At 47.4% G+C, this 71,292-nt stretch overlaps 3 protein-coding genes across 16 annotated transcripts; 1 reads left to right on the top strand and 2 right to left on the bottom strand.

The window, feature by feature from the left end:
* Window positions 1–1,825: 1,825 nt before the first annotated feature.
* Window positions 1,826–13,672, bottom strand: LOC127300282 (uncharacterized). 14 transcript variants are annotated; one of them, XR_011756885.1, is made up of 9 exons: window positions 13,084–13,446; window positions 12,962–12,995; window positions 12,657–12,733; window positions 11,700–11,773; window positions 11,434–11,548; window positions 4,749–4,825; window positions 3,792–3,865; window positions 3,527–3,641; window positions 1,826–2,063 (listed from the first exon to the last, which is right to left on the bottom strand). XR_011756885.1 is itself a non-coding variant. In XM_051330387.2 (7 exons), exons 1-7 carry the CDS (start codon window positions 13,140–13,142, stop codon window positions 2,041–2,043), a joined length of 507 nt encoding a protein of 168 aa, XP_051186347.1. In that variant the 5' UTR covers window positions 13,143–13,671; the 3' UTR covers window positions 1,826–2,040. The 14 variants fall into 14 exon arrangements, 2 of the variants coding, with proteins under 2 accessions (XP_051186347.1, XP_051186341.1); XR_007851088.2 differs by lacking the exon at window positions 11,700–11,773 and having other exon boundaries at window positions 13,084–13,672; XR_011756889.1 differs by lacking the exon at window positions 12,657–12,733.
* A 7,327-nt stretch (window positions 13,673–20,999) lies between these two features.
* LOC127300272 (long-chain-alcohol oxidase FAO1) lies at window positions 21,000–45,498 on the top strand. The gene is made up of 3 exons (XM_051330375.2): window positions 21,000–21,312; window positions 22,620–22,889; window positions 43,601–45,498. The coding sequence occupies exons 1-3, from the start codon at window positions 21,049–21,051 to the stop codon at window positions 45,350–45,352; spliced, it is 2,286 nt and encodes a 761-aa protein (XP_051186335.1). The 5' UTR covers window positions 21,000–21,048; the 3' UTR covers window positions 45,353–45,498.
* A 107-nt stretch (window positions 45,499–45,605) lies between these two features.
* Window positions 45,606–51,781, bottom strand: LOC127300267 (probable phosphoribosylformylglycinamidine synthase, chloroplastic/mitochondrial). Its single transcript, XM_051330368.2, has 4 exons — window positions 51,546–51,781; window positions 50,605–50,700; window positions 46,322–50,526; window positions 45,606–45,956 (listed from the first exon to the last, which is right to left on the bottom strand). Exons 2-3 carry the CDS (start codon window positions 50,668–50,670, stop codon window positions 46,327–46,329), a joined length of 4,266 nt encoding a protein of 1,421 aa, XP_051186328.1. The 5' UTR covers window positions 50,671–50,700; window positions 51,546–51,781; the 3' UTR covers window positions 45,606–45,956; window positions 46,322–46,326.
* Between the last annotated feature and the right edge of the window lie 19,511 nt (window positions 51,782–71,292).

Raw genomic sequence — 71,292 nt, 5'->3', positions numbered from 1 at the left:
CCCATGTTACGCTAGATCATTGCACATCCTGCTACACCGGGCAGGCATACAGTTTCATACATCATGTTTCATTCATTAAGAGTTATTTGTACCAAAAAGTGTGTTGTCATATTAGGATGTTGCCCCTAAAAATGAAAAGAGCCGTGGAGGCCATCAAAAAGAAAAAAAGAGAAAGAAAAAAAATGAAAATAAAGAAAAAAAAAGGGAAAAAGAAAAAAAGAGAATAAAGAAAAAGGGGGCAGCATTACTATCTTTTATCCACATTTGTGCTCATGTTTAGCACCTACATTCATATGAGAGAGTTTTCATGTTTTACTAGTATAACTATGTGGGAAATTTACACTATAGAACTTGGGTTGTATATTCCAATGATGAGCCTCCTCAAAAGTGCTCTAGGTCTTCGTGAGCAACCAAGTTGGATGCACCCCCACTAGTTCCATTGGAGAGCTTTCATACACATATAGCTCTATGTGCATCCGTTGCATGGCAATCACTACTCCTTGCATAGCTTCGATCATAAGGCTTCCTCTTGTCTAATGGTCATTTACAGCTTTGCAAGCCTTTCTTCCATTTGGCCTTCCAAATCCCCATTAACGTTCTTTATGCCATAACATCCTGGTGCTAATACCAAATGCTTGCGCTCACCGGTTGAGTAGACTTCGAAACAGTTGATTCATGATGTTCATGTTTATGTTTACTTGACTGAATCCTTCTTATGTTGTGAAAATTTACTTGATGCTTGGAATGAAGGATAGAACTTCTATGCTGAATACTTAATACATCTTTAATGAACTTTGTACGGTTGCATGTCTTTAAAGCAATTGTTCATGAAAACTTCTAGCTTGTCTAACTCTTGCATTATCATCTCTTATATCAATATAGATTCTTGCTTTGAATGATTTGATCTCAGCTCATATGCTTTACAATAGTATGATCAAGGTTATGATGGCATGTCACTCCAGAAATTATCTTTGTTATCGTTTACCTGCTCGGGACGAGCAGAAACTAAGCTTGGGGATGCTGATACGTCTCCGACGTATCGATAACTTCTTATGTTCCATGCCACATTATTGATGATATCTACATGTTTTATGCATACTTTATGTCATTATTATGCGTTTTCCGGAACTAACCTATTGACGAGATGCCGAAGGGCCGATTCTTTGTTTTCTGCTGTTTTTGGTTTCAGAAATCCTAGTAAGGAAATATTCTCGGAATCGGACGAAATCAACGCCCAGCATCCTATTTTTCCACGAAGCTTCCAGAACACCCGGGAAGGACCAGAGGGGGGCCACAGGCCCACCAGATGATAGGTCGGCGCGGCCCAGGCCCTGGCCGCGCCGCCTTATGGTGTCGTCGCGTCGCTGACCTTCTGACGCTGCCTCTTCGCCTATTTAAGCCCCCTCGACCTAAATCTTCGAGACGGAAAAGCCACGGTACGAGAAACCTTCCAGAGCCGCCGCCATCGCGAAGCCAAGATCTGGGGGACAGGAGTCTCTGTTCCGGCACGCCGCCGGGACGGGGAAGTGCCCCCGGAAGGCTCCTCCATCGACACCACCGCCATCTCCATCAACGCTGCTGTCTCCCATGAGGAGGGAGTAGTTCTCCATCGAGGCTCGGGGTTGTACCGGTAGCTATGTGGTTCATCTCTCTCCTATATACTTCAATACAATAATCTCATGAGCTGCCTTACATGATTGAGATTCATATGATGATGCTTGTAATCTAGATGTCTGTGGGGACCCCGGACTAGCTGTCCGAAATTCCCTGTTATGTATACAGTTCACGATCCCATGATCAGTGCGCCGTGAACACATAACCGAACTGATATCAAATTACACCATCCATTACAAAGCGGAATAAGAAAATTACAACATGGTCACATGACCAATACTTACATAATAGCCTCGAAGGGCCTAACTAAACATCAGAGTAGCATCATCACTTCAGCAGCGCAGTGCCCAAGTCATCTGCCATAACCCTACAGGCAACTGACTGGGAAGACGTTCCTAGCTCGCATAGACGTCGCCAACTCCTTCTTCATCTGTCGAACTCCTTCAAGTCTGGCCAAGTAAATAGCCAGGGACAAAGCCGTGAGTACATTTGAATTGTACTCGCAAACCATCAAGAAGGTGATAACAATTCTAACTAAAGAAGACAAGAGAGGAAGAGTAGTTTCTCTTGTGGATATAGCATGTGGAAGAGAAGAGATGTTTTTGGTGGAGATAGCATCCCAACTTCTCAATCGAAGGGGGGCACTCCAAGAATTTATCTAAGACATCTCTATTTCTCTATTGAAGAAGATACTTCAAAAGAGTTCTACAACATAAAACACTAGGAAGGGAGTAACCCAGTTTATTTCCTTTTCGACCATCTCCATATGGTCAACCAAACCATTCTAGTACCCTTCCGGTACTCCGAAAATAAGTTCCTTTTTCCTTTGGTAAACACTTTCTCAAACAAAACTCATCAGGCTAAGCAACAGCCATTTCAACCGTCCATGACCGCGGACACGGCTATTCGAATAGATTTGACTCTGCAGAGTTTGCACACTTTCCCCACAAGATCCGTGAGTTTATCATGTGGGCATCATCCCTGCATATCAACTATGCCATGACAAAAACTCGGACATAGCCTTTCGCCTATTCGTCTTAGCACGGGATCCTACCCTATGGAGTATGTACCTCCCCGGCACCGTGGCAGCTCACCTCACTTTGAGCGTGGCTCCACCGCCAAGCCAGGAGACCCATAGTGTCTTCCGGACGGGTCAGCCCCGAAGGCCTCCCGTTATACTATTGTCTCCACCAACGACAATCCGGATTCAGGGGTAACCTTACCCTTATATAGTTGTGCGGTGTCCCATGTTAAGAAGAACAAACTACGAGCTAAGCCCCGTCCCACCCCAGGGTAATGTGGTTGCGCGGGTTAATTGTCACGGGTGAATACTTAGGCGCCAAAGTTTTTGAAAACAAGATTTTCTTTCCAACCATCTTTACCAAGATCCTTTCCTTTCATAAACACACGCTTGGGTAAGTCCAACTCACCCAAGGTTTTCAAAAATTCTTTTCAACAAGGTATTTTTTCCAAGGGGGGGTCCCAACCTATAGTTTTATGAAGGAACTAAGAGTCTCAATGACATGATGCTAGCCATCATACCACTAAGGGGATGATAATTGAGGTGTTAAGGGGATCATACATACTTAGGATAAGCATGTATAGGGACAACATAATTAAGATGATTCAAACAGGGTCATGATGTTAATCATCATACCACTAAGAAGATGACAACATGGATATGGTCAAGAGGGCATACATGCTTAGGGTAAGCATGCATAACATCAACAAGGGGGTTAACATACTTGGGAGCAAGTATGCAAAGCATCAACAAGGGGTTCAACATACTTTGGGAATAAGTATGCATAGAGTAGAGGACCAAAAATCACACATGATACAAGGAACCAAGTATATAATGGAGCAGTGAGCACAACAAGAAGGATAAATAGCAAGAGATCAAAAGATGGCTTGCCTTGGCTTATTTGTCCCTGTACTTCTTCAACTCCATCAATATAACAATCCCAACAATATAAATAAAATCTTCTCATCCGATTCCACTTGTTCTTCTTCTCCGGAATTGTTCGCATCTATCGCGGAAAATATAAAAGAACACAATCAATCACATTGCACCAACAAACAAACATACAACAATCAACAACTAACCATGCAGCCAAGGTATAACATACAAAGGACTTATAGATACCACAAACAACTTAAAGAGAAACCATTTTATTTACCTAGTAAAGGTATGAGAGTATCACAACTTAGCAATTGCCTCTCTCGGTATCACCATGGCACAAGCTAAGTACCCCTGGTAGATAACATCATAAAGAGGACAAGAGCATTAGTTTGACATCAAATACTTTCACAAAACATTTTCAAACACTTTTGGAAAAGTAGAAAACAGTTTTCCTAATTTAATTTGCTCACTTAATCACTATACAAAAATAGGAAGCAAACCATATACCACATCATTTGAAAATTTAAACAAAACAAAAGAGATAATGTTAGGTTGCAGAGGTTTTGTTTTGCAAGCATAAAACAAAGGTTGCCCATCTCTACTAAAAGAGTTGGTCAAGGGTTTTAAATAAACCGAAAAGTTTTTCTTCAACAATGCATGTCACACATAAACATTACTAACAGCAACAAATATGTATGAACAGAGACTAATAATATTTTTCCTAGATAGCTAGTACTAATACAAGACTAACCCAATTGGAATCACCTAAAAATATTAAACCTACAATTTTAGGAATTTCCTTGAATCTGACTGTACAGAAAACAAGATCTGTAAGCCATAAATCGTACAAAAATCCTAAAAATATGGGGCTACTTGCATTTGAAAGGTAATTAAACAGAGATGCAAACACAATTGGATTTGGGTTCAAATTATTTCTGAAACTCTCACAAATGGATTGACAAGTTTACTGCATGTTTTCACCATTTGCTTTAACTATGGAGTTGCAGAACAGATAAAGGTTTGAAACTTGTTGGAGATGATTAAGAAAACATTCAGTAATCCTACAGAATTGGAATCACTCAATTAGGTTCAAAAATGGATTTTTGATGAATTAAAAGCTAACAGCCATGTCTGCAGAACATACAGAACAAGTTTAATTCGTCAAAAATCAGACACAAATCATAAAAATATGAGGTCTGCTGCATCTGAAAGGTACTGAATAGGTGGTTCTTACCCAGTTGGTTTCATTCAAAAATTCGTCTCCAAGCTCCTGGTTTAATTCGACAAAGTCAGATCTGACCAGATTTTGATCTGTGAACCATTTCAAATCCATTAGGTCATTTGAAGTGAACCCAACGCCAAAATGAAGGTACGGGAGAGGGCTTTCACCCAAAATTGAGTTTGCTCAAAAAGGTTTTGTAAAACGGAAGAAATCTAACAAACAATGATTCTGCATGTTTGCAGAACTTTATTTATCATGCAAAATCCGTAACGAATTTGAGGATGAGACCAACGCCAAGTTGTAGATATTTTCAATACCTATCTGCAGAACTTTGAACCACTCGATTTGGATCTGCACACGAGATTTGGAGGATTTTACAAGATCGTACCAGAATCTGAAACAGCAAGAAACAGAAATTACTGCAAGGTTTTGGACGAACTTTGCTCAAGAACTTCAGATCTGAGGATAGCTCAACCTTCTCCATGCTTGGACCAACATGCACCTGCATCAAGATCCAATCTTAGCAATGGAAGGAGAAGAAGAGGAGATTAAACCATCTAAGGTTGGGGAGAAGATGGAGGGGGAGGCTCTCATGGTGAGGATGAGCTTGAGGGAGGAAGGGAGCTTCATCTTGGTGGCTTTCCATGGCCATGGCCGGCCATGGGAGCAAGGGGAGCACCATTTTCGTGGGGAAGTGGAGGAGGAGAGTGTGAGGGAGTGGAGGAAATAGTAGGGAGTGAAAAGAAATGAGGCAAAGGAGAGGAGTGGAGAGGAGTGGAGAGTGGGAAATGAGAGCAAGTGAGGAGGGAGTGGGCTGCCAAGCCCCTTTATATAGAGGGAGAGGGGGTGGGTTGGCTGCCTCCTCATTGATTGAGTTGGTTGGGAGATAGCCTCCTCATTGATTGAGTTGGTTGGGAGGCTGCCCATTTATGGATTGGGGTAGGTGGGAGGCATGGCTTGTATAAGAAGGAAAAGGGGAGATAGTGCTGGCCGAATTTTGAATGCAAACACAAATTGGCCGGCTCCATTCTTGTCAAACAAAAATGAACAATGAGAGAGAGATGCACATCATCCATGTGCATGATGTTGAGGAGGTAATGTTGATGGAGGTTGAGACATAGAGATAGAAATGGAGAGTGAGAGTGATATGCATTAAAAGGAAAATTTATTATCACTTTGTTTGTGGCAAACAAATGATGGAAAGAGATAGATCCAAGGTTTAGAGGGGTAGTGATGGAAGTACAGATACAATACCAATGGTGAATATGGTGGCATAAAATCAATTCAAGGGGTCAAGGTGTTGATGGAAAAGAATGGGGGAGTGAGATAGGTATGAGGAAAAATAAGTTGTTCTAAAAAAAAGAGGTCAATTGGGAGTGGTTTGAAATACTCCCTGAGTCTAGGGTTCAGTTGAAGGGAGTCCATTTGAAAGTATCAAATGATCATCCATTTGATCAAGAATTGGAGGATGAGGGGATACAATGTGGTAAATCAGTGATGTGCATAAGATGTGCAAGGATTGTCATTTGAAAAAAAGAATTTATTTGAAAGGGATTTGAAACACCTCAATTGGGAATGAACTCAAGTGGAATGGAATTTGAAAATGTTGAGAGAAACTAGTTGGAACATAGGAGGTCAAAATGTTCTACTTACTTTCTCAAGTGAAGTAGAGTTTTTCTCAAATGTAAAATAAGCAAGAGGAAGACAAGAAATGGTATAGGTACCATAAACAAGCCTTTTGTAAAATGGAAAACAAAATAGAAAATAATGTTTTAGAAATCAGTACTTGGTAGAAATGGGATGAAAAACAAAACCCGTTTCAGTTCTTTGTTTTCTTTGAAGAAAATATCCTGAAAAGATTTTATAAAACTAGAAGTAGTTTTGTGATCAAAACTAGAGAAGGAAAAACAATAGGGTTTTTGAGAAAGAAAACTAATTTAGGGAGGAGTGTTCTCAAGGGTAGATGGTGGCCTCAAAATGTACCCATCATTCCCAATCTTGGTTTTGTGAAGATTAAACTTGAATAAAAACAAGAGGTAAAAGTGAAGGAAGTGATCTTGAGGTAAAACATTGGATAGGGTACAAGATCAAGTTGAATATATGAGCTGCAAGGATTGACTGAGACATGCAAGACGTGGAGGTTGAAGAGGATGTTGCATAGATGAGATCCATGCATTGAGGTCAACAATATGATGGTGGTTGCTTAGATATCAACTGCCAAAGTCTGGAACTTATAAGCTTGCCAAAACAGATTGTTGACTTGGCTTCAGAATCAACCTATGATGAGTGGGTATAAGAGAAGGATGTGATGAGGGTAGATGATCCCAAATTTTGGATTCAAGGATGGTTTGAGCTGGACTAACACAAATAGGAATATCAAGATGGCACACTCATGTTGCCATCAGGAGAAGAGTTTGATGTAGTAAAAAGGAAAACAGTTTTACCTAAGTCACACATGTGTTTTATTAGGTGAGTTGTATGTCTGACCACTAGAGGTGTTGTTCTTTGAGGTACTCAACACATAACTCAACAAGAAATCAAGACAATATATCTAGCGGCAGATCAAAGCAATTCATCACAACAAACAAATCAAGGCAACTCATCTAAATTAGTCTATAGAAAAAGTTTTTGTTCCCCCTAATTTTTGAAATATGGACAATTAATCAAGGTTGCAAAAGTTGGGGTGTTACAGATCTTCCACCCTTAAAATAATCTCGTCCGAGATTACCGAGCGTAGAAGCTGGAGGGGTTGTAAAGTTTAACGAAAATTAGACTCCATTTTTATGTAGACATGCCTTTGTGTGGAGAGGGTCGCAACTTCAGCTTGTGAGAGACATGATGGATTTCTGACGATGGCGAGCTTCATGAAGAGGCCGACGACTCCGTGCAGATGTTGGATCTATACCTTCTTAATGATCCTAGCGGGGTTCATGATTGTGGGAGAGTTAGTGCACCCAATGGTGCTTGAGCAGGGTTGAAAACTTTTTAGAGTTAGCTTAAATTTAGTGGAAGACGAAGTCTTCCACCCTTAAAATTGTTCATCGGGGAGGGCGTTAAAAGCGTAAGCTTCGGCCACGAGTCTTGTCGGGCGCTTTTTGGAGAAGCCATTGATCTTTGGAGTTGAACATCTTCGGCGGGCGTTGAGTAGTCCACGGCTTCAAGAGGGTTAGTGCATCCCACATTTCCAACGGTGTGTTAGAAAGGTTTAAAATGTTAGGGTTAGCTCCAACTTTTAGTGGAAGACTTCCACCCGTAAGATTTTTCATCGGGCTTTCGGAAAATCTTAGAGCTTCGCCTTGCGGTCTGTCGGGGGCTTCGAAGGAGTCATCGATCTACGTACTCGATTGAAGAATCTTCAGGCGATGTGCAGACCGCAACTTCAAGAGGCACTCACGGTGTTAACTAAACCATAGGGGACGCGCCGTGAGTTAATAAGTTGATGAAACGCCTGGTTGGTACCCATATGAAGCAGCAACGGGGGTCGTCGAAGACAATCTTCAGCTTGAGGGTCGGTGCGACTTCGTAGCAACTAAGAAGTTAGCGGGTAAACTACGCCTAAAGTCTTGAGTCTTGAGGTATCTTCAGGAGCCTTCACTTGATGAGGACCAGACGAACCATGTGATGTAGCTTGGCTTTGACGCTATTGTTCTCTAAGCTTGTTAGACGGTGTGTCAGAGGATAGTTTTAAGAAGATATCCTCGAGGTTAGCGCGATTATGCTCCAAGGTTAGTCCAAATTAGTATGTCTCCTCGCAGAGGTGCAGTCATTCTTGAAGGTAGGGCTTCTTCTTTCTTGGCGTAGTCGAGATGCTCCAGCTGATATTGAAGGAAGTTAGCGTAGATGGGGGTTTGGGTTAGTTTTCCTGATGTTTGAAAAACAAGCGCTAACGGGGGTAGAGTTAGAGCTTTTCGTTAACTTATCCAACTAACTAGCGATTAGCAAAACATCGGCGAGGTAGGTGAGGGTGAAAACATCTTTGGGAGGCTTTCTAAGCTAGTTTATCACACTAAGGGTGTTTTTCAGACCGAAAAGCCAAGACAATTATACACACAACAAACAAACAAAAGACACTCAAGGCAGCACACAAGGGAACTTCAAGCAATCATCAAACCAGGCATGGTAACCTAAGTACCCATGGAATGCCTAATGCGTGGGGGTAGCTCAATCAAAGCGATTGAGTTTGTCCTATCCATCCTATTCGCTTGGGGGCTGGTCACATATGTTGCCGTCTTCATTTTGCTCTTATGGACTCCAACATGGATTTTCGGGGCAGTTGGTTGCGAAGCAGGCCTGGTGTTCGGTCTTCTATGTTGAGGCGGAGGAGAAAACTGCGTAGTCTTCTTGCTCAATATCCCGGGGACGTGAGGTCTTCGAAGAGGTAGTTGTTGAGGTACTCCCGAAATCGTCAACTTCTTGTAGCTGGCCTAAAAATTACTAGTCAAGAACCGAGGACTTGATCCCAGATGACTGCAAAAAGTGCAAGTCCACGGAGGAAGAAGGTCAGCTCCTTGACAGACTTTGGTGACAACCAAAGACATGATGTTATCATCCCAACAAGCACACGGCTACGTCGGCATCCAATCTTCAATAGCTGCAGTTGGAGATATATGAGTCTTCCTGAGGGATTGAGCCATCTTCGAGTTCGAGTCTCCAGTCTGAGTTGGGGACATCGTCCAATATGTAGGTTTGAATTGGCTGAGACAATAGAGTAAGAATTTTCAAACCTTTTTATAGAGCGGAGAGGTAAGAATTTTAGAAGCTTTGAATAAATAAGAGGAGTAGAAGCTATACTTCCGACTAAAGAAACAATTTGTTTTGTAAATAGTTTTGTCCAAGTACTTGTTTCCTAACTAACGTCCATGCTAACTAAAGTCTCCTACAATCGGGATGGCTCGATACCAGCTCTGTGGGGACCCCGGACTAGCTGTCCGAAATTCCCTGTTATGTATACAGTTCACGATCCCATGATCAGTGCGCCGTGAACACATAACCGAACTGATATCAAATTACACCATCCATTACAAAGCGGAATAAGAAAATTACAACATGGTCACATGACCAATACTTACATAATAGCCTCGAAGGGCCTAACTAAACATCAGAGTAGCATCATCACTTCAGCAGCGCAGTGCCCAAGTCATCTGCCATAACCCTACGAACAACCGATCGGGAAGACGTTCCTAGCTCGCATAGACGTCGCCAACTCCTTCTTCATCTGTCGAACTCCTTCAAGTCTGGCCAAGTAAATAGCCAGGGACAAAGCCGTGAGTACATTTGAATTGTACTCGCAAACCATCAAGAAGGTGATAACAATTCTAACTAAAGAAGACAAGAGAGGAAGAGTAGTTTCTCTTGTGGATATAGCATGTGGAAGAGAAGAGATGTTTTTGGTGGAGATAGCATCCCAACTTCTCAATCGAAGGGGGGCACTCCAAGAATTTATCTAAGACATCTCTATTTCTCTATTGAAGAAGATACTTCAAAAGAGTTCTACAACATAAAACACTAGGAAGGGAGTAACCCAGTTTATTTCCTTTTCGACCATCTCCATATGGTCAACCAAACCATTCTAGTACCCTTCCGGTACTCCGAAAATAAGTTCCTTTTTCCTTTGGTAAACACTTTCTCAAACAAAACTCATCAGGCTAAGCAACAGCCATTTCAACCGTCCATGACCGCGGACACGGCTATTCGAATAGATTTGACTCTGCAGAGTTTGCACACTTTCCCCACAAGATCCGTGAGTTTATCATGTGGGCATCATCCCTGCATATCAACTATGCCATGACAAAAACTCGGACATAGCCTTTCGCCTATTCGTCTTAGCACGGGATCCTACCCTATGGAGTATGTACCTCCCCGGCACCGTGGCAGCTCACCTCACTTTGAGCGTGGCTCCACCGCCAAGCCAGGAGACCCATAGTGTCTTCCGGACGGGTCAGCCCCGAAGGCCTCCCGTTATACTATTGTCTCCACCAACGACAATCCGGATTCAGGGGTAACCTTACCCTTATATAGTTGTGCGGTGTCCCATGTTAAGAAGAACAAACTACGAGCTAAGCCCCGTCCCACCCCAGGGTAATGTGGTTGCGCGGGTTAATTGTCACGGGTGAATACTTAGGCGCCAAAGTTTTTGAAAACAAGATTTTCTTTCCAACCATCTTTACCAAGATCCTTTCCTTTCATAAACACACGCTTGGGTAAGTCCAACTCACCCAAGGTTTTCAAAAATTCTTTTCAACAAGGTATTTTTCCAAGGGGGGGTCCCAACCTATAGTTTTATGAAGGAACTAAGAGTCTCAATGACATGATGCTAGCCATCATACCACTAAGGGGATGATAATTGAGGTGTTAAGGGGATCATACATACTTAGGATAAGCATGTATAGGGACAACATAATTAAGATGATTCAAACAGGGGTCATGATGTTAATCATCATACCACTAAGAAGATGACAACATGGATATGGTCAAGAGGGCATACATGCTTAGGGTAAGCATGCATAACATCAACAAGGGGGTTAACATACTTGGGAGCAAGTATGCAAAGCATCAACAAGGGGTTCAACATACTTTGGGAATAAGTATGCATAGAGTAGAGGACCAAAAATCACACATGATACAAGGAACCAAGTATATAATGGAGCAGTGAGCACAACAAGAAGGATAAATAGCAAGAGATCAAAAGATGGCTTGCCTTGGCTTATTTGTCCCTGTACTTCTTCAACTCCATCAATATAACAATCCCAACAATATAAATAAAATCTTCTCATCCGATTCCACTTGTTCTTCTTCTCCGGAATTGTTCGCATCTATCGCCGGAAAATATAAAAGAACACAATCAATCACATTGCACCAACAAACAAACATACAACAATCAACAACTAACCATGCAGCCAAGGTATAACATACAAAGGACTTATAGATACCACAAACAACTTAAAGAGAAACCATTTTATTTACCTAGTAAAGGTATGAGAGTATCACAACTTAGCAATTGCCTCTCTCGGTATCACCATGGCACAAGCTAAGTACCCCTGGTAGATAACATCATAAAGAGGACAAGAGCATTAGTTTGACATCAAATACTTTCACAAAACATTTTCAAACACTTTTGGAAAAGTAGAAAACAGTTTTCCTAATTTAATTTGCTCACTTAATCACTATACAAAAATAGGAAGCAAACCATATACCACATCATTTGAAAATTTAAACAAAACAAAAGAGATAATGTTAGGTTGCAGAGGTTTTGTTTTGCAAGCATAAAACAAAGGTTGCCCATCTCTACTAAAAGAGTTGGTCAAGGGTTTTAAATAAACCGAAAAGTTTTTCTTCAACAATGCATGTCACACATAAACATTACTAACAGCAACAAATATGTATGAACAGAGACTAATAATATTTTTCCTAGATAGCTAGTACTAATACAAGACTAACCCAATTGGAATCACCTAAAAATATTAAACCTACAATTTTAGGAATTTCCTTGAATCTGACTGTACAGAAAACAAGATCTGTAAGCCATAAATCGTAGAAAAATCCTAAAAATATGGGGCTACTTGCATTTGAAAGGTAATTAAACAGAGATGCAAACACAATTGGATTTGGGTTCAAATTATTTCTGAAACTCTCACAAATGGATTGACAAGTTTACTGCATGTTTTCACCATTTGCTTTAACTATGGAGTTGCAGAACAGATAAAGGTTTGAAACTTGTTGGAGATGATTAAGAAAACATTCAGTAATCCTACAGAATTGGAATCACTCAATTAGGTTCAAAAATGGATTTTTGATGAATTAAAAGCTAACAGCCATGTCTGCAGAACATACAGAACAAGTTTAATTCGTCAAAAATCAGACACAAATCATAAAAATATGAGGTCTGCTGCATCTGAAAGGTACTGAATAGGTGGTTCTTACCCAGTTGGTTTCATTCAAAAATTCGTCTCCAAGCTCCTGGTTTAATTCGACAAAGTCAGATCTGACCAGATTTTGATCTGTGAACCATTTCAAATCCATTAGGTCATTTGAAGTGAACCCAACGCCAAAATGAAGGTACGGGAGAGGGCTTTCACCCAAAATTGAGTTTGCTCAAAAAGGTTTTGTAAAACGGAAGAAATCTAACAAACAATGATTCTGCATGTTTGCAGAACTTTATTTATCATGCAAAATCCGTAACGAATTTGAGGATGAGACCAACGCCAAGTTGTAGATATTTTCAATACCTATCTGCAGAACTTTGAACCACTCGATTTGGATCTGCACACGAGATTTGGAGGATTTTACAAGATCGTACCAGAATCTGAAACAGCAAGAAACAGAAATTACTGCAAGGTTTTGGACGAACTTTGCTCAAGAACTTCAGATCTGAGGATAGCTCAACCTTCTCCATGCTTGGACCAACATGCACCTGCATCAAGATCCAATCTTAGCAATGGAAGGAGAAGAAGAGGAGATTAAACCATCTAAGGTTGGGGAGAAGATGGAGGGGGAGGCTCTCATGGTGAGGATGAGCTTGAGGGAGGAAGGGAGCTTCATCTTGGTGGCTTTCCATGGCCATGGCCGGCCATGGGAGCAAGGGGAGCACCATTTTCGTGGGGAAGTGGAGGAGGAGAGTGTGAGGGAGTGGAGAAAATAGTAGGGAGTGAAAAGAAATGAGGCAAAGGAGAGGAGTGGAGAGGAGTGGAGAGTGGGAAATGAGAGCAAGTGAGGAGGGAGTGGGCTGCCAAGCCCCTTTATATAGAGGGAGAGGGGGTGGGTTGGCTGCCTCCTCATTGATTGAGTTGGTTGGGAGATAGCCTCCTCATTGATTGAGTTGGTTGGGAGGCTGCCCATTTATGGATTGGGGTAGGTGGGAGGCATGGCTTGTATAAGAAGGAAAAGGGGAGATAGTGCTGGCCGAATTTTGAATGCAAACACAAATTGGCCGGCTCCATTCTTGTCAAACAAAAATGAACAATGAGAGAGAGATGCACATCATCCATGTGCATGATGTTGAGGAGGTAATGTTGATGGAGGTTGAGACATAGAGATAGAAATGGAGAGTGAGAGTGATATGCATTAAAAGGAAAATTTATTATCACTTTGTTTGTGGCAAACAAATGATGGAAAGAGATAGATCCAAGGTTTAGAGGGGTAGTGATGGAAGTACAGATACAATACCAATGGTGAATATGGTGGCATAAAATCAATTCAAGGGGTCAAGGTGTTGATGGAAAAGAATGGGGGAGTGAGATAGGTATGAGGAAAAATAAGTTGTTCTAAAAAAAAGAGGTCAATTGGGAGTGGTTTGAAATACTCCCGAGTCTAGGGTTCAGTTGAAGGGAGTCCATTTGAAAGTATCAAATGATCATCCATTTGATCAAGAATTGGAGGATGAGGGGATACAATGTGGTAAATCAGTGATGTGCATAAGATGTGCAAGGATTGTCATTTGAAAAAAAAGAATTTATTTGAAAGGGATTTGAAACACCTCAATTGGGAATGAACTCAAGTGGAATGGAATTTGAAAATGTTGAGAGAAACTAGTTGGAACATAGGAGGTCAAAATGTTCTACTTACTTTCTCAAGTGAAGTAGAGTTTTTCTCAAATGTAAAATAAGCAAGAGGAAGACAAGAAATGGTATAGGTACCATAAACAAGCCTTTTGTAAAATGGAAAACAAAATAGAAAATAATGTTTTAGAAATCAGTACTTGGTAGAAATGGGATGAAAAACAAAACCCGTTTCAGTTCTTTGTTTTCTTTGAAGAAAATATCCTGAAAAGATTTTATAAAACTAGAAGTAGTTTTGTGATCAAAACTAGAGAAGGAAAAACAATAGGGTTTTTGAGAAAGAAAACTAATTTAGGGAGGAGTGTTCTCAAGGGTAGATGGTGGCCTCAAAATGTACCCATCATTCCCAATCTTGGTTTTGTGAAGATTAAACTTGAATAAAAACAAGAGGTAAAAGTGAAGGAAGTGATCTTGAGGTAAAACATTGGATAGGGTACAAGATCAAGTTGAATATATGAGCTGCAAGGATTGACTGAGACATGCAAGACGTGGAGGTTGAAGAGGATGTTGCATAGATGAGATCCATGCATTGAGGTCAACAATAACAGTGGTGGTTGCTTAGATATCAACTGCCAAAGTCTGGAACTTATAAGCTTGCCAAAACAGATTGTTGACTTGGCTTCAGAATCAACCTATGATGAGTGGGTATAAGAGAAGGATGTGATGAGGGTAGATGATCCCAAATTTTGGATTCAAGGATGGTTTGAGCTGGACTAACACAAATAGGAATATCAAGATGGCACACTCATGTTGCCATCAGGAGAAGAGTTTGATGTAGTAAAAAGGAAAACAGTTTTACCTAAGTCACACATGTGTTTTATTAGGTGAGTTGTATGTCTGACCACTAGAGGTGTTGTTCTTTGAGGTACTCAACACAGAACTCAACAAGAAATCAAGACAATATATCTAGCGGCAGATCAAAGCAATTCATCACAACAAACAAATCAAGGCAACTCATCTAAATTAGTCTATAGAAAAAGTTTTTGTTCCCCCTAATTTTTGAAATATGGACAATTAATCAAGGTTGCAAAAGTTGGGGTGTTACAATGTCGTTATGCTAGTCAAGTGAATTTTACTTATGTGATCTCCGGAGACTCCTTGTCCCACGTGTGTAAAGGTGACAGTGTGTGCACCGTGTGGGTCTCTTAGGCTATATTTCACAGAATACTTATTCACTGTTATGAATGGCATAGTGAAGTGCTTATTTATATCTCTTAATGATTACAATGTGTTTGTATCACTACTATTCTATGTGCTACTCTAGTGATGTTATTAAAGTAGTTTATTCCTCCTGCACGGTGTAATGGTGACAGTGTGTGCATCCGTGTTAGTACTTGGCGTAGGCTATGATTGTGATCTCTTGTAGATTATGAAGTTAACTATTGCTATGATGGTATTGATGTGATCTATGCCTCCTTTCGTAGCGTGAAGGTGACAGTGTGCATGCTACGTTAGTACTTGGTTTAGTTGTGTTGATCTGTCGTGCACTCTAAGGTTATTTAAATATGAACATCGAATATTGTGGAGCTTGTTAACTCCGGCATTGAGGGTTCGTGTAATCCTACACAGTTAGTGGTGTTCATCATCCAACAAGAGGGTGTAGAGTATGCATTTATCTATTCTGTTATGTGATCAATGTTGAGAGTGTCCACTAGTGAAAGTATGATCCCTAGGCCTTGTTCCTAAATACTGCTATCGCTGCTTGTTTCTTGTTTCTTTGCGTTACTACCGCTGCGTTACTACCGCTTGTTCTTGTCCTGGGCAAAGCACTTTTCTGGTGCCGTTGCTACTGCTTATATATATTCATACCACCTGTATTTCACTATCTCTTCGCCGAACTAGTGCACCTATTAGGTGTGTTGGGGACACAAGAGACTTCTTGCTTTGTGGTTGCAGGGTTGCATGAGAGGGATATCTTTGACCTCTTCCTCCCTGAGATCGATAAACCTTGGGTGATCCACTTAAGGGAAACTTGCTGCTGTTCTACAAACCTCTGCTCTTGGAGGCTCAACACTGTCTACAAGAATAGAAGCACCCGTAGACATCAGTGCTACCTTTAAAATTTCTATCCTCTATCTTTGCAATATATAGCTCATGGGACAAATAGCCTAAAAAATATTGTGGTATTGAATATGTACTTATGCACTTTATCTCTTATTAAGTTGCTTGTTGTGCGATAACCATGTTCCTGGGGACGCCATCAACTACTCTTTGTTGAATATCATGTGAGTTGCTATGCATGTCCGTCTTGTCTGAAGTAAGGGAGATTTACCGCTAGAATGGTTAGAGCATGCATAATGTTAGAGAAGAACATTGGGCCGCTAACTAAAGCCATGATCCATGGTGGAAGTTTCAGGTTTGGACAAATATCCTCAATCTCATATGAGAAAATTAATAATTGTTGAATGCTTATGCATAAAAGAGGAGTCCATTATCTGTTGTCTATGTTGTCCCGGTATGGATGTCTAAGTTGAGAATAATCAATAGCGAGAAATCCAATGCGAGCTTTCTCCTTAGACCTTTGTACAAAGTGACATAGAGGTACCCCTTTGTGACACTTGGTTAAAACATATGCATTGCGATGATAATCCAGGTAATCCGAGCTAATTAGGACAAGGTGCGGGCACTATTAGTATACTATGCATGAGGCTTGCAACTTGTAGGATATAATTTACATGACACATATGCTTTATTACTACCGTTGACAAAATTGTTTCTTGTTTTCAAAACCAAAGCTCTAGCACAAATATAGCAATCAATGCTTCCCTCTGCGAAGGGCCTTTCTTTTATTTTTATGTTGAGTCAGTTCACCTATTTCTCTCCATCTCAAGAAGCAAACACTTGTGTGAACTGTGCATTGATTCCTACATAATTGCATATTGCACTTGTTATATTACTCTATGTTGACAATATCCATGAGATATACATGTTACAAGTTGAAAGCAACCGCTGAAACTTAATCTTCCTTTGTGTTGCTTCAATACCTCTACTTTGAATTATTGCTTTATGAGTTAACACTTATGCAAGGCTTATTGATGCTTGTCTTGAAGTACTATTCATGAAAAGTCTTTGCTATATGATTCATTTGTTTACTCATGTCATTTACCATTGTTTTGATCGCTGCATTCATTACATATGCTTACAATAGTATGATCAAGGTTATGATGGCATGTCACTCCAGAAATTATCTTTGTTATCGTTTACCTGCTCGGGACGAGCAGAAACTAAGCTTGGGGATGCTGATACGTCTCCGATGTATCGATAATTTCTTATGTTCCATGCCACATTATTGATGATATCTACATGTTTTATGCATACTTTATATCATATTTATGCATTTTCCGGCACTAACCTATTAACGAGATGCCGAAGAGCGAGTTGCTGTTTTCTGCTGTTTTTGGATTCAGAAATCCTAGTAAGGAAATATTCTCGGAATTGGACGAAATCAACGCCCAGGGGCCTATTTTCACACGAAGCTTCCAGAAGTCCGAGGGAGAGACGAAGTGGGGCCACGGGGCGCCGCCACACTAGGGCGGCGCGGCCCAGGGGGGCCCGCGCGGCCCTAGCGTGTGGGGCCCCCGTCAGCCCTCCGACTCCGCCCTTCCGCCTACTGAAGGTCTTCGTCGCGAAACCCCGGTGCGAGAGCCACGATACGGAAAACCTTCCAGAGACGCCGCCGCCAATCCCATCTCGGGGGATTCAGGAGATCGCCTCCGGCACCCTGCCGGAGAGGGGAATCATCTCCCGGAGGACTCTTCACCGCCATGGTCGCCTCCGGAGTGATGAGTGAGTAGTTCACCCCTGGACTATGGGTCCATAGCAGTAGCTAGATGGTCGTCTTCTCCTAATTGTGCTTCATTGTCGGGTCTTGTGAGCTGCCTAACATGATCAAGATCATCTATCTGTAATGCTATATGTTGTGTTTGTTGGGATCCGATGGATAGAGAATACTATGCTATGTTGATTATCAATCTATTATCTATGTGTTTTTTATGATCTTGCATGCTCTCCGTTATTAGTAGAGGCTCTGGCCAAGTTTTTACTCTTAACTCCAAGAGAGAGTATTTATGCTCGATAGTGGGTTCATGCCTCCATTAAATCTGGGACAGTGACAGAAAGTTCTAAGGTTGTGGATGTGCTGTTGCCACTAGGGATAAAACATCGATGCTATGTCCGAGGATGTAGTTATTGATTACATTACGCACCATACTTAATGCAATTGTCTGTTGTTTTCAACTTAATACTGGAAGGGGTTCGGATGATAACCTGAAGGTGGACTTTTTAGGCATAGATGCATGCTGGATAGCGGTCTACGTACTTTGTCGTAATGCCCAATTAAATCTCACAATACTCATCATATCATGTATGTGCATTGTCATGCCCTCTCTATTTGTCAATTGCCCAACTGTAATTTGTTCATCCAACATGCTATTTATCTTATGGGAGAGACACCTCTAGTGAACTGTGGACCCCGGTCCATTCTTTTACATCGAATACAATCTACTGCAATACTTGTTCTACTGTTTTCTGCAAACAATCATCATCCACACTATACATCTAATCCTTTGTTACAGCAAGCCGGTGAGATTGACAACCTCACTGTTTCGTTGGGGCAAAGTACTTTGGTTGTGTTGTGCAGGTTCTACGTTGGCGCCGGAATCCCTGGTGTTGCGCCGCACTACATCTCGCCACCATCAACCTTCAACGTGCTTCTTGACTCCTACTGGTTTGATAAACATTGGTTTCTAACTGAGGGAAACTTACTGCTGTACGCATCACACCTTCCACTTGGGGTTCCCAACGGTCGCGTGCTGTACGCGTGTCAGAGACGTAGAAAGCGGCGAAACCAGCGTCGGCCAGGAGTGGCCTTGTTGGATGCCTAGACTGTAGAGGTGGTCGGCTAGGCCTGCGACGACCAGAAGTGGTCATGCAGGTTACCTGTGTAGGTGCGGCGGCGGTACTCGAAGTAGGCGAGGAAGAACCCGGCGGCTTGATGTAGGCCTTGCGCTAGCGGTGGCGTAGTGCGTCAAGGGAGGCGGCGCGGGGTTTGCCTGGGACGTCGGTGCGCGGGGACAGCGAAGTAGACTGCGTGCAGCGACGTCTCGGTCCGAGGGGCCGGCGTAGCTGCAGGGCGCGAGTCGGTGCAGCGGCGGGAGACCACCAGCGACATACATGCCTCGGAAGGTGCGTCAGACGCCGGTAGCGTGGACCAAAGGCGACGGCGTTGCGGCCCTAAGGGGCGACGCAGCGGTAACCCGATGCTCAATCGGCGATAGGCGCGTGCTCGGGGACGTGCTTGCTGGAGAGGTGCGCGGGGTCGGTTGATCAGACCGACGGCAGCGCTACATGTGCCATGGCATGAACTACGCGCCATAGATCGGAGTGGTTTGCGACATTATCGGTGATGTCCCGGGCGATGATGACGAAGACGGACCAGCGATGGAGACCGCGCGGACGAGACAGCCTGTTGCGTCGCACGTAGGCGTCCCGTGTGTGACGTGTGCGGCCGCGCCATGCGCTTGATGAAGATGGCCGGTGCAATCGACGCCGAGGTTGGAGTAGAGGCGCAGGTGGACGACGACGATGGGTAACTCAATCCGATCTATGATCGGTAAAACAAAAAAAAACGTCGGTCGAGCGACCGGCGGACAAAAACAAAACCGATCTACAGATCGGGAAAAAAGAGACGAGAGGACCGCCGATCAACCGATTGGCGAACGAACCCTCATACGGGTTGCGCGGCCCCCGGAGTAGATCATGGAGATCTATCTCCCCGGGGGCGGTGCGGAAGTGCGGCGATGGCTAGGTCAAGATCGGCGCCGCTCTAATTCTATGTAGAATGATAGAGAGGGATATGCAAAATATGATGGATGTATTATTGAGCCTGCGTATACTCTAACATAGAGAGGGGCAATAAGAGCAAGGATGCCCTTGACAAGGGTTGATATTAGGAGAACCACCCTCTGGTGCCATAGTCACCCCTCATCTGATTGGCCCTCTTTCTCATTATGTATAGATCGAGTGTAATGCTTACATCTTTCAAATAATAAAATACTTATTTGCTGATCTTCTCTGCAAAGTACAGACATTTCTTTGTTGCCACGTTGCGGTCGGGGTGCTAGAATTTTATCGAAGTGCCACGAAGGATCCCCGCCCACCTCGTCGATCGTTATTAGCTGGACGGACCGGGCGTTACCTTTCAGCATCAATAGTTAGTTGGTTAACCGGTATTAAATAACGAGATTGACGCCTATCAACCCCCATCACTCTGCGTCACTATACATGCCAATTGCCAAACGCGCGGGAAGAGGTGAAGCGCACGTCGTCAGAGCATCTCCACTCGTCTCCCCACAGAGCCCCCCACGGCCACTTTTTTCCATCCGGACGGCGAAAAACGGCCCAGTCACGCCCCCGGTTCCTCGTTTTGGTCCGGATTTGAGCTTATTTTCGTCCGGACTCCCCATGCCATCCTCGGTTTCCCGGGGGTCTCCCGGGGACTCCGGATGAAGCTAAACCAACCGCCCACGCCCACGTGTCTCCACTTTCGTCCGGATTCCCCGAGCCATCCTCTTTTTCCCCGAAAAACGCCGCTTGGGGAGCACACGACTGGGAAACTACTCCTCCCCACGCCAAATCTTCCTCCAATCCGGACGAAAATTTCGCCGGATTTGGGCGTGGGGAGCGCCAACGAGTGGGGATGCTCTCACACACACGGAAGCCGAACCCGAGACACAGCGCGCGCTCTCCGCTCGACGGTGATGGCGGCGCCCGCGCCGGAGGGGAAGGAGGAGGCGGCGGCGGCGGGGCACCCGCTGCTTCGGGTGCTGAGGCGGGACAAGTACACGCACGGGCTGCGCCCGGTGCAGATGGAGGCGCTCCGGGCCATGTGCGGCGCGCTCGTCCCGTCACTGCAGCCCGAGGAGGAGGAGGCCCTCGACGGCTGCGTCGACCCTCCGTGCGGCAACAAGGACCTCGAGCGGTTCTACCTCGCCTCCGGCGCCGATTCCACCGTCCCGGACGAGGTGATCGATCGACCTCAGCTCACCCATGTATTACTGTGCTCGTAGTACCTTCCGTAGGTACGTGGTTCTTGCCTTGCTTGGACAGTGAGTGCAGGTACTGTACCAATAATTTTGTGGAGTCAGCGTGTCTGCGGAAGGTAGCTACCAGCCACACATATTTTTCTTCTTCCTTTTGTTATCCACATATAATCTCTTTCCCGTACCGACTTTTAGAGTATATATATATGCACTACATAGATTTTTTCGGTTTTCTTGCACTAGTAGAAAAAGAGGCTTCCATACTACCCCAGTAGTCTTCAAATTTTTTGAACCACGACTAATAGGGTTTTTAGTCGCGGTTCAGCAGGCAAACCGCGACCAAAGGTCTAGGACCAGCGTGCTTAGTCGACAGCTGGTGGTTGGGCGGGCCTTTAGTCCCGGTTGGTCTGACATTCTTCTTGTTTGAAATTTCAAACTTGTTTGAAATTGTACATTCATATGCATCAACGTGTAACGTGTATATAGTAGCGTAGAATATGTGTACTGATACTTCTTTGAAATTAAAATAAAACAAAAATAAAATATAAAATAAATGGAACACAACAAAAAAGAAACCAGATTTAGGGGGGTTTAAATCCTAAACCTGCGAAGACCTTTAGACCAACCGCGACTAAAGGTGCTCCACCCCAACGAGCGCCTGCCGCCCACGTGGATGGGTCTTTAGTCGCGGTTCGTAAGCAACCGCGACTAAAGAGAGGGGGCTTTAGTCTCGCATAATTAGTCCTGGTTGCGCAACCGGGATAAAAACCTGTTACCAACCGGGACTAAAGCTCCTTTTTCTACCAGTGTTGTAAGAACTAGCTTAGTTCTTAGTCAGTTGCAACATGAGTTGTCCACGAGGTTGTAAATGAGATCTTACTAGTACTATATTTGCAATGTGGTTTGCAACTGAGAAAAATTATCTTAGCGTTGAATTGCTTTAGGATTCATGTTATTTATGAGTTGCAAATGAAATTCAATAGCATCACGTGGCTGAGAACTAGTTCTCGGTCGACTAAAATTTATGCACACCCTAAGTTTTTCTATGTTTCAAAAAATTACTCGACAACTAATATCAAAGGGAGTACAACATGCAACCGATCGACGAAGCTCTTTTTTTTTTTTTTCCTGAAAGCTCGATCGACGAAGTTCATGAGTCAGAGCGTTCTAAACTTCTTAGAACGGTGACTTTTTGCAGAGCAACTGGGATCTTCTTAGGACGGTGACTTGACGAATGGGAAGTAAGACTCTCGATGAGCCAACTAAGCGCTTGGTTTGCATATTCTCAGGTTGCAGAGCTGGCTTCCCGGTGCGTATGGGAGGGAGTGGTGCTGGTGAATGTCACCCTCTGGCTCCTGTGTACCAGGCTCGGCACGCTGGCGCTGTGCGGCCGGCTGTGCCTCTCCGGCGAGTTCCCGTACGTGCGCCGCTTCGCCGACATGCCGGTGGAGCGGCGGGAGGAGGCGCTCAAGGGGTGGACCAGGGCCCGCTGGCTCATCCCCGTCAAGATCGCCTTCGCCATCGTCAAGATCATCTGCCTCAACGTCTTCTACACCACGGTGCGCACGTGCTAATCTCGCTAATCTTTGCCTCTGGCCCTGCACAATCATCAGTTTAGCAATCAAAATGAATTATTACAAGCCAGATCGATGGATGTCCTGGCGTGCGGGGTCCTTTTTCGATAAAGGGAATATATTAATATCAAAACGATACCAATTACACCCAGCCTCTGCAACAACGCACTACCATAATGGCACTAATAAAAATGGGAGAATTTCACTTCCCGGCCTCTGCACCAACGAGGGATGCACACAGCCATTTGGCATGAGTACTAAGATTTTTAAACTTTGTTAAGATTAAAGCACAGTCCTCAAGATAAATTAAGATAAATTAGTCCTGGAGACCTCTCTTGATTTGGGTGACATCGCACATGTCCGTGTTGGTCATGAATTCATCTGCACCGCGGTTCCGGTACACATGTTTTGAATTCCTCCGGAGCGCCTCCATGTACTTTCAGTACTACACAGGAATTCAAAATATTTTTTTAAAGATAATGGTATTTGAATGAATTTTAATAGAAAATTCCGGTTCTTCAAGCAAAGAGAAAACAAAAGCACTGAAATTCAGGGATTTTAGTGACTTCTGTAGCGGGTGAATTTTTTCCGAAACTGAAATTTTAAACAATGCTCGTGATTACATCGATCAGAACATATTGATCCATTTGGTACCGGAATGACCTTTTCATCACAAGCGCACATATGTTTTTGAATATTCCCGAAAAAACACATTTCTTTGAATACAAGTATATAAAAATTATAGCTATAAAAAAATCAAGAAACAAATACTCCCCAAGGTTTAAAATAATTTTCAAAAATAAATGTATCTACACACTAAAATATATCAACATACATCCATTTTCACTAATTATACTGAACCCGAGTGAGTATAATAACTAAGCTAAAGTATATCTAACTTACATTAGCCATTAAATATCTCTGATCCTTGGGTGATCAGTTGTGGGTATCCTATCATCTTCGGCTTGGAAAAGTGTTCCGAGAAAATGACGCTGAGCACTCATATACCTTTGTCTATGATGGCCATGTCACTTTTCTTTCAACATCTTCTATGCGCCGGGCTGTTTTTTCTCCAAAATGGGAAAGCCTGTGCACCAAGATTCATGAACATGTGTACCACACTGCCAACTCCTTTGTGATCTATGTACATTTCTTGCGAAGCAAATACACATTTATTTCATGTCCAATGCATACAATTGATACTTTCAAACACCCGAGAAAATCTTCTTGTTGTGTTTTGTGCTATGATGCGGGCAGTGTCTTCTGCATTGGGTGTTCTCAAGTAAAGTGGTCCAAACATTGCCACCACTCATGTGTGGAACCGGTAGATGCACTCAATTGCAGTGGACTCCGCGACTCTGCCATGCACATGTAGTCATCTTGTGTATTACCAAGAGCTTCATAGGAAAGTATCCTCAAAGCATCAATGCACTTCCGAATTGAGGAAAAGTCAATCGTGCCAACATAGTCTTGCTTGCAAACAAAGTAACTATTGAACCCCAACTCCCTGCCAACCACCACAATCTTCATGAACAACTTCCGGTTCATTCTCAAAAGATGCCAAAATACAACATCACCATGTAATGGATCATCGGCAAAGTATTTGGCGTACTACTGTTATCACCAGAATTTGACCAAGTCAGAGGTGGGCCACGATCAAGATGGGCTTGAAGATTATATACGGAGAAAATACGTAGATCGGCCTTATATGCAAAGTTGGGCTAGATTGCCCATATATCTGTAATGTAATAGATCGTATCTTAGATAGAGTTTTACCCGTGCACGGTTAGGTGCACACCTAAATTAGAAAGTCCGCTGGACTATAAATATGTATCTAGGGTTTATGGAATAAACAACAACCAACGTTCAACCAACAAATCAATCTCGGCGCATCGCCAACTCCTTCGTCTCGAGGGTTTCTACCGGTAAGCAACATGCTGCCTAGATCGCATCTTGCGATCTAGGCAGCACAAGCTCCACGTTGTTCATGCGTTGCTCGTACTGAAGCCTTGTTGATGGCGAGCAACGTAGTTATCATAGATGTGTTAGGGTTAGCATAGTTCTTCGCGTAACATGCTATCGTAGTGCAACCCTTGCATGTCTAGCCGCCCTCACACCTATCTTAGGTGTGGGGGCGGCACCCCGCTTGATCATTATTTAGTAGATCTGATCCGTTACGATTGCTCCTTGTTCTATAAGGATTAGTTTAATATCTGCAATAGTTAGGCCTTACAAAGGGGTGGAGGATCCAGCGGCATGTAGGGTATCGTTCGCTAGCCCTAAACAGGATGTTCCGGGGATCAACCTCGTGTTGGTTTTTAGGCCTTGTTTAGGATCGGCTTACGATCACCGTGCGTGGCCGCGAGGCTCAACCGTGAGTAGGATGATCCGATTATGCGGTGAAAATCCTAAATCGTCGTAGATCTCATTAGCTTTATCTTGATCAAGCAGGACCACCATATATTCGTGCACCTCGTACGAATCATGGGTGGATCGGCTCCCTGAGCCGATTCACAGGATAACCTGAGAGCCGATCGAGGCTCGTATTTAATGTTTACGTGTATGCCATGCAGGAAACTAAGCGAGGCATCTCCATCACCTTCCTGACCAGGTATAGGTCAGGTGGCACGCCCTTGCATCAGCATCGGACGTGTGACCAGAAGGCTTTGCGGGCCGTCGCTCGGAGGGACCTCGGCCAGCCGCAGCCCTAGGTTGTTCCCGGCTCTACGGTGTTGCCCGTCGCTGCCCGCCGGTGGGTTTCTGACGTCAACACATTCTGGCACGCCCGGTGGGACAAGCTTCTACATCAACCATATCGCCATCTACATCTGAGATGGCGGACGGCACTCTTGTCACATACGAGCATCGGCCGCCAAAAGGGGGTTATGACGCGCCAAACGAAGGGAAGCCGGTGATGAGATATTGGCCGGCACGGCGAGATTTACACCTCTTTTGAGCAGTACCGTCGAAATAGAGGCCAATTCAGCAGCCGCCCCGTGTTACCCGGGCCATGCGTTTTCGCTGGCATTCAGCGTTAATCTAGCGGGTGACGGAAGACTGGAGTATGGGTTTACATCGGTTTGCAAGGGCAGGGAAATCAGGATTGGTCCATGACTGCAAAGCCGATGTTCCGGCATAATCCTATCAACAAACCGCAGAGCCGATATCCGCAGTTACCTGACAGATTCGGCTCGAGGGGGCACATGAGCAGACAGACACATAGGGGCAATAAAATATTAGGAGCCGGTGGAAAACCGGCCAGTAAAAAAAAAAGTGTAGCAAGTACACCCATAATTCAGCAAGACATTTGTCCCTACTGGAGAAATACGTCAAGGGCATGAAGGGCGTCAACACGGATGCGATCTACCTCAGCGATCTCAGCTTCGTCGTCCTCGTCTTTACCTGTCACCAGCTGACTGCTCAGGGTACGAATTTCAGCCAGATCGGTCTTCAGATCGGCTGTGAGGCCTTTTGCTTCATCTTGAGAACGGGCAATAAGGGATTCCTTGTCTTGAATGAGCTGCTTGGTCACCCTTACCCTCTCTTCAAGGCTCTCCAGCTCCTTGCGCAAGGTCTCGAGCTCGGCGCGACTGGCAGAGGTATCCGTCTTGGCGTCTAGAGCAGCCTTCTTCTCGTTGAGCCGTCGACACTTCTCGGCAATATCGGCTCTCAGTGAAAGCTGGGTGTGGCGAAGAGTAATCCTTCGTCGAGCCGATTGCACCCTTGACTTAAAGACCGACAGGGAAACAGCGGGCCAGAGCTTCACCTGCAGTGTCATGGGGAGATAGGGCTGGATATCCTCGAGGATACCTTTGACTTCCTCGGAATTTTCGATCAGGGTCTCAGTTGAGGAAGAAAGCAAGTCTTTGAGACGCTGGAGCGGACCATGGACCGTACTAGGACTCGGTTCTCCACTTGCCTTGGAAGAAGTGGGTTCGATGGATTCTGGATCGAACGTCAGCAAGCTCGAGAGATCACAACCCTGATAGGGCAAACAAAGTAAGTTAGCATGCAGTGAAGAAATTGATGGAGCCAAGGCGGAGGGGCATACCTCTCCCAATGTAGGAGGAACAGCCGATGTCGTGACGATCGGCTTTTCTGTGGACTTGGATAGGTCAGCTACTTGGGCAGCCGCGGTCGAGGTGGCTAGGTCCAGGGTGGCGGACGGCATCAGCACCTCCTCAACGTCTCCGCTAGAAGTTTCTTTGGCCTGCAAGAGGAAGTGATTAGCCGATCCAAATGACGACGGGAAAGCGTGAAGTATGACCAGGGAGATAATTACGTTTGACACCTCCTGGCTTGATGAAGAGGCACGTGGGTTCTTACGAGCCCTTTTGACGCAGCGGCGCTTCGTGCGTGACCCCGATCTGGTCGAGGCTTGAGGAGCAGGAGGTTCAGTGATCGACCTTTTCTTAGAAGCCGGCGCTGGTGAAGCCGTCTGGCTCTGGGTGGTGGACCTCTCGGAATTGCCCGAGCTCGAGTTCCCCTGACTGGATTCTTCGGCCCTGCTGGAGGTTTCTTCGGTGGAAGTCTGTAGAAAAGGAATACGAGCGTATTGTAAAATTTTTGGAAGGCGGATAAATACGGACAGGGTCTGAGGCAACTTACACGTGGGCTTTCTTGGGCAGGAGCCTTACGCTTCAGGGTTTTCCTGGCAGCCACCTTCCTCACTGCCGTCCTCGCCTGAGTCGAGGCTCGGGGGGCAACTGGCCCCGAAGATGCTTTACTCTTGGGAGCCGATTTCGGTGAAATCGGCTGACTCTGCATTATGACTTTCTTCAGGGGTGGCGAGCTCTGGCAGAAGAGAACCACTGGTGCCGGAGGAAGGAATACGAAAGGGGAACCGTCGGCTTGTGTGGGAGCCGGACCATCTTGTTGCTGCCAGGAGAAAGAGTCAGGTCACAGACGATCACCATAATGCGGTTACAAGAAATGCTTAAGTGATGGTACCTGGTCTGCAGGGATGTCATACTCGGCGTCAAGCTCTCTCAGCAGTGGTCCTAGAGCCCTCCTGAAGACGTGGGTCTTCCACATAGACCACCAAGTTTCAAAACCATCGGTAGTGAAGGAGAAACGGAGGTCGTGGGGAATTGGGATGGCCAAAGCATCAAAGAAGGTATAACACCTTTGGGCAGTAAGGATGTCAGGCAGTTCAGCTCTACTTGCTGTCAGGTGGTGTAAGAAGAAGTGTGGAGGCACCTGTCCGAGACCAAGCTGTTGGGCTGCCACTACCGGTTGATAACACTCATAGCCGGGCTTGATGATCCGGTTCGAGGTACTCATGCCAACAGGGAGGAAGCAAGGACGAATCATGAGGGAGTACAAATGATGTGTGCTGGCGTCATCGGCAAAGTCATCCAATCGGAAAGAGACTGGGTTTTCAAAATTTGCCGATTCAGTATAAGGATGGAACAGGGGGTTGTCCAAACCTTGGAAGAAAATCTTAAACCACCCTGCTGCTTCCTTGGGGATCAGCCTGCTGCCTGGGAGACCATACAGGGCTTGGCCGTAGCTGGTGCATCGGATTTCCTTTCCATTTACATCCGGAAAGGTGCAGGTGGTCAGCGATGGGAAGTCTGGGATTTGGTTTTGGAAGTATAGTTGGGCCCACAACTGAATGAACCACCGAGGCCGCCGCTTTAACTGTCTTTCGAGAGAACAGTTTGACAGACATCAGTTGAAGGGATCGATAGATCTCTCCAAGGAACAGTTTGCCTAGGCCGAGTTGGGTGCCTTTAGCAAGTTCATAGGCCAGGGAGAGGTAATTCTTGGTAGGAGCAAGTGATGGGCCGCAGAATATGAAGTGCTCCAGCCAGAAATTCAGGAAGGCTGTGTGCTCCCTCTCTGTCACGGGGCCTTTGGTTTTCATATAACGATTGAGATAGGCGCCCCAGCTGGTACACTCTTTTTTAGAGGAAAGAGTGAAAGGGACTTTTGGCGTTTGAATGCGAAGGGCTGGGGGATGCAATGTCTAGGCTGTGATCATGGCCACATCCAGCGGGGTCGGTGTCATAGGGCCATGACCAAACATGAAGCGATTCGATGCATCGGACCGAAGTAGCCGATGGTTTTCAGGATGTTCTCATTCTTCTCAAGAGGAGATAATGATAATGACAGGGCATCGGCTATCCCTATGGTTTCCCAAGTGGCATAGTGGGTTTTTGATACTCTATTGTACCATGCCACCCAACCCTCAGGAGGATTAGGCCAGGCTCGCAAGCAGTCGGCCCAGGAAGTCAGATCTAGGTTCTGGCTCACGAAGGGGATTCTGTTAGCTTCGCACGAAATTAACGAGGCGGGACTCTCAGAAGAACGAGGACCGAGGCACATCGAATTTGCGAGAGAAGGATGTGGCAGAAGAATGTCTGAAACCTAAATTAGTAGCGGAGCGAGACATTAATTCAGGTGTTTGCCATTAATCCCATGTCAAGTCGAACGGCGAGAGGAGGTTGAGGATTACCTTCAGTCCGGAAGCCGTGGTATCGGTATTGGATGATTCCGCCATGGGATGCGTTGAAGGAGCTGGGGGCGGCGCGGTCGAGATCTGTGTAGGTGGTTGTGGGTTGGAACTGCTCAGGCGGCGATTTGGGGATCTGAGTTTGCCTTTTCAGATGGAGGTCGCAGGTTACCGTTTGGAAGGGCGGCTAGGTCGACTTTACTCGTGTTTTTATGATAGAGACCGATGCGATGCCATCGGCTCTTTTTGGAGATTTTGTGACTTTGACTATCGGCAAAACAATTGACTGGAAATACTTCTTCATTAACAAAGGAGGGTTTTTTTACAATGAAGAGCCGATTGCTCAAAGAGGAACAAAAGAAGAGCCGATTGCTCGCATACTACTGATGCTATGTCACTAATCCTCGCTGCCCTCGTCGTCGGCATCGTAGCTGTCACCGGCGCTGCTTCCGGAGAACTCCTCGTCACTGCTGCCCCAGCCTTCGACCGGAGCTTCTTCCTCTGCGTCATCATCGTCATCTTCACTATCTGCCCAAGCACGGAGGCGCTTCGCCGGCGGGTACCCAGCGGAGGAGGAGGAATCAGCTTCCTCCTCTTCTTCCTCCGCATCCTCGTCTTCCTCTTCCTTATCAGAGGAAGTGGACTTCCTCCATGAGGGGAGGTCATCCTCGTTTTCGCTCTCCAGTTCCCCTTCAACGAGGAGGTGGAGGTCGCCCTCCTCATCGGTCAGGGGCATGTCGCCATCTGACATGAGATCGAAGTTCCACTCGGGCTCCGACATTGGCTCGCTTTGGGAAGAAGATTGGAAAGAGAGGCCGGAGGAGACAGAGGAAGAAGAAGACATTGCTACAGGGAAAGAGGGTTTTTAGTGCCGATAGCTAGAGCAGAGGAAAGGGATGAAGAAGGCTAGTCAATCGGCACAGTTTAATAAGGAGGAGCCTAATGGGGATTTAAAGCCATTGCGGTTTCCAAGGAAGTGGTGCTAAAGGTGTCAAGTTTTGCGAGAAGTTGAGGAGACAAGGCATCATGATAAAGGATACTGCAACGGTTCTGCCATGACATGACCCGACGAAGGAAAAAAAACGGAATGATTTTGGAATTGATAATTCCAAAACCAGGGGGGCATGTGTTATCACCAGAATTTGACCAAGTCAGAGGTGGGCCACGATCAAGATGGGCTTGAAGATTATATACGGAGAAAATACGTAGATCGGCCTTATATGCAAAGTTGGGCTAGGTTGCCCATATATCTGTAATGTAATAGATCGTATCTTAGATAGAGTTTTACCCGTGCACGGTTAGGTGCACACCTAAATTAGAAAGTCCGCTGGACTATAAATATGTATCTAGGGTTTATGGAATAAACAACAACCAACGTTCAACCAACAAATCAATCTCGGCGCATCGCCAACTCCTTCGTCTCGAGGGTTTCTACCGGTAAGCAACATGCTGCCTAGATCGCATCTTGCGATCTAGGCAGCACAAGCTCCACGTTGTTCATGCGTTGCTCGTACTGAAGCCTTGTTGATGGCGAGCAACGTAGTTATCATAGATATGTTAGGGTTAGCATAGTTCTTCGCGTAACATGCTATCGTAGTGCAACCCTTGCATGTCTAGCCGCCCTCACACCTATCTTAGGTGTGGGGGCGGCACCCCGCTTGATCATTATTTAGTAGATCTGATCCGTTACGATTGCTCCTTGTTCTACACGGATTAGTTTAATATCTGCAATAGTTAGGCCTTACAAAGGGGTGGAGGATCCAGCGGCATGTAGGGTGTCGTTCGCTAGCCCTAAACAGGATGTTCCGGAGATCAACCTCGTGTTGGTTTTTAGGCCTTGTTTAGGATCGGCTTACGATCACCGTGCGTGGCCGCGAGGCTCAACCGTGAGTAGGATGATCCGATTATGCGGTGAAAACCCTAAATCGTCGTAGATCTCATTAGCTTTATCTTGATCAAGCAGGACCACCATATATTCGTGCACCTCGTACGAATCATGGGTGGATCGGCTCCCTGAGCCGATTCACAGGATAACCTGAGAGCCGATCGAGGCTCGTATTTAATGTTTACGTGTATGCCATGCAGGAAACTAAGCGAGGCATCTCCATCACCTTCCTGACCAGGTATAGCTCAGGTGGCACGCCCTTGCATCAGCATCGGACGTGTGACCAGAAGGCTTTGCGGGCCGTCGCTCGGAGGGACCTCGGCCAGCCGCAGCCCTAGGTTGTTCCCGGCTCTACGGTGTTGCCCGTCGCTGCCCGCCGGTGGGTTTCTGACGTCAACAACTACATGCAATAGCCCTGCAACCCCTGCATTGGCTTGCTCTTGCGCCGCCCTGGATTCAAACCTCCACGCCGCACCTTCAATTACCAGGCATATAGGCCAACCATTAGCTTCTTCCTATAGCAGAGTTGCCATCATATCCTCGTTGTATGAATCCATGGCCATGCAATTCACCATTCACCCGCGTGGCAGCGAGATGGGATCAAAACTATCGGCGGACGGTGGACAAGGGGCAATGGACATCGAGATAGGGTAGGGGTGGGTCTGTCGGGTGGACCGACCTTTCTATCGGCATGGAAAGGTGGAGGCGGAGAGGGTAGCAGCATCAGTGGGGGTTGTGCAGGCACGGGCGGGTGGGCAGGGCAAGGTGTGAAATGGGCCGCCCTTTTTTCCTTATGTCGCCGACAGAACTGGCTCACTCACTTTTCAGCTCATCTGATGCTCCTGCTCGCCTCCTAGGTGCGGCATGGGGGCTCCAGATGGGAAAATGGGATGTGATGGTAGAAAATAAGCTATGGGGGCGGTTGGGCAAGATTTTTCTTACGGCGCCCCTCCTAAAGTTGTTTGGGGGGGGGGGGGCTATAGGGGTGGTTGGAGATGCTCTACTCAGTTCTTTTGGAGCTTCTGGGTAGCTTCGTGGTCAAAATAAGCCTAAGCCCAACAGATCTCGTTTTTAAGCCGTTTCTGTGGACAGCCAACTTCAAAGATTTCTTTATGATTCGCGGAAGCCACCAGACCCCAGCTTTCCACAGCTTCCCGAGCTCCCACCGAAACGGTACAAAGATATGCCCCTATTCCTTTGCCTAATTACGTGCAAATGCCACCGAGCGGGCCAGCCCAGACCAAAACGTTTTCCCCATCGACACGCACACACAGGCGCTACGGTTCCTTCACACACTTCCGCCGCCGCCCGGCAACTCCGGCTGCCGCCCACCAAATCTTTCCCAGCATCCACCACGTTATGTTCCATGGAGTAAGTATAGGACGCGGCGATTCTGTGCACCTCGTCGGCCAGATCGAGCAGAGCGACCGGCCCTACGGTGGAGCACCTCCTTCTCCCTCTACTGCGGCAGTCGACTGGCCCTGCGGCAGTCGACCGGCCATGGCCGGGACACTAATAGCCGGGATCTGTCGCGCGTGCGCGTCTCCGACTCCCGCGGGAGTCAGCACGGCCGGAACGCTAACAGCAGATGCTTGGGCTAGCTAGTTGTTGCCGCGCACGCGTTCATCAATCTGATGGCTAGCAGGACGCTGCCGAACTGATTGCAGTCACAACTTTGTTCATTCAGTTTCTTGGTGGATTCAGATACTAGCTACGAGATTCATTTTCCCTCGAGGGGTATTTTAGATTTATCATCTTGCAACTACCAAAATAAGCTGAGACAGCAACAGCTGAAAAGAACTGGACGTAGTTTTCACGGCCGTTTATTTGGGCAGCTCGAGCTGTAGCAGCTTATGCACAAGCTGAAGCTAAAAAGAACTGAGCCTAAATAGGGGAGAATATTTCGTCCACCTCCAGAAAATCCGGGGCAGCCAAAATATTCGAGTGATAACAAAGAGCCACACACCTTGGCGCGGCTCAAATTTCTTGGTCCGATTTGAGGTCCGGATATATGATGAATATATGCGGGGTCGGAAATTTGCCACTGCCAAAATATCTGGTGTGCCCTGACCAGATATTCTGACCTAGGAGGTAGAAGTCTGGCCCCTCCAAAATTAAACACACACCAATGAACACAAATCCATAACGCAATATCATAATATAGGAAACTTCAATAAAAACCCAATTTTGTTGGAAAGAGGATGGCAAGAACTACTTCATAAAATCAACATGTGGGAAATCACGAAATAGAAAGCGGGAAATATCCAGGAAGACTCCAATATCTGAATCAACAAGCGGAAATAATATTACGTTGGTTGGTGTTTGATGGCTTGTCCTAGCAACACACGCCACTGACTAAGACTACTTATAGTGGGCGTAACTAAGAGCATCCCCACTCGTTGGCTCTCTTCACGCTCAAATCCGGCGAAATTTTCGTCCGGATTGAACGAAAATTTGGCCTGGGGGGCAGTATATTTCCAGTCGTGTGCTCCCCAAGCGGCGTTTCTCGGGGAAAAAGAGGATGACCCGGGGAGTCCGGACGAAAGAGGAGACACGTGGGCGTGGGCGATTGGTTTTGCTCCATCCGGAGTCCCCGGGAGACCCCCGGGAAACCGAGGATGGAATGGGGAGTCCGGACGAAAATAGGCTCAAATCCGGACCAAAACGAGGAACCGGGGGCCTGACCGGACCGTTTTTCGCCGTCCGGATGAAAAAAAGTGGCCGTGGGGGGCTTCTGGGGGAGACGAGTGGAGATGCTCTAAGGTAGTAGCATGCACCTACATGAGTTGCCAACTAGGAATTTTGATGACATGGTATGTCATTATATGAAGAGATAGATTATTGTAGTAACTAGCTATGTTACCATAACATCACACAACTTTTAAGATAAAATGAGTCTACAAGTTAAATTAATACACCCGTGTATGATACTACTCCCTCCGTTCTGAAATAGTCTACATTCTAGCCCCAAAATTTGTTCTCAAATACTCTACATTCTAGCTTTTAGTCAACAACAACACTAAAAATGAAATGGTTTTGCTATCTTCATTGGACGTTGCTATTTTCAATGTAGCTTGTATTGGTTGTTCACATATCTAAGTAGTACCAATAAATGCAATACTAGTTTATCTCATTTTTTCTAGGATGTAGACTAAATAAGAACGGAGGGAGTACATCTATGCTAGCATGGAATTAATAACATTTACTAGTGCCATATTCATGACACTGCTACATGTTACTCTCCACTATGACTAGTATAATGTCATCGTGTTAGGGTCAGGGGCAGGCACATGACCGGGGACCTTGCCTAACATTACCCATACCACAATAGCGGTATCATAGGTAATATCATGTATCCCTTGCATGCAAAAAAAAAAACCTAATGTGTCTTTATAACTAATGTTGAGAGAGACCGTGGTGGTATTATAGGTAGATATTCTATCATAGCAAGTACAACTAGAGAAAATAATGTCAAATAGATTTTATACACAATTTTGCATTGACGTTTTACAAATAAATAAATATAATAAAACTATGGTGCTACCAGATGATACCATTCATTGTAGAGATAGAATCATAGAATATTATGATATGCATGGACATGATATTATTATATTATAGTACCCACTATAAGCAGCTTAACTGGTCTTACTATGTATGTCTTCCCCGTCTTCTGTGGCTTCATGGAAATGCATGTGGATTATACTAGTAGGAAATAATAATCTATTAGTATATTGATACTTGCCCCTTCTGTCGACCTGAAACCATGCACTCTAGAAATCACTATGAACCATAAAGATCTTTGTATTGTTACATTTATATTTAAGGACAATACAAAAAGAGTTTATGTAAGTGGCACACATTAATAGTTATATTTCGTTAGTTGTTTGATTTTCTTAGATTCGACAATCTAATAAAAATTGGTGGATGTGTCGATGGAAATATTTGTGCATATGAATTTTCCAAAATAAGTCTTACAGTTATACTAAAGTGTTGTATATTATAAATTTAAAGATGTTTAGTCATGTAGTGAACTCTAGTAATATAGTTCACAATTTTAATGACTTAAAGTTATAAAGAGAGAGAGAGAGAGAGTCCACTCTCGTAAACTATGAGTGAATAAGTAAACATGTTTAGTATGAACTACTTAATGTCAAGAAGGAAACCCTCGGTGGTAGATAAAGGTGTAGCTGGAATACTTCATCATTCAGCATACAACCCTAAATGGTTGTACCATCCTTTGTAGCCCTCTTGACAAGAAGTTTAGAATGTAGAATTATAATAACATTGAGAGAGATAGGTCATCTAGAAAGGCATAGCAGCGCATCATGGATCTAGTTGTGAGCCTCCATGGAATGTTTGTCAGCTTCTTCTGTTACCCCACTCTAGAATGAAAATGTTGGAACCAAAGGGTGCACAAAATGGCAGTGCCACTCGGCCAATTCCAACTCAGGACACATCATGTATGTCGACAGCCAGCTCAATGATTGCAGGATCAAATCTTAAATCTTCATGTGGTAGTCAAGGTCTTCACGATAGAGAAAACATCGAACAACATTGTGCCTTATGTTGAACGAAAATTTCTCCAAGTTCTAAATCGGAAAATGGAAATATTAAGAAACAACAAGTGTTAAATTTCCACGAATTTAGAGGTGGAATCTCTTTCAACGAAGAATTGGTAGATACTCAAATGCCGAAAATGAAATAAGATTTTCATACCAAAACCGTCTTTTGGTGAACTAGATCTTGTCATGAGAATAAGGAAAAGCTCTAAAGCTTTTGCATAGATAAGATCTAAATAACTGGCAAGAAATATGATGCCAAGGATGCAAGCGTTTGAGCACTATCTGAATGATACGATCAATTTACTCACTCAAGAGAATATTTTGATAGTATAGCTACCTATCATATAAACCAGTTTCCCAACTAACACCATGAGATCGGTAAAAAAGAAAATCTATCAGGAACAAACATTGGTCTTGCGCAAATTCCACTTGAGCTATGAAGATCTTGGTCGCTTCAAGACGGAACACATTTCTTGATCGTGTTTGATTAGTGAATTCTTACGACTTGCTCCCTCATACTCTACTATGGGACAACCTCTTCTTCGTCACATCTTTACATATCCATGATCACCATATGGACGATAAGATTCTAGCATATGATATCTTCGAGATGTCTTATGTTGAACTTTGCACTTCATTTCTTCTTTCTTCCAACTTTGACACCAACATATGGTTCAAGCATTGCATATGGATGACTTCTACAAATATAACTCAATGCTAACATTATTCATAGCGATTGTCATTAATTATCAAAACCACATATGGGGGATCCATATACTTTCACACGGCCACCGCCGACAGCCACTTATTGGAGGGGCCCTGCTTCTGCGCCACATCTAGGCCAAGCCCATCCCTACCGCTACACAAGACTATCGCATGGGTCGTGCAATAGCCATGGGTTTGCATGCGCACATCGCTATGCATGTCGTCGTACCTTATGGGGCATCACGAGGATCAACCATGTTGTCGCTCTAGCCATGGACTGTTCACCTTCGAGATCTCGAACTACAACACCGTTGTGCAAAGAGGCAAGGCTCTCATACCGACTGTCTACAAGACTTTCCCCAAGTCGAGGGGGTAGCGAGGAGAGTTTGGAGGTGGACATCTAGGGCTGCCGCTCGAGCCACTCCATGGGAGCGACATGGAGGTGTGGGTGTTCAGCACACCTCTCAGATGTTTTACATTCTTTATGGTATCGACTTAGACGTAATAAAATCTCAAATGAATTATAATGTTTGTGACAAAGAATATCTTAATTATCAGTTGTGATTATTCAATCTTAGTTACAACACATACAGAACTCACTGGTCTAGCACAAAGTACAGATTTTTGCACTTTATTTGGAGCAAAATTTTAGTTGCAACCCCACTTGCAACTGAAAAATATAAATTACAACTTACTTTCAACTCATAGAGCGAATCGTGATCCAAGTTCAATTTCTTAGAACATTACTAAGTTAACTAGGAATTAGCAAAATCTATTACATTTCGATTATTGTACTTAGGGAACGTTTCTTTCTAATTGTGTGTTTTTTTTTTTTTTTTTGAGAAACACAGTACAAACGCAGACGCTCACATACACGCGCATACACTCACCCCTATGAACGCACACACGCACACCCTACCCCTATGAGCACCTTCGGAAGACTGAGCCGGCGGATTGAATCTTGAAATTGACGAAGTCACCACAGGCGCCTCGCTGTCGACGGGAACGTCGCCTCCCACTGAATGAATATTCCACCTTTATGAGACACACAGATGTCAAATCTGGGATTTGAACTCTGGTGGGCTGGGGGTACAACCACCCTCCTAACCACCCAACCTCAGGTTGGTTCTCTTCTAATTGTGTGCTTGCGGTGGTAGTAATTAGTACGCACGGTCTTCTAGAGGAGGGTGCCCAACAACTACGTGCATGTAAGGAATATTTTCACAATCTAAAAATTCAAAACAAAATTTCACTTGAACCGTTAATTCAATAAAATTTGTATCAACAACTGTTTTAAAACAAAATTCCATCTTGTTATGTTTCAACAAAAAAAATCTCAGCTGCCAGTCTAATAATGTAACTACTAGGTTATTGTTAACGGTTACCAGATAATTTTTACATGTTATTTTCGGTATAAAAAATGATCTACATATTCAGAGAGTGAGTATTCGATTCACTCTAAATTCTTTTCAAAAATCGGACAAGTTTAATCTAGCAACTAACTATAGCTAACATGGTGACCAAGTGTGTGTAATCTTGCAACTAGGTTCATATCGACATGGGATCTAGTTTCAAAGATATCGCCGCCAAAAAGTTAACCATAATAGATCTGAATTTCAACTATGGTTCAAGACATAAAATATTTTAAAGTTTGAAAAATAAAAGAAATCCTATGTGGGAGTGGGTTGCCAGTTGCTATATTTAATCTGTGCCCACCGATTGGTAATCTAGGGTACATGTAAGGCATTTCACAATGCATTGTATCTTAGTGCATTGTCCTAGATGGTAGTGTATCCCAAGAGACAATCTTATTAATGCGTTGCATTTTAAAAGTTGTATCTAGATTTAATGATTTAGTGTATATGATGTATGGGATTGGGTTAGCAATGGATTTTGCCTACGGCACCGTGCTATGGTTGTATATTAGCTAAGATACATGCACACAACATCAATCTCTCTCCTCATTTAATTTAGTTTCACATAAACAAAATATTTAGGATACCATGCTAAGAAACATACCTTATTAAATTATGTTCAATAATATAGTCAACTATTGGCTATAAAGGCATCTCTAGCGGCCCAACACAATCTGTTTTGGTCCGTTTGGATTGTGCTGCAGACACAAAAAATATTGTCTGTCCTCTCTTGTCAGTTTGGATCAATGGGTTGCCCAGCGGCTCAATGCCAAAAAAAATGGAACTTTTCATTAATAAAACAACAAGATTTACATAGGTTAAAAGGGGGAAATTATAAGTAAAACGAGCCTCCAAGGCCTCCAAACCCTAGCCTAGGCACCGACGACTACCTCTCCTTGTCCTCGTTCTTGGTCAGGTCATGGCCAGTTGGAGGAGGAGGGGGAGCAGACCCATCCAGCATAGGCTACTGCTCCCACAGCGACAACATGGGTGGTGGAGGAGGAGTAGAGGAATGCAAGGCCATCCTGAGAGCCTCTTCCTCTGAGAGGCCTGATGGCATATGTGTACATGAGGACAGCAGCTGCGGCGCCTACAGCTGTTCCGATAGTTGCGACATGAGGACTCCTGGGTCATCTGGCTATGCAGGGAGCTGGTTTAGCCTGCCTCCCCCCTCCCTAGTCTTTTGTGTCTCGTACAACAATAGGCCAATATAGTCGTCCCGGTTCTCCTCGTCCGGGAGATCATCGCCACCGACGAGATGCACCTCGGCCTCGTGTGGAGCCACGTCGTCCATCTCCATGTCCCTTGGGGCCTAGCAAGGCCACGAAGGTGGGCCGTACATGTACTCGTCATTGTCGAGGTACCCGGACCACCGCCTCAGGTCATACTCGATCAGCAGAAATTTGTCCCACATTGGGGAGTTCACGGTTGATGACGGTTAATAGCAACACCAAAAAGAATCTTGATACATTGGAACTCCAAGTGCATAGTGTTGTATCAGCAGAGTATTTTCTCCACAAAGGTGACTCGAGGGTTTATATCGAACTTTCGTGGAACTGGACAAATAGTATTCTCTTCTCCCTTCTTATAGCAATCTTGTAAGTAAAATAAATGCCATGTATCCCCAACTCCATTGTGTGGTTGTCAGGCACAAGGTTTCGCGTAAGTAAATAACACAAGTAGAAATAAAACAAGTAAAAAACTGAACTAGATAAAATAACTAAGTAAACAAGTAAACAGCTTGATTGTTTTTAGTGTTTTGGATGCAAATAAGAAAAGTAAATATCTTTTTATTTTCGGATTAAAATAGTGCAGCAAACAGAAAACAAGCTAAAAGCAATATAAAGGTGTTTCTTATGTTAAAAAGTGGACCGGGGTTTATGAGTTCACTTGACTATTCTCTCTTTAAGTTGTGGTGGAAATTTAACAATTCATCAATGAGATATGTAGGTGCACATAATAGTATATGTAAGATCAGAATTAATATGGGCATCACGTCCTGATATAGATATGATGCAACACACCTATTTTATACTCCACAAGAAATAAACTTCATCAATGTTGTATTAAGAATTAACAGAGCATAACAATAAGTACTTTGACATGAAGTTTGAATATCAAATATGCTACCTTGAACAAACAAGACCACCACTACTGGCACGTGATGAACATAGCACATGCATTCACTTTATCCCTAGTGAGAGCGCAAAAGAAAGGCAAAGCCATAATAGATCTTGAACATATTGTCACTATCCAATCAATAAAATCATGCTACTCCATCTAATACACACATCACCCTACGCACGCTATTGCACATATATTTGATCAGAACAAATACATAAGAACGTGGTACATAATATGCATCTATCAATACATATCACAATATAATAATCTAATCAGATCTCATAAAACAATATCATAGAATAAGGATCCACCATATAGGTATTACAAATATGACCATAATCATGACAGGCTCCTCATATGGCACTAAGAACTATGAAGAACATGAGAGAAATAGATCAAGCTACTGCCACAAACCCGTAGACCAGAGGTGGACTACTTCCTCTTGGTTATGGTGATGATGATGAAGACGTTGGAGAAGATGGAGATCCCTCTGGTGGTGATCCCGATGGAGTTTCCCCCTCCAATCTTCTCGCAGCAGCCTCCGTTTTCGTGTTTCTGTGTTTGTGCGGCGCTCTCCTGCCGAGAACTTTTCGGGGTCATATATATAAATTCTGTTTTAGGGAAAAATACGTTAGTTCGCAAAAGAATCAGGTCAATCAGACGATCGGCGATTGAAAGAGGGGGTGGCACGCCCTAAGGGTTTGGGCGCGCCACCTGGCCTCTTTCGGCCCTCAGGCCTCTCCAGGTGAGCTTCCAGGGCCCAGGGTGCTTATGCCGATGAAAAAATGATGCTCCAAAAATCACTAGTCAATTTGACTCCGTATAGGTCTTTGAAAGTGAAAAATACACAAAACAGGGTTTTCCTGTTCTACAGCGTTATAACCCAAATAAAGGGGACCATTGGTAAATCCCTGAAAATCAATGTAAAATATGGTATTATCATCATATATGTTGCAAATATGTGGTAATTCAATATGATAAAGGACAAATTTCATGAATGCATTTTACATGCATCAATGGTGTATGCGGGGTTGGTGTGGAGTTCCGGAGGTAGGAGGGCCGATGATGGATTCCAAGTGCAGGAGATCAATTGTAGTACTTTTCAATAAAAAAAAGGTTTTCGAACCCACGAGGAGGTGAAGGTATTGGTTAGTAATTTTGACAAGTAAAACAATAAAAGGGGTGTAGTGGTTTGGTGTTTTGAGTGTGTAGTTTCCGATAAAATAAAGTGCAATAAGTAAATTCTCTCAACGAGAGAAGGCCTAACCCTCTATGCACCGAGAGGACAAGCTCAAGTGTGTGTGTGTGTGTGTGTGTGTGTGTGTGTGTGTGTGTGTGTGTGTGTGTGTGTGTGTGTGTGTGTGTGTGTGTGAACTTATATGTGACAAGCGTTTCCTAGGGCAGCATGGATTTACTTAACATTTAGATTTCTGCACAACATGGTGAATATCTTGTCAACTTTCATTCCCTTAAAGGCGGAGCCTAAATTAGGTGTAGCCATAGATATGAGCAAATACACCCCTTATGATGGGTCCTAGAGCCATTTTTATGAACAATCTTAGGAATCTTTAAGACATAAATATCCCACCATAATAGTTAATTAGTTCATTGGTCCCCGACATCATCCCCTCTAACGTAACTCAAAGTAATCGAAAACGGTTTCTGTCATTTCGTCCCTTCCAACCCTTATCATTACATCAAAGTGCGGCCCTATGAGCCCATATAGGTGAAGCAATATGCAGTCGACGTTCGCATAAAACCATCATAGAATCACATAAAAGATAAAAAAAACTTGACCAAATACTCATTGCATATTACATGGAAATCATAGAAAATTCATCATATGCCCTCGGGAACATGGAGATCTACTCACAAGTGCCAAACATGGTATGGAGCAGAGGCATATGACTTACAATACAATCTAAAAATATAATCTCTCCACCAAATAAATACGAATTTCCAATCACAATTATGCAAATAGCACTTAAACGATATCTGGCGTTCAATCAATCACAAACTATGAGGGGATGAAGTGATCTCGAAGATGAAGATGGTGCTGATGATGATGATGATGGATGTTGCTGAAGAGGCCTCCCCTACGCCAAGGAGGAGTGGTGATGACGATGGTGTCAATTTCCCCATCACCGGAGGCTCTGGTGCTGCAGGATCTGCCCTCTCCCGGAGTAGGATAGGACTTTCGCCTCCGCCATCGCCTCTGTAAATCTCGGAAAAATTATGGCGTAGGTTTTCTGGCGTGATGGGGGTGCTGTCAAAAGGAGGGTTCGAGACGGTGCTCGAGGGCCAAATGGGCCTGGGTGGCGCGCCTAGTAGAGGGGGCACGCCACCTGACCTCTTTTAGTCCTCGTGGCTTCCCTCTCGTACTTGTTTGTCCCACGGTCTTTATCTCGATGAAAAACTGATCAGGTATTTTTTTTCTTCGATTTTTAGCCATCCATAAGGTCCCTGAAATAACAAAATACGAAAAAGGAGGTTTTCTGCCTCCCAGAAATTAAATACCAATGAAAGGAACTTTGTAGAAAAGTCTCGTGAATCAAATAAAAAGGCATAAATAATGAGTGATCATGGAAAATATCATTCAAAACTAACCATATATGTATCGATTTTGATGATGTAAAATGCATGTATCAACCGCCTATGGACGATCTCATCGTATCGCGCCCAATCCAAACGTGGCACCGACGGCATGGGCATCCACTGGTGGCTGAGGAGCCGTCTGTCGGGAAGGTGCACGTCGTCCCAGCCCTCACATGGTGTCCTGCTGTTGCACATGGCCCAGGCAACGTCGGCGCAAGACGGGCACCCGGTTGCGCAGCTTCGCCTCCTTCTTCGCCACCGAGGACCTGGCCTCGGCGTCGTACTTCTTTGGGTGCCTCCATGGGAAGCCCTTCTTCCCCATGGCCTTGTTGATAAGGTCGGGATGTCACCTAGTGGGGTGGGAGCAGGATGTGCCACGAAGAAGGTGGTCGATGGGGGCGGTGGGGTGATGGCAAGGCCTTGCCGGTGTTCTTATAAAGGACGGCATAAATGGAGGCCTTCAATACGGAGCAGGACTCCAAGTGTGTGCCATTTATGGCGGCGCAGAAGTCTAGCCGTCGAGCGCCAGGCCTGGCGTGGCCGTTGGAACCAAACAGTGTCATTGGTGGCGGCCGTAAGGAAGGCTACAGGAGGCGTCGGCGCCGAAGCAATGCGGTCGAAGCAGTGCGGCCACTAACAAGCGGGACCCACCCATGGTGAGCAGTCACGGGTCCTGACTGCGTTGTGACCGCAGTGAGGCATTTCCGGCTACTAAAGAGTTAAGTCTTGCATTAGAGGTTACCCATCTTTTCCCTTCTCTAACTAAGTAAAATTATTTCAATTCTTATAGCGAGTTGAACTCATTGTAGTACATCCTCTGAGCACAATCCATTATATTTAGCTATTGTTCGGACAACAACTTCCCATTCGATTACTTTGTGAATTGTCCTTTTTTTTTCCTTTAAAGAAAGTTGGCTCATCAAACTTTTGTCTCCGTTTCCAAATTGCAGTTGACGAAAAACTCTGAGAATCCATGCTGGAAAGCAATAGGTTACAGCGTGCCAGATGTGGAAGAGCAACGGAGGGAAGGTCGAACAGAAGCGAGCACGCGGCCTTCTTTGGACAACGGCGTCGTGCAGATCAGGGAGCTCGACCACGCAGCCCTGCTCAGATCACTCGCAGACAAGGGCCTCGCGGTAAAGCCGACGGCATCGGGCTCGCACCACACGCTGGAATGCGACGTCGTCATCGTCGGTTCAGGTTGCGGCGGTGGCGTGGCTGCCGCGGTGCTCGCGTCCGCGGGGCACAAGGTGGTCGTCGTTGAGAAGGGAGACTATTTCACGGCCGACGATTACAGCTCGGTCGAGGGCCCATCCATGGAGCGCCTCTACGAGCAGGGCGGCATCTTCTGCACCACCAACGTGACGACCGTCCTGTACGCCGGCGCCACCGTTGGCGGCGGCTCGGCGGTGAACTGGTCGGCCAGCATCCGCACGCCACGGGAGGTCCTGCAGGAGTGGTCGCGCGAGCACGGGCTCCCGGTCTTCGCGGGCGCGGCGTACGCGCAGGCCATGGACGCGGTGTGCGCCCGCCTCGCCGTCACCGATGCATGCCGGGAGGAAGGGTTCCAGAACAAAGTGGTTCGCCGCGGGTGCGAGGCGCTCGGGCTGCCCGTCGACGCCGTGCCGCGCAACTCGTCGGAGGAGCACCACTGCGGGAGCTGCTTCCTCGGGTGCCCGACGGGAGACAAGCGCGGCACCGACACCACGTGGCTCGTGGATGCCGTCCAACATGGCGCGGTGATCCTGGCCGGGTGCAAAGCCGAGCGCTTCATACTCGAGAGCGGCGGCGGCAGCAAGAACGGGCGGAGCAAGAAGTGCGTCGGCCTGGTGGCGACGTGCGTGAGCAACAACGGCATCCCCACGAAGCTGCGCATCGAGGCTAAGTTGTCCATCTCGGCGTGCGGGGCGCTCATGACGCCGCCGCTGCTGCGCAACAGCGGGCTCAGGAACCGGCACGTCGGCCGGAACCTGCACCTCCACCCGGTGTCCATGGCGTGGGGGTACTTCCCGGACACGAACCAGATCACGGGCAAGTGCTACGAGGGCGGCATCATCACCAGCATGCACCGCGTCACCGACCGCACCATCATCGAGACGCCGGCGCTTGGGCCTGGCGCCTTCGCCTCGCTGGTGCCGTGGGAGTCCGGCCGCGACATGAAGGAGCGGATGCGCCGGTACGCGCGCACCGCGCACGCGTTCGCGCTGGTCCGCGACCGCGCCGCGGGGACCGTCGACGGAGAGGGCCGCGTGCACTTCGCCCCGAGCCGCGACGACACCGAGGAGCTCCGCAAGGGCCTGCGCCGCGCGCTGCGCATCCTGGTGGCCGCCGGCGCCGCCGAGGTGGGCACGCACCGCAGCGACGGGCTGCGGCTGCGGTGCAAGGGCGTGCAGGAAAAGGACCTGGAGGCGTTCCTGGACGAGGTGACCGTCCCGAGGGGCCCGCTGCAGGCCGGCACGGACACATGGGCGCTCCTCTGCTCGGCGCATCAGATGGGCAGCTGTCGGATGGGTGCCAGCCCCAAGGACGGCGTCGTCGACGGCCGCGGCGAGAGCTGGGAAGCCGAGGGCCTGTACGTATGCGACGGCAGCCTCCTCCCCACCGCCGTCGGCGTCAACCCGATGATCACGATACAGTCCCTTGCCTACTGCCTCTCCGTGGACATCGCCGAGTCCTTGGCGCAGAGCAAGAAACATTCTTGACGGAGGGTCGTGTACTCGTGTATGTATGTGTGCACTACTGATATACTGCACCGTCCACAACCCCAGATGATTCATGACGGATATGTATCTGATTGTTATGTAATTTCTTGCTGTTCAAATGCTTTCTTTTTCTTCTTGAGAAACAACCTTACTGACCAAATTTGGGCAACGAATTCTTCCTTGTGTTAGCACGTACAGGCACAAGGTACAACGGACAAAATGGCTGTGCTTGCCAGAAAGAAAACTGAGGATATATTTATGTTGCCGAGCAGCCAGAGCATATAGCATTATAATCAGATAAAAGTGAATAACAGCACAACAGGCACACGCTCGGTTCAGCTGGTGAAACAGCATCATGGTCACGGGCATTGCTTATTTGGGCACTATCCAATTGAAAAATAGGCTATTCCAGCTCAACTTAGTAACTGAGGGGAGTAAGAAAAGAAAATACAGTAGCCAAGTTTTACTGCTAACTGCTGTTCTGTCACGAGTTTCTGCAAGGAGATAATCTAACATAGATATAGTTGTATTCAGTTGATCCACTGAAGGCTGCTCCATGAGCCCTCAAGCTTATAATAAGCCATACAGGCCATCAATTTGCTACCTGAAAAGTTCCAGAGGATAGGAATGGTAAGCAAAGTTGATTTCAGTAGAAGAACTCTGTGCAATCGCTAGTGGCATTTTCTGTTTCTTTCTATCGCGGTAGCAGTGAAACACGGAGGTAAGTACATCACAGATTCTGGATATGCAATAGTTGTCATGAAAGGTAACAAGGTTCAAGCACAAGTGGTGTTCAAGCTAAACCATACTATATGATAAAGATTCAGGTACGAGGGGACTACTACCAACATAAACAACAAGAATACCATTCACAGAAATTAGTGGTTTAAGTGTAGAATAGAGCAGTAAGTTATATCTAAGTAGACTGGAACCAAAACAAGGAGAAGATGTTTCAGGAGTCTGATTTACCTTCTCTATGAACACCATTCTCTTGCATTCTGGAACAGGCGCAACCAAGGACTGGGTCCACTCTTCTCAACCTGCCACCCCTTGGGATACCATGGATATTGCCACATCATAAAAGAACGCTCAGGGTGTGGCATCAAAGCAAGATGCCTTCCATCTGGGGAGCAAAGGGCCGCAATACCAAGCGGGGATCCATTGGGGTTGAAGGGATAGACCTCAGTCACATTATTAGCATCATCGCAGTATCGCAGAGGGGCCAGATTGGACTTAACAACATCAGATAAGACATTTTCATCTGGGAATAAAGCTCTCCCTTCACCATGAGCACTCCAGATGCCCAAAGTAGAGCCTTCCATACCTTTCAACATTATAGAAGGAGAGTCCCCTATGGCCACACTAATAAACCGGCATTCAAAACGACCAGATTCATTGTGAGTGAACCTTGGCTGGGACATGTCTCCCCCTGCACCAAGGGAGCCTCCAATGTCTGGTCCTGGCACCCAACCAAGAAGAGCCATGAGCTGACACCCATTGCACACTCCAAGGCTGAACGTGTCCGATCTATTGTAGAAGTCCTGGAACTGCTGTATAAGGGGCTGGTTGAACCTGATAGACGCAGCCCAACCTTTCGCTGAGTCTAGAACATCTGCATAGCTAAAACCACCAACAAATGCAATCCCACGGAATTCTGTTAGAGAAGCCTTTTGATTCAAGAGATCCGACATTGTGACATCCCACGGTTCAAAACCAGCAGCATGGAATGCAGCAGACATTTCCCTATCACTGTTGCTCCCTTCTTCACGAATAATGGCAACCTTTGGTTTCAAGGATGAAGTCAATAGTTTCTTATCTGTAAACCTGGGTGTGAAAGACAAATGCCATGGAGGTGATGTTCGACTTTTTAAGCCTTCTTTCTCAAGCTTGACACAAGACTTCAGACGCTGTAGCTCCTCAAGCTGGAAACTTGTTTCTTCCCACAGATCTCTGAGGTCCGACATTCTTTCCTTCAAGCGCATTTCACCATCAACAAGCAGCTCTATTTCTGGCGCTGCAGTAACTTCTCCTATCACATTAGCAGAAACCCCCGCTGCTTGAAGCTTTTGCTTTACAACATTAAGGTCTTCTGAGTGCACTTCGATAAGAAGACCAAGCTCCTCGGCGAAGAGTGCTTGAAGAAGCTCATTATCTTTTAATTCTATTTTGAGGCTAACACCACAGTTGCCAGCAAATGCCATCTCAAAAATTGCAACAATAAGTCCACCATCACTAATGTCATGACCGGCAGAAATTAGGCGTTCACTGAGCAACTCTTGCACAGCCTCAAAGACTTTCTTCAAGTAAGGGACATCTTCTATATCTGGGCAGTCATTTCCAATTTGGTCAAACGCTTGTGCAAGAGCAGAGCAACCGAGCCGTCGTTTCCCTTTAGCTAGGTCAATGTGCAACAAGACTCCATCATTCCCAAGCTTTAAATCTGGAGTAACCGTCAGAGTTATATCAGGACATGTCACGTAAGCACTGATGACAAGATTTCCAGGAGCCTTCACTAGCTCGCCATCACATTCAGCTGCCATAGAAAGACTATCCTTTCCTCCATCAATTGCAATACCAAGTTCAATCATGCAGTCAGCCATTGCAACAGCGGCATCATACATATCGGCTCCCTCTCCATCAAGCTTTGCAGCATACATCCAGTTGCCACTTGCCTTGACATCAGCAAGGGAAGAAACCTTAGCCCAAACCAGGTTGGTCAATGCCTCTCCAACAGCAAGTCTTGCCATGGCCTCAGGATTAAGTAAACCCTTTATTGGTTGTTCCCCAATGGCGCATGCACCACCTGTCAGATCTGTATATGTCTGCGCAATTACAGCAACATCAGCAAGTGGAAGTTGGAGAGGGCCAACTGTCTGCTGTTGTGCAACAAGACCAGTCACACACCTGTCAACCTTTGTGGTCAAGAAACGCTTTGAACATACAGAAGGAAGCTTCAATACTCGCTTAAGAACATCCATTAGTGTGACCTCAGGTGCAATGTCTAAGGGCTCACCCACTCGAGAAACTCGCTTGAATTCAAAGGTTTTCTGAGGCATGTCTCCTAGAACTTTTTCGAGCTCAAGATCAACAACGGGCAGTGGAGGAGGAAGGCCACTCAACTTCGCATGCTCCACAGCAGCACTGTCAATCAACACGATCTTTCCACTACCATCAATTTCCCCAAGGACAGCCATGGAAACTCTTTCTCTCTCACAAAGTGACTGCAACAGGCTTCTGCTCTCAGGCTTCACCAATAATGCATCTTGTTCCTGGTATTCAGCACCCCAGATCTCTAACACAGACAATGTGTGATCACCAACTATAACTGAGCGGATATCGATTACAGCACCCTTGGGATAAATTATTTCTTTAACAACATTGCAATTTCCTCCAGCTCCCTGGTCATGAATGCTGATGATTGGGTTATTCTCTCCCATTTCTGCACATGCCCTGATCACACGATACAGTTTTTGCGACATCTCCGCATCTCCACGCTGCACTGCATTGAAATCAAGCTCTGCATCGTTCTGTCCACTAACCATACTTGAGGCAGCACCACCACCCATACCAATTCGGTATGCTGGACCACCAATCTTCACAACTAGCATGCCGATTTCTGGATCCCCTTTAGATATGTGTGCATGGTCTATTTGCCCGATTGCTCCACTGAACATTATTGGCTTCAGCCATTCACGGCGCTCCCCATTTGGTAACCTCGAACCAAAATTTCTTGTAAATCCCTGAATTAAAGGCTCACCAAACTTGTTCCCATAATCAGAAGCACCGTCACTAGCGTCAATAAGAATCTGCAATGGAGGAGCTAAGTTTGATGGGTATGAAAAAGATGAATCCTCCCAGGGTGCATATGATTCTTCCATTTGAAGATTTCCAACGCAATAACCAGCAGTTGAAGCAACAATGAATGAACCCTTTCCAGTGGCATGTGTGTCTCTTATACGGCCACCTGCACCTGTTTCAGCTCCTGGGTAGGGCGCCACAGCACATGGAAAGTTATGGGTTTCTGCTGTGAATAGAATTCCAAGTTCGCGCATCATAATAGATAATGGTGAAGTGGAACCTGGTAGCACTGGACGTAGGTGATTTACTGGGTAACCTCTTATTGCACTTGAGTTATCCTTGAATCCAATGATAGAGTTATTATGATTAGCTTTCAAGGGACTCTTTACTAACTGAAACAAAGTACTCGCCATGGTCTCTCCATCTATGTCAATCTTTCCATTAAAAAACCAATGTCTGCTGTGCTCACTATTGGATTGTGCTATGTCAAACAGTTCCACAGTAGTTGGATTGCGCTTGATATCATCTCTGAATAGATGGGTGTAGTACTTGATATCTTGTTCATCAAAAGCCAGGCCCATTTTCAGATTTATTTCCTCCAGTGCTTGCCGTCCCATTTCCATGACTGGTATAACACTTACAGGTTCTGGAACTACATCTGACTGAAATGATGTGAGCTTGCTAGGATAAACACACTCAGTCATTCTGTCATGAACCAAAGCAGCAAAGGTGTTGAGTTGGCTTTCGTCAAGTGGGACACTACCAGGCTGAAGGCACAAAAGATATCTTCTAGATCTCTCCAAGCGAGTTACTTCCATTACTGATAGAGCTTTACAAATTGATACAGCATTTGTCGAGAAAGCTGTTGAAAATGTCATCCGCGGACCGACCTCAACGAGGAATGAATAAGGACTCCCAGAAACTTTCTCCTCCAGAAAGCTCCCAGTTTGTAAGTTCTCAGGTTCGTAAGTTTCAGCTAGGAGCCACTGAAGTGTTGCGAGCTTCTCAGAACTTAGTGCATTCTCCAACTCAACATTGAAGCATTGCTCAGTCTTAATGTCAATAATACTAGAAGAAACCTTTGCCTGCACTTTCCTGAGTAACTCCTCTGTCTCACTCTGCTGAAGAAATGGCTTGCGGTAAAAGTGAATAATTCTTGAAACTAAGTCCGAGTCACCAACAGATTCCTCTATCAATTGACTATTAACACCCCTAGATACTGCGGCACTTTGAGCAGGCACTGATCGGATGTTCGGAACAGTAACTCTTCGATTAGGTAACCAGCACAGATGGCGTAGATCCAAGCAATGTCGAGCCATTCGTGACTTTCTCAAGGAAGGGCCTCTTGCAGAGACAAAACTATGCCTTTGTTTTCCCTGGGGAGAACATACAAGATAACGATTATATATAGAAGATAGAAGCATGATCCGGTGATGGTTCAACTTGGTGCATACCATATTAGCAGGAAAGCTCTGAAGACGTAGCATATTGTTTCCTATCATTTCAGCAGGAGATGCCATATTAATGCAAGTCTAAGATACTCCAAGAGCCTGCGAAACACAGAACATGAAATCAGGCACTGAGCATAAGTGAAGTTTAATCTGCAAACCTGCAAGTGTTGAATAGATGAAATTGATTTTATTATGTTTTCAGTGCACACGTATACCCACTGCAAGACCAAGATCGATATGTTTGTTCAGTGCTCCAGGATACAGGAATAAAAATACAGAGTGGTCATTAATAACGGACACAAACCGCCCCCCCCCCCCCCCCCCCCTAGGCAGTTTATACAGAAACAATTCAAATAAACAACCAGCTTGTTTAATCCAAATGTTCATGAAATTTCAGTATTTCAACAATCACATACTCACGTAGACATAGTTCATTAATTCCTTGTTTGTGCGAACCAGAAGGCACCTACAAATGATATGGAATAGATTTATAGAAGGTCTGTCAAATGCAAGTTATTTTGTCTGTAGAAAAATGAACGATTTCAATCCAGGTTCAGGATAAGACCGTGCACACACAAAACAAAAAGTAGAGCCAGCAGCTAAAGCCAAGAAGTTCGTCAGTACTTGCAACGGCCAAAATGACACTTAGAATCTTAGATGTCCCCTATTTGCTACAACCAGCAAAGATGAAAGCATATGCGATCGAAATTAGCAACCGCGGAAAAAACACACGATAGATAAATTATTATTAGGAGATAACACCTGAATAACGAGAATTAAATCTAGCACGTCGAACACGAACAACTGAAAAGGCTAAAGAAGAGAGGTGAGGGCCTGACCGAACAAACGAGCATCAGTATGCAGATGCAGGTATGCAAATACGCAAGCTACGGAGCGGACATGAGCGGTGAGTGCAGACTCCAGACTGTGCAGTGATATATTACCGGCGAGGATGGCGCGCGCGGGTCGGCGCCGGTGAGCCGACGGTGGAGCTGCGGGACGATAGTACAGGAGACGAATACGGGAGGCACGAGCGGAGGACGCGTGGCTCCGGCGGGGGGGGGGCGGCGGTGAGCTCGCGGTACGGTGGAAGAAGTGGCGGCCGGCGGTCACCAGCGGGCGAGGCGGCGCAGAGCAAGGACAGGGACAGCAGTATCGGAACGAGCGGCGGCTAATAGGGATTCTCATTCTTCCCCTGCCTTTTGTTTCCTTTTTTCACTTCACCTTGGGCCGTGGTCTTTCAACGTTGTTCTTTTCTCAAGTGGGCCATCTTTGCGCGATCACGTCAGAGTTGGACCTCTTCGTCATTGGGCCGGTTGCGGAGAGTCTTGCACTATGTTTTTTTTTCATCAAATAATGCAAATGGTACATTTTTTCGAAAATGGGAATATATAATATCAAGGAAGTACCAATTACATCTATCATATGCAACAATAAAATATAAATGTATTAATATCAAGATATTAATTTAAGAATGCAAACTACCAAAAAAAGATGAAGAGAAAAAAAATATGGCACCTGGGAAAGTGATCAATGACTCGCAGTAGCATGGAAGGAACACCACCATTAACAACATGTAGACTACGAAAGAGGCTCTCTAGCAGAAACGGCTCAAGGAAGGAAACGGTGCACCAGTATTATTGTCGCATGATCTAAACAAGTCAGGTCATAGGACCTGAAATTTGCGGTTGCGATAAGCATCTGGAAGAATGGGGCACCAATTAAGTGCAAAATATTCATGTGGTTGGAAGTGCAATATCGTCTTTCAACGATGGAAAGGAGGATGAGACACGGCCTGTAAACCCAAACTTCATCATGGTTTGTCTACCTCCCAGAGAAAAGACAAGCTTGATCACATTCTGGTCCAATGTGTGCATGCCCGGTGGGAATGGTTTAGAGTATTCGAGGTTGTTGGAGTTACTGCAAATGTGCCCGAAAAAGAAAGCACACTAGAAGATTGGTGGAATTTAGAGAGAATTCATTTAAGTAAGAAGGTGAAAAAAAACAATTTGATGCCTTGGTTATTCTCCTACGATGGTCACTTTGGAAGAATCGCACTGCATGGCTTTTTCGGAACCAGAGGTCAGTGACACAACTAGTCGACTGCATCGTAAAAGAATTAAAGCACTGAGTCTTAGCTAGGGCTAGTCTTGATGGTGTTTCATAGATCTTGCGATAGAGTAGCCAGAGCATGATCTTGTAAAAAAATTATGCCTTCTACAAAACTATGGTACGCCTTTGGCACATTCTCAAAAAAAATATCATGGATTTTCACTCTGGAGAAAATCTAAGAAATATCCACAAAATGCCTTGAACAAAGAAGCGACAAGAAGTCGATCATTGCCGGGTACGAACAATAAAGGCCATACCTAAGATTTTCACTTGGATACTGAGACTTGGTACGCAAAGAGTGCCACTAGTAATAAAGTCGCCTTGTATTGTCGCCCCCTTATTGAACACAATGCTTCAAATTAAGTGTCAATCACCACGATCGTGGTCGTCATGCACATAATGTTGATGTGGACATTGTTACGCAAAGTAATGTGAAGTAGCATCTTCTAATAATTCATTCCTGCAGGGGCGCTGTTCTAATTTAAGCTCACTTTAAATGTTTTCTCACCCTGTTTAAATTTAAGCTCAGTTTTTTCGATAAAGGGAATATGTTAATATTAAAAGATATCAATTATATCCAGTCTCTGCAACAACGCAGTACCCTATTGACAGTATGGATGTACATAGCCAAAAAAGCAAAAAAGAAAACTATGAAACAAAAGTCCCGCTACAGTATCTCAGCCCTAGCGACAGCAATACGTCCACCACCCAGACAATACTTGAAATACAGACTCTCCAAAACAACGCCTCCAAGAAGGGAACATTGCACCAGCGCCATCGTCGCCCGATCAAAGATCTTAGGTTTTCACCGTGAAGATAGTCTCTGCTCTCAAAACAATGTCTTCAACAAGGTCATTGCCAGACACAACCAGTTAAGGCCAGACCTTGGGTTTTTACCCTAAAAGGTAAGACTATGAATTTCACCTATGCTATCGTCCCCACTTTCATACCGCTGCTGCGAAGTCCGGAACACCAAGCAAGTCCCTCAACAGCGGGGAGACTTGAACCTCCCTTAGCTTGTCTCCAATCATGCCTTCATGATATTCTTTTCTTCTGACCACCATGAACCAAAATGTCTCTTAATGTCAACACAAAAGAGAGCTTCGCGCCGCTCCCTCCGAAACCAAACGACCGGCATAAAAACATGGGTGCGCACGACCTAATACCAACCGATCCAGCAAACTACAGGCAATAGAAGCACCGATCCATTCACCGGCGGCGCCTTCCAAAACTCAACACTCCGGCCAAATCAAGAAGAACGGGCCTCAGGAAGTTTTGAATTATACACTAGTGTCAGAATCTAGAGAAGTCTTAAACTGTGGGAGCTTAATTAGCTTGGGAAGAGAGACATTCGTTGCTTAGTCGAACCTATGCACCTTTAGGATCACCCAAGTGATCAACAGGTCACCATCCAAAAAGGTTTACTTTCGTCTTTCCGTTCCGTAGTGGCCAATCCAACCTTCTTTAGCCAACCGACTTACTTTCTCGAAAGAAAAAAAAAAAAGCTAACCGACTTCCTAAAGTTCTCGGATTCCGAACTGTCAGACCTTTTTTTGACACCCCGAACTGTCCACCTACTATTTTATCCACCATTCCAACTTGCAATCCGACACGTGTTTCTCTACTTCCTCCGCCAACCGACTCTCCGTCCCCATAAATGTGACGCACGAATGGGAGCCGTGTCAGCAATGCTATGGCTTCCTTCAAGTCCACTAACGCACGGACCTGCGGCCGCGTCGGCACCGACGACGACGACGAAAGACATGCCAAGAAGTCTCGGCCGACGATCAACGCGACCTCGCCAACGATCTGCATCCGGCCGGCGAGCCGCCGAGTGCAGGCACCCGCTCCCGTCGTCGACCGCCGCCGAGAGGCCGCCACGATCGCCTACATCAAGGCACAAGCGAAGGAGCGCAAGGACAAACTGCTCGTCTCCTCGGAGCAGCCGCACGTCCGCCTCCGCGCCGACGCCCTGCGCTCCCTCACCGTGTCCCTGTCCGAGGACGGCCCCGAGCGGAAGATCCTAGCGGTTGTCCTGGACGCGTACGTCGAGCTCCTCCGCCGCCGCGGCCGCCAGGGCGGCGCCGGGCACATCACCAGGAACGGCCGCCGCGTCCTCCTGCTGGGCGTCGAGGAGCAGGACTGGCTCCAGTACCTGGGCACCCCGCCACGAACGGCCGAGCACCGCCTCACGGAGCAGGACGCCGCCGAAATTGCCGCGACGGCGGGGAGGTACCTTGAGAACGACCTGGTGTTCTTCCTGGTGAACCACCGGGAGCACTTCTTCGCCGCCGCGCTCGACTTCCGCAGGGGCGAGTACCAGGTGCTGGACTCCGGGAACTACGCGCGCCGCAACGGCGCGCGCTTCTACGAGGAGGCCACGTCCAGGATACGGCGCGGCGTGGCGCGCTGCATGAAGGAGGCCGGCAGGGCGCACGACGCCGCCGGCTGGAGGCTTCGCCGGGCGGCGGGCCTCCCGGAGCAGACCGACGAGTCGTCGTGCGGCCTGTTCGCGCTCAGGTGGATGGAGCTGTGGGATGGGGAGGAGCTGGCGCGAAGCTTCTCCATGGACGACGTGCACGCGTTCCGGACGAGGCTGGCCGAGGAGCTGGTCTTCTCGGAGATGAACCAGATGCAGGACGTGAAGGAGGAGATCAAATCCATGGTGACGCAGATGCGCTCCAACTGATCAACCAACGGTCCTTTTTACCGGAGTATCTTGATGTAGCGCATCACTAAGACAGATCGTGCAACACGCATGCAGTACGCCCGGGTAGGACTCCGTGCCCAGAGACCTGAAATGCTGTAAGTTCGCATCTACTGTATTGGAGTATTATTAGTGAATATATATGAAAAATGAAATTATCCCATGCAAGGAACATTCATCCACCCATGATTTTCTCTTTTCTCGTTTGAGGTTTGGAGATGGAGGAATCTTTTACATGCATATCACACACCCCGTAGTCTCTCTTCCATCCATTAGCCTACTCGTTTTATTTTCCAGTCTTAAATTTAAAAGCTCTATATATGTTGGAATAGTTATCAAGATAACAATTCGTTTAAATCTGTGTTTTTGTTCTTTTAAACATGCCAAAGATTAACGATATTTGAAAAGGTAAATGCGAAAGAGATGCAGGACGTGAAGGAGGAGATCCAGTTCATGTCGACGCAGATGGGTTCCAACTAATAATTCAACGGTCCTTTTTACTGGAGTATCTTTCTGTAACACGCATCATGTGTAGACAGACCGTGCAACACGCAGTACGCACGGGCATGACTTCATTCCGTTCCGTTTCGAGAGAGCTCAAATCTTGTAAGTTCGCATATATTAGAGTATTAGTGCATATACATGAAAAATAAACTTACTCCATGCACGGAACATCTCGTACATTCATCCACCGTTGATTTTCTCTTTTCTGCATTGAGATTTGGAGATGGAGGAATCTTTTACATGCATGCCACGGCTCATAGTCTATCTCCCATAGCCCACTCTTTTCTTATTTTCAGCCTTAAATCTAAAAGGTCTATATATGTTGAAATAATTATTAAAATAACAGTTCGTTTGAATCCGTATTTTTATTTCGATGATATCTTTTAAACAAGCCAAAAATTAATGATATTGAAAAAACTGAATTCCAAAACCAATGAAAGATCATGATTCAGAAAGAAACAAGTTGTTTTAGAATAAAGTTTCATGAAAGTTCGAAACACGAGTTCAAAGTATGATGAAACACAAAATTCACAACGTTTAAAACACAATGAAACAAACAAGCCGTTTCGCAATAAAATTTCATGGGTTGTCATCAAGTTTTTCAAAGTTTCATTAGGTTTCAAAATTCAATTTCCAAATATGGTCAAAATATATTCAATATTGCAAAATTATGTTTAATGTTGGCCTTGTTTTGAAGCTCTCTTTACTAGGAACTTTGATATTCAAGCGGTTTAAATTTGAACTTTTAATTCAAACCTACATAAGTTTTAAACTGTGAATGGAGAGGGAGTGAGCTCACGCAACATCCTAAAGTATGGAAAAGTGGCAGGGTTGTGATACATGCATTTTGCATCACCATTTATATGTCATCTGATACATATTTTACCATTACATATATGTATGATTATTAAGTTATTTATCAAATTTCAGTTGATTTATGATACTTTCTTCCAAAGTCTCAATGTTTTGTTATTTCATTCCGAGAGGCAGAAAACCACATGTCCCATTTCAGTTTCAGGGACCTTCCAGAGCTCAAATAATTCAAGGAAAAAATCATGGAAGTTTTTCATCATAAACAAGAACTGCAGCGCTGGAGGGACATGAGGGGAGCCATGTGGCCCAAAGTTGGGCCTATGGCGTGGCCCACCATGCTCATCGCGCCATTGGGGCCCAACTCGCCCTCGCGCACTCCTTGGCCCCCTCCTTTTTACGAGATCCTTCGTCTCGGGAAAAAGTCACGTCACAATTTTTATGGATATTTTTGAGGTGGTGGCGGACGCGACAATCCACTTCTTCTTCTTCAGGAGAGGGAAACTTGTGCTGCTCCGAGGCAGTCGAGGAGTGCAAGTCGAAGCCATCGTCGTCACCAACTCCTCCTTAGCATGGGGGGGGGGGGGGGGGTCTCTCCATCAATATCCTCACCATCTTTACAATTAACACCATCATCTCTGAGATCAACGTCACCCCTCCTAGTTTGGTAGATTGGGACACTAGATCATCTTCGTGATATATAGTGCATGATCGTACTTAGTTATTGATACGTGCATTTTGCATCATCACTATTGCTACATATATGATTAGTTTTTATTGTTATTTGCCATCATACATCGTTATTTGTGCATTTTTAGTTGATTTCTAGGACTTTCCTACAAAATTCCCTTCATTGGTATTTAATTCCCGGGAGGCAGAAAACCTCCTTTTTCGTATTTTATTTGCTTCAGAATTTTTTGGATCGCTAAAAATCGAGGAAAAAATACATGATCAGTTTTTCACCTAGGGAAAGGACAGTGGGCGAAAGAATCACACAAGGGGAGCCACGAGGGTCGAACTGACCCAGGTGGCGCGCCCAAACATGTATGGTGTGCCACCCGAGCATCATTTCGGCCCCCTTTTATACCGGAACCTTTGTCTCGCCTAAAAACCAAAGCCATATTTTTCCAGAGATTTATTGAGGCGGCGGCGGAGGCGAAAGTCCTCTCCTACTACGGGAGAGGGCGGATCTTGTTGCACCGGTGCCTCCGGTGAAGGGAAATCGACGCCATCGACATCCCTACTCCTCCTTTGCTTGCGAGGAGGCATCTCCATCAGCACCATCATCACCGCCATCTCCATCTACGAGATCGACGTCATTCCCCTCATAGTTTTCGTTGAATTGAACCCCAGATATTGTTTTTGCGAATATGGCTTAACAAATGTGGAATAAAACTGGCGTTTAATTTGTCAAGCACAAAACCTATATAACTAGGGTTCACCTATGTGCACCAACGACTTATGCTAAGCAATTCAAGCAACTATGTGATAGCAAGATAAATAACTTCAAGCAGGAAGGCTATCACAAAGTAAAGTGCATAAGTAAAGAGCTCGGGTATAGGAATAACCAAAGTGACATGGAGACAACGATGTATCCCGAAGTTCACACTCTTGCAAGTGCTACTCTCCGTTGGAGCGGTGTGGAGGAGAAGTCACTCCAAACGCACGAGGGCCACCGTATTCTCCTCGAGAATTCCCACCAAAAGGGATGTCCTCGATCCACTATGGAACCTTAGGGTGGTCACCAAACCCGCACAAAGCTTGGGGCTATCTCCAAAACTTAATTGGAGGCTCCCAATAAATCGCCACAAAGGCATTACCCTTGAAGAATCTCCACAACTTAATTGGAGTCCCCAAGAACACCACAAAGACCACTAAGCCGTCTAGGGTCCAAATACCCAAGAGGAACAAGCTCCGGGAATAAGCTCCCGAAGTGAATATCTCACGAACTTTCACCTCCAGGTATCACCGCGGAGAAGTCAAACCGATGCACCAAATGCAATGACAAGAACACCACAAAGATGATCCAATCCTTCACTCTCAAATTTCAACAAAGCTACTAAAGCTATTGGGGGAATAAGAGAGTAAGAACAAAGATGAGAACACAAAATTCTCTTTAAGATCTAGATCTAGAGATTCCCTCACAAAGAGGGGGATTTGATTGGTGCAAATATCGATCTAGATACCCTCTCTCTTTTCCTCAAATATGAGCAAGAATCATGGAGGGATTGAGGGAGTGGAAGAGCTCTCAAGATGCAACAATGGAGTAGAGAGAGAGTAGAAGAAGCCCAAAAAAACGTGGGGATACAGAGGAGGAAAAAGGACTTAAAAGGTGTCTCAGATTTCTGCCCGTTGGGGCCAAAATCGCGATAGGCCGGTACTACCGGCCGCGTTACCGGCCGCGGTCGCGAGGGTACTGTAAGTTTGGCCATATTTCCGGTACCCTGGGAGGTACTACCGGCCGTGCTCGGGCAATACTACCGGCCAGCCCAAACTCCTCTCGTTGGGCAAACTTAGAAAATTAATAACTAGAGTTTGGAAACTCCGATTGACATGAAACCAATTTTTTTGGAAAGAGGAAGACAAGAGCTACCCCAAAAATGAGTGAAAATATGGAAACTAGTGGGGGATAATTTTCTATAATTTTTATAGTGAACCCTCTAAACCCGGAGAATCGAGAAAAACTCCAAAATCGAAAACGCAACAATGATATATGCAAAATCCGTTTTGGATGAACTAGAGCTTGTCATGGAAATAACCACAAGCTCTAATACACCAAATGGATAAGATCCAAATAACAATCAAGAGATATGATGCAAGGATGCAAAGGTTTGACCGCACTCCGAACGATACGATCGAGTTACTTACTCGAGAGCCCCTTGATAGTACGACACTTAGCCTATAAACCGGTCTCTGAACTAAACCACGAGACCGGTGAGAAAGAAACTCTATCGAGAGCAAACCTTAACCTTGCGCATTCCACTTGAGCTTGATGATGATGATCTTGACCGCAACAAGGATGGAACGCCGTTCTTGATTGTGCTTGCTTGATGTCTTTCGGATTGCTCCCCCATAATCCACTATAGGAGAGCTTCTTCTTCGGTGCATCTTCACATATCCATAAGAACATATGAATGGCAAGCTTCAAGCATGTGAGCTCTTTGAGTTGACTCATCTTGAACTTGCACCTCATTTCTTCATATTGCAACCTTGACACCAACTAATCGTTCAAGTATTGCCTATGGACAACTCCTACATATATAACTCAATGCAATGATTAGTCCATAGGGATTGTCATTAATTACCAAAACCACACATGGGGGCTCTATGCACTTTCCGAGGTGTCTCTCATGACCTAGGGTTTCCTTCTTTATATAGACTCTCGGATTTCCGTCAACCCCTCTTGGGCTCCACGTAAACGGGCATATATGAAAGCATCCGGACTCGGATTGGGCCAAATTTTAGGTACAAGATTATTATCATAAAATTCCCCACACTTTTGCATAAGTCATGTTTTTCATTTGACATCGTCTTCGAGGGTCAAACTAACAATCTCTAAAAACTGTTGGTGGACAGATTTCTGGAAAGTCCCAATTCGACTCCAACAAGGTTTCCTTTTGTATTCATGATAATTCATACACATCAAAGTGTAAAACAAGAACATTGTGCACTTTCGTAAACATTAGTAGGTTATAGTATAAATAATAAACTTAATATAAAAACAAGTGCTAAAAGCATAAAAATGGCATGAAACAATCAAAAATTATAGATACATTTTAGACGTATCAGTGACCCAGTTGTTTGCTAGAAATGAACCATTGAACGGTTCACAGTGTTAATTTGACAGATATTCTGCATGAATGGTGGAATTAGAAATATGTGCATACTCATATACAACACAACAAATCTGATTTCAGGGAAAACTAACCATCCTCTTCGGATCCGTCCAATATGTCACAAGTCTGGTCCACTCAGCTTTAGTCATCGATGTGTTGGGGCTTTCTTTCGGTACATCATTGAGAGCATGGATATCAAAGTACGCTTTTTTAGGAGGTGTCGTTGTTGGCGAACTCCTTTATGCATATGCTTTTTGCAAGAAGCTTTTACTGGTGAAACTTTTGTGTCCATATCAAAGTTTTCCTAGTGACATGTAAGAACATACATAAGAACCACAATCTCTGAAAATTATAGGCTTGACAAACAGCGCGGAAAGTAATGCAGTATGTAGTAATAACAACTTTGCCAATAAAATCACAGAGGTTCCCAGTTTCTTCCCTGTAGTCCTTCCACTCAGTTGCAAACTTGGCAGCAATAAGAGCTGACGCCAGCATTGTCCTCCCTCTTGGAATGACGATTGGCAGTTGTAAGAGCAAAATTCATACCCCAAGTTTTGTGTGTTTGATGACAACACTTGAGCAATCTCACCGTGTGCCTTGAGTATCATTGTTAGATTTGCAAGTACACGGTGACCTCGCCGGACGCGTCAAGATCGGAAGACTGAAGCGTAGTTGATAGGTTTTCTGGTTTTGTGTGTGTTTAGCGAGGTAACAAAGTTGGAGAGAAAAAGGGAGGAAAACCAGATTTAGCCAGGCCGGTACTACCGGTACCTGTAGCGGTAGTACCGCTACCCCTATAGGTACCGCCCTCGGTACCGCTCTGAGTCTGCGCTGAATTCGTCCCCCATAACAAGTTGCGGTACCCCTGCAGTACCTGGGGCGGTAGTACCGCTCACGAGCGGTAGTACCGCTCAAGGTACCGCTTGAGGTACCGTAACGCGTTACGGTCGTACCGCTCCGGTACCGCCCTGGTACCGCTCTGGATCCAGTAAGGTCTGGACCCTATTGCGGTACCACGAGCGGTAGTACCGCTTACCCCAAAGCGGTAGTACCGCTTAGGCCAAATCTGGACATAACGGTTGGATTTGGAGGAGCCTATTTAAGGGCCCCTTCTTCCCCACCCGATTTTATCTCTTCCCCTTCTCTCTCCTCCATTGTTGCTGAGCTTAATCCTTGAGGATCTCCTTCCCCCTCCAACCAATCTTGCCCTAATTTTGAGGATAGGTGGAGGAGACCCCGATCTATAGTTCTACCAAGAGAGATTTCACAAATACTAGCTATTCCTTAGTGGATCTTGGTGGTAGGGTTCCTTTGGTGGATCTTGGAGAAGATTTCCTTTGGTGGAGCATTGGGGAGTTCCTTTGGTGGAGCCTTAGAGAGTTTCTTGGTGAAGCCTTGGAGAGTTTCTTGGTGGAGCATTGGAAGAGTTCCTATGGTGGAGCATTGGTGATGGGTTCCTATGGTGGAGCATTGGAGATGTGCAGCTATGGAGTCTAGCTTGGTGATGTACTAGCTCCATAGGGTGTTGGGAGCATCCTTGTGTGTGTGGAGCTCGCCCCAACCTTGTGAAGGAATCACCGCCTCGACCGGTGCCTTAGTGGAAGAGGGAGAGCACCTCCGTGGAGCTCTCTCGAGGAAGAGGGTGAGGCCTTCCTTCGTGGTGTGGCCGCCTAGTCTCTTGTGTGAGACTAGCACCTCCTCAACGCAGACGTACTTCCTTTAGTGGAAGGAACTGCGGGAAACAAACCTCGACTCGCCTCGCCCCCCCCCCCCCCCGGTTGTCTCGCTCCTTACTTTTGTTATCTTGTTGATTCCTTTACTTGTTGCATATGCTCTAGCTTCATTGTAGGATCACCCCCATTGCTAAAAGTCACACCTTTACCTTCCGTTGCATAAAACTTGAAAAAGACTAAAACTTGCCGTAGCGCCATTCACCCCCCCTCTTGTTCGCTACGATCCGTTCAAGTGGTATCAGAGCAAGGTTTTCTTGCTCGGGCTTTACCGCCTAAGAAATGGCCGAACAAGAGATGGTTGTGAATGGGTCACCTTCCCTTGAGCCACCCGCTCCATCATCGCCCATCGATTCCACGACGGCCACGTTCGATGACCTCAACAAATTGGAGTCATCCATCGTTTCCCAAGTGAAGGCGATGATGATGGAGTTGGTGGTTCAAAAACCAAACCCTCCACCAAAAGCAAGTGTCGAGGATCCACCTCCAAAAGCCAACACCCTTCCTCTTGTTGATTTTGTCGCGGAAGCGACAAAAGATCCACAAAAGGAAGGGCTTGGGGATACCGGCACTTCAACAAAAGGGAAGGATGATGACACACCGGTTGAGGAACGTCAAGGGAGTTATCATGCGGTGCCACCACCAAATGATTACACCATCAACGTTCCGATACCGATGCCGCATATCTTGTCGCATGGTTCACCACCGTTACTCGAGTCAAACAACTTTGAGAATTGGCAATTCTTAATGCGTTTACATGTGCGCAGCACTTCTACCGAGCTTTGGCGTATCATTGAGGAGGGCTATTCACCACGAGATCCCAAGAAGATGACAAGAAGAGATGTGGTGGATGACCAACTCAACGCCACCGCCATCAACATGATTCATATGGCCATCTCCCCCAAGGACCGCGCTCATATCCGCTCGCTCAAGACCGCAAAGGAAGCATGGGACAAACTTGAGAAGCTCTTCCTCGGCAATGCAAGCATCCAAAGCTCTCGCTTTGATGAAGTGAACAACATGGCCGACAACTTCGTGTCGTGGTATCGTCACGGCATATGCTACGGGGTAGCTAAAGTTAGGTGGTTCCTGTATGGGCGTCGACGGTATCCGGATGCGGGATTGGTACACAGCACACGGTGATGTACCCAGGTTCAGGGCCCTCGCGGTGGAGGTAAAACCCCTACTCCTGCATGTCTGATGTATATGATAGTATATGGTGTTACGTAGTTGCTCCTTGAGCTGTTTGTCATGAGGAGGAAGAAGCTACTGTGAGCTAAGAGGGAGCCTGGCCGGCTTGGAGAGAGCCTGGCCGGCTGCTCGTATGTGAGCTAAGAGAGAGAGGCGTATGAGCCTGGAGGGAATGAGCCTGAAGGGCTCCCCCTGGTGTGTCTTATATAGTGGCACCCAGGGGACAAGAGATGGCCCACATGCACTGTACATGATATGACTACTGGGGTCTCATCAACTGTACACATAGTGCTACTATTGCTCTACGTAAGCCTATCGATAGCCTGGTCGCTTGGTCTTGTCGCTGGCAGAGCAGACACGTACGATGCCTAGTCCCTTGTCCCGATCGTTGTCTGGCAGGAGGATCCAATGCCTGGGCTCGTACGTGACTTGGTCCTTATCTTTGAAGCTGGCCACGATGGAGAGGAAGTAGCACCCGGCCACCTTTGCATGCATGGGGAGCAGCTGGTTGCATGCATGATGGTAGTTGGAGCCGGGCCGGCCACGTATGCCTGGGGGAGCGGCTGGCCATGCATGAGGCTTGTACGTAGAGGTTGGAAGTAGTAGCAGGAGCCGGCCTGGACGTGCTCCCGAGCGAGCGTGGGAAGCCGGCAGCGATCATGCAGCTGGCCACGATCGAGCGAGCCGGTCGACGAGCGTGCGATGCGGCCTCAGTCGGCGCATCGCGGGGCGAGCGGGAGCCGAACCAGGCCGGAGGCGGAAATCGGAAGGCGGCCCAGCCGGAGAGACGGCCCAGCTGGCCAGGGGGAAGCCGGCCTCGGACGGGCCAGGCGGAAGCCGGCCTGGGCGAAGCCGGAGCAGGCCGCGGGAGCCGGAAGTCGGCCCATTGTCCGGTTCTCCTTCTGTTTTCTTCTTTTCTTCATATCTTTTGCATCGTAGCATATTTTCCTGATCCGCGAAGTGCGGCGCGCTCGTAAACTCGAGAACTTTGCCATACCGGGGGTAATATCCCCGTCATTAGCCCCCGAGCCTACATGGGACTCGAAGAGCAGTCGAGTCGTGTGGAGGGTCCCGAACTCTGTTGTTGTTGATGTAGATGATGATGGTGGTGTCGATGTAGCTCGCGGCGCTGTCGAAAACGGCACGGCGGAGGTGAGAGGCGCGGAGTCGCCAAGGCTGATCTCAACCATGCGTAAGGTGGCGAAGGCGCAGCCGGGCGAGGCGGGGAGGGCGCAGCCGGGCGAGGCGGCGAGGGCGCAGCCAGACGAGGCGGCGAAGGCGCAGCCGGAGAGACGGCGAAAGGCACAGCCGAACGAGGTGGCGAAGCGCAGCCAGGACGAGGTGGCGAAGCGCGCAGCCGGACGAGGCGACGAAGCGCAGCCGGACGAGCGCGAAAGCGCAGCCGGACAAGGCGGCAAAAAAGGCGCAGCCGGGCGAAGCGCGAAAGGCGCAGCCGGACGAGGCGGCCGAAGATTGCAGCGGCGAAGCGCGAAGGCGCAACGGACGAAAGGCGGCGAAGTTGCAGCCGGACAAGCAGCGCGAAGGCGCAGCCAGGCGAGGCGGCGAATCGCAGCCGGACAATGCGGCGAAAACGCTGGACGAGGCGGCGAAAGCGCAGCCGGATGAAGAAAGCGCAGCCGGACGAGGCGCCGAAGCGAGCAGCCAGACGGGGCGCGAAGGCGCAGCCGGCGAGGCGGCGAAGGCGCGGCCGGACGAGGCGGCAGCGCAGCGGACAAAGCGCAAAAGCGCAGCCAGACAGCGCAGCCAGACGAGGCGGCGAAAAGCGCTGCCGACGAGGCGGCGAGGTCGCAGCCGGACGGGCGCGAAGGCGCGGCCGGACGAGGCGGCGAAGGCGCAGCAGACGAGGCGCGAAAGGCGCAGCCAGACGAGGCGCGAAGGCGCAGCCGCACGGCGAAGGCGCGGTCGGAAGAAGCGCGAAGGCGCAGCCTCGGACGAGGCGGCGAAGGCGCAGCCGGACGAGGCGACGAAGGCACAGCCGGACGAGGCGACGAAGTCGCAGCCGGACGAGACGACGAAGGCGCAGCCGGACGAGGCGCAGCCGGACGAGGCGACGAAGTCGCAGCCGGACGAGGCGTAGCCGGACGAGGCGCGAAGGCGCAGCCGGACAAGACGACGAAGGCGCAGCCGGACGAGGCGACGAAGTCGCAGCCGGACGAGGCGCGAAGGCGCAGCCGGATGAAGCGGCGAAGGACTCGGTGTCCGCCGGCTCGTGCTGAAGAGCACCCGGAAGTGGTCGCTGAGGACCGCCAGCTCAAAGGCTCTGGGCCGCTGGCAAGGTGGACGCGGTGTCCGCCGGCTCGTGCTGTAGAGCACCCGGAAGTGGTCGCTGAGGACCGCCAGCTCGAAGGCTCTGGGCCGCTGGCGAGGTGGACGCGGTGTCCGCCGGCTCGTGCTGAAGAGCACCCGGAAGTGGTCGCTGAGGACCGCCAGCTCGAAGGCTCTGGGCCGCTGGCAAGGTGGACGCGGTGTCCGCCGGCTCGTGCTGAAGAGCACCCGGAAGTGGTCGCTGAGGACCGCCAGCTCGAAGGCTCTGGGCCGCTGGCAAGGTGGACTCGGTGTCCGCCGGCTCGTGCTGAAGAGCACCCGGAAGTGGTCGCTGAGGACCGCCAGCTCGAAGGCTCTGGGGCGGTGGCAGGGTGGTCGCGGTGTCCGCCGGCTCGTGCTGACGAGAACCCGGAAGTGGTCGGCGAGGACCGCCAGCTCGAAGGCTCGGGCCGTGGCAAGGTGGACTCGGTGTCCGCCGGCTCGTCTTGAAGAGCACCCGGAAGTGGTCTATGAGGACCGCCAGCTCGAAGGCTCTGGGCCGCTGGCGAGGTGGACGCGGTGTCCGCCGGCTCGTGCTGAAGAGCACCCGGAAGTGGTCGCTGAGGACCGCCAGCTCGAAGGCTCTGGGCCGCTGGCAAGGTGGACGCGGTGTCCGCCGGCTCGTGCTGAAGAGCACCCGGAAGTGGTCGCTGAGGACCGCCAGCTCGAAGGCTCTGGGCCACTGGCAAGGTGGACTCGGTGTCCGCTGGCTCGTGCTGAAGAGCACCCGGAAGTGGTCGGCGAGGACCGCCGGCTCGAAGGCTCGGGCCGCGGCAAGGTGGACGCGGTGTCCGCCGGCTCGTCTTGAAGAGCACCGGAAGTGGTCGGCGAGGACCGCCAGCTCGAAGGCTCGGGCCGGCCGGCAAGGTGGACTCGGTGTCCGCCGGCTCGTGGCCGAAGAGCACCCGTAAGTGGTCGCTGAGGACCGCCAGCTCGAAGGCTCTGGGCCGCTGGCAAGGTGGACGCGGTGTCCGCCGGCTCGTGCTGAAGAGCACCCGGAAGTGGTCGCTGAGGACCGCCAGCTCGAAGGCTCTGGGCCGCTGGCGAGGTGGACTCGGTGTCCGCCGGCTCGTGCTGAAGAGCACCCGGAAGGTGGACCTTGGGGTCCGCCAACTCGATGTAGTCCATCGGAGATAGTCATATAAGAGACAAAGTTAGTCAGTAAAGACATATAATATGTGCAGCCTTAGGAGTGCTAGCTTTATGTAGAGGGATGTTGGCTCGGTTTCGTCCGAGCCCCTGGAGTCATTTTCATGCCCTCCCCGCTCTTTGGCTTTTTCTCTTGCCAGCCATACAGCCGGGTTGCGGTCTGTAGCTAGGTCAAGAGTGGGCCGCAAAGTGGAGCGCACAGTACTTAGACTTTGAGGGGCGGACTCATTCGAGCTACATCGGCGAAGGCCGGGATGCCCAAGGTGATCTCTCTTTGGACGTTGTTCATGTGAGGCAACCTCCAGCTTTTGCTCTTGCTAGCCATGAAGCCGGGCTGCGGACAACAGCTGAGTCGAAGAGTGGGCCTTTGGTACCGTACACACTACTAAGCCGTCTGTGGGATAGAGCATCGTGGGCCAGCCGGCGAGCCCCCGGGACGAGTTGAGTCGGTCCGGGGTTAAGCAGCGAAGTGCGGCGGAAGAGGGGGTAGCCCCCGAGTGTAACTCGGGTTACCCGGCTGAGCAGCGGTGCGGAGAGTTACTCAACGATACTTACATTTTGTTTTCGTTGTAGGGTTGATCTCGATAGTGATGACGAGTTGTGGAAGCCGTAGAGGCGAGGGAGTGGCTGGTGGCCTCAGCCGGCTTGGCTCTGGCTGGCGAGCGAGTCGGTGCAAGCGCGGCCGGAAGAGGGCGAAGGCGCGGCCGGTGGCGGTGAAGGCGCAGCCGAAAGAGGTGCGGAGGCGCAGCCGGTGTGAGAGGGGACAGCCCCCGAGTGTCTCTCGGGGTGGCCGATTCGCGCGCGCGGGGAAGTGTCGATGGCTGATGGCCTCAGCCGGCTTGACTCCAGCCGGCCAAGCTACCAAACGCGCTGCAGATGTACGAGTCAATGCAGATTCCGGCTGCTCAGGTTCAGCCGGACGGGCGACCAAACGCGCTCGGGCTGGTTCAGTCGGTGCAGGCTCCACTCATCCCATTCCCAGCCGGCCTGGACAGGCGGAACCGGTACGAGCGGAGTCGAGCGACCAACCAAATAGACCCAGCCCCAGCCGGGTTAAGGACAGCCCGCCCAGCCGGCACCGGTGCAGCCGGCTCGATCGATCGAACATCGAGCGGATTTCTCAGTCGGCAGCATGTTTTAGCCGGATATTCTTATATTTTTTTTTTCAGCCGGCAAACTATTTTCAGCCGGATCATCATTTTTTTTTTTCTCAGCCGGCAAGCAACTTCTTTTCAGCCGGCAACCCTTTTTTTTTTCTTTTTGAGCCGGTGAAGTATTTTCTAATTTCAACCGGCCACTTATTCTCTTTTTCTTTTTTCTTTCCCATTTTTCTCAGCCGATTGCTATTTGCTAGCCGCCATACTGTTTTCTTGCTTCTTTTTTCTTTTGCTCCAACCGGCATGCAGCGCGGTGGAGCCGGCACACGGCGGCATCCGGCCGGCGCACGAGCAGGCGACGTGGCGCGATGCGCCGGGGCCGAGACGGTGGCGCGACAACCGGCAGCAGCGATGTGAGCGACGCGCGTGGCGCAGCCGGCGTGGGCGAACGAGATGTGAGGCGAGCGCGTTAGCCGGAGGAGGCCGGCATGGGCGCGAGCCGAGGCGGACGAGGCATGTCGCTCGGCTGGGACGCGCGCAGCCGGAGCCGGAGATGCTCGCAGCAAGCCGGCCGAGGATGGGCGTTGGCGAAGCCGGCCAGGGCGCTGCGTGGAGCAGCCGGTGCTGGCCGTGGGGGCGCAGCCGGAGTGGTGCTGGGCGCGGCGGAAGCCGGCCGGAGGTGGCCGTGGCAGCCGCAGGGGTGCTGCGGACGTGGCCGCGAGGTGGAGGCCGTTGCGGGCGAAGCCGGCGGAGGTGCGGGCAGCGCAGGGCGGCGCGGCAGCTGGTGGCACGCGGGGCGACCTGGACGCGTCGCGCGGTAGAGGTTGTAGCTGGAGCGATGCGATGCGCTGCTGCTGATGACGCGGACCGACGGCGGCCATGCGCGGGCAGCCACAGGGCGAGGCTGGACGCCCGGACGGCGCTGCTGCCTCGCGCGGGAGTGGGCGCAGCTTTGCTGCTGGGTCACGAGACTCACGACGAGCTGGTTGGTGCTGCAGCTTAACTAACTGCATGTGCGTACGAGTGCAGCGCGGCCTGCTGGTGGCTAGCTGCTTGATGTTGTTGCTTTGGCGCTTGCTACGTGCCGCTGCTGTTCGCTGCACGGAGGCTGTACAGCAGCGGGGCTCGCACGGGAACGCTGCGCTGCTGCTGATGCTTGCGCGAGGATGCCGTTGCTGCTTCGCGCAGGCCCGCTGCTAGGTGCGGGGGAGAGCGCGCGACCACGAGGGCGCGCGGAAGGCGATGGAGAAGAGGCGCAACTTGTAGCCATGAACGATGGCCTGCCCGGCAGAGGCACTGCTGGTGAGCTCTAAGCCCTCGGGCGTTGCTGGAGACGCAGGCGTCGGGTAAGACGACATAGAGGACGCGGCGGAGGCGAAGCCCGCGGCGGCATCAACGGAGAAGGTGGCCGCGGCGCTGCCTGCGGTGACGGCGATGATAGTGAAGAAGCTCGCGGCGGTGAGGGCGATGGAGCCACGCCCGAGGAGCGCGGCGGTGGCGAAGATCGAGCCGCGCACGAAGAGGGCGGCGATGCCCGCGGCAGCGGAGGCCGCGGCGGTGATGGAGAGAGCGAAGCCGTGCTCCGAGAGGGCGGCGAAGCCGGCGGCGATGAAGGCCGCGGCGGTGACGATGATGAGGAAGGGTCCCGTCCAGACGAACTCCGGCCGACGCCACTGAGGCCCCACGGTGGGCGCCAAATGTCGTGGTATCGTCACGGCATATGCTACGGGGTAGCTAAAGTTAGGTGGTTCCTGTATGGGCGTCGACGGTATCCGGATGCGGGATTGGTACACAGCACACGGTGATGTACCCAGGTTCAGGGCCCTCGCGGTGGAGGTAAAACCCCTACTCCTGCATGTCTGATGTATATGATAGTATATGGTGTTACGTAGTTGCTCCTTGAGCTGTTTGTCCTGAGGAGGAAGAAGCTACTGTGAGCTAAGAGGGAGCCTGGCCGGCTGCTCGTATGTGAGCTGAGAGAGAGAGGCGTATGAGCCTGGAGGGAATGAGCCTGAAGGGCTCCCCATGGTGTGTCTTATATAGTGGCACCCAGGGGACAAGAGATGGCCCACATGCACTGTACATGATATGACTACTGGGGTCTCATCAACTGTACACATAGTGCTACTATTGCTCTACGTAAGCCTATCGATAGCCTGGTCGCTTGGTCTTGTCGCTGGCAGAGCAGACACGTACGATGCCTAGTCCCTTGTCCCGATCGTTGTCTGGCAGGAGGATCCAATGCCTGGGCTCGTACGTGACTTGGTCCTTATCTTTGAAGCTGGCCACGATGGAGAGAGGAAGTAGCACCCGGCCACCTTTGCATGCATGGGGAGCAGCTGGTTGCATGCATGATGGTAGTTGGAGCCGGGCCGGCCACGTATGCCTGGGGGAGCGGCTGGCCATGCATGAGGCTTGTACGTAGAGGTTGGAAGTAGTAGCAGGAGCCGGCCTGGACGTGCTCCCGAGCGAGCGTGGGAAGCCGGCAGCGATCATGCAGCTGGCCACGATCGAGCGAGCCGGTCGACGAGCGTGCGATGCGGCCTCAGTCGGCGCATCGCGGGGCGAGCGGGAGCCGAACCAGGCCGGAGGCGGAAATCGGAAGGCGGCCCAGCCGGAGAGACGGCCCAGCTGGCCAGGGGGAAGCCGGCCCCGGACGGGCCAGGCGGAAGCCGGCCTGGGCGAAGCCGGAGCAGGCCGCGGGAGCCGGAAGTCGGCCCATTGTCCGGTTCTCCTTCTGTTTTCTTCTTTTCTTCATATCTTTTGCATCGTAGCATATTTTCCTGATCCGCGAAGTGCGGCGCGCTCGTAAACTCGAGAAATTTGCCATACCGGGGGTAATATCCCCGTCACTTCGTCATGATTGAAGGAGAGACCCCCGAAGAAATGTACCGACGCCTCATCGCTCTTGCCGTGCAAATGCAAGATCTTGGAGCAACGTTCGTGGATGACTATTGGATCAAACGCAAGTTCTACAACGCTCTCCTCCCTTATGAGGAAGTGAAGTTGACGGCCATCCGCCAAAACGCCTCCTTCCGTACTATGACATCCGATGAAGTCCTTAGCGAAGTCATCGCTATGGACATCTCCAAGAAGAATGTGGAGGATCTTGTTGCTCGCGCCCACAACTCCCGCAAGCCCAATCTTGCATTGAAGATGAAGGTGCATGAAGCTAGTGAAAGTGATGAGGATCCCGTTGAGTGGGGTTCGGATGATCTCAAGCTCAACTA

Source organism: Lolium perenne, chromosome 1 (genome assembly GCF_019359855.2).
Source record: "Lolium perenne isolate Kyuss_39 chromosome 1, Kyuss_2.0, whole genome shotgun sequence".
NCBI lineage: Eukaryota > Viridiplantae > Streptophyta > Magnoliopsida > Poales > Poaceae > Lolium > Lolium perenne.
The sequence above is the reverse complement of the archived record's forward strand: the minus strand, read 5'-3'. Positions and strand labels throughout refer to the sequence as shown.

What these genes read in the sequence shown, in the direction of transcription:
- LOC127300267 (XM_051330368.2), bottom strand. Translation starts at nt 50,670, where the DNA reads ATGGCATCTCCTGCTGAAATGATAGGAAACAATATGCTACGTCTTCAG. An exon ending in AGAGCTTTCCTGCTAATATG is followed by an intron (nt 50,527 to 50,604) that starts GTATGCACCAAG and finishes TGTTCTCCCCAG; the next exon opens with GGAAAACAAAGGCATAGTTT.
- LOC127300272 (XM_051330375.2), top strand. Translation starts at nt 21,049, where the DNA reads ATGGCGGCGCCCGCGCCGGAGGGGAAGGAGGAGGCGGCGGCGGCGGGG. An exon ending in ATTCCACCGTCCCGGACGAG is followed by an intron (nt 21,313 to 22,619) that starts GTGATCGATCGA and finishes GCATATTCTCAG; the next exon opens with GTTGCAGAGCTGGCTTCCCG. An exon ending in TCAACGTCTTCTACACCACG is followed by an intron (nt 22,890 to 43,600) that starts GTGCGCACGTGC and finishes TCCAAATTGCAG; the next exon opens with TTGACGAAAAACTCTGAGAA.
- LOC127300282 (XM_051330381.2), bottom strand. Translation starts at nt 13,152, where the DNA reads ATGCAGGTGCATGTTGGTCCAAGCATGGAGAAGGTTGAGCTATCCTCA. An exon ending in ATCTGAAGTTCTTGAGCAAA is followed by an intron (nt 12,996 to 13,083) that starts GTTCGTCCAAAA and finishes TCTCGTGTGCAG; the next exon opens with ATCCAAATCGAGTGGTTCAA. An exon ending in TTTTGAATGAAACCAACTGG is followed by an intron (nt 3,642 to 4,748) that starts GTAAGAACCACC and finishes TTTCCGCGATAG; the next exon opens with ATGCGAACAATTCCGGAGAA.